The 55,000-nt window shown below is 47.9% G+C and overlaps 1 protein-coding gene across 1 annotated transcript; it reads right to left on the bottom strand.

The window, feature by feature from the left end:
- Nucleotides 1–9,561: 9,561 nt before the first annotated feature.
- On the bottom strand, nucleotides 9,562–40,244 carry LOC121562767 (stimulated by retinoic acid gene 8 protein homolog). The gene is made up of 9 exons (XM_045216294.1): nucleotides 39,956–40,244; nucleotides 39,582–39,748; nucleotides 35,571–35,646; nucleotides 35,400–35,481; nucleotides 34,797–34,961; nucleotides 27,232–27,523; nucleotides 24,256–24,317; nucleotides 11,410–11,521; nucleotides 9,562–10,325 (listed from the first exon to the last, which is right to left on the bottom strand). The coding sequence occupies exons 2-9, from the start codon at nucleotides 39,744–39,746 to the stop codon at nucleotides 10,245–10,247; spliced, it is 1,035 nt and encodes a 344-aa protein (XP_045072229.1). The 5' UTR covers nucleotides 39,747–39,748; nucleotides 39,956–40,244; the 3' UTR covers nucleotides 9,562–10,244.
- Between the last annotated feature and the right edge of the window lie 14,756 nt (nucleotides 40,245–55,000).

Consider the following 55,000-nt stretch of genomic DNA (forward strand, 5'->3'; position numbering starts at 1 on the left):
GACAAACCATTTCTGTATGGACCTTGCTTTGTGCATAGGGGCATTGTCATGCTGAAACAGAAAGGTTTCCCAAACTTTCGCCATCAATGAAAAATCAAAGCTCAACTTTATTTTGTGAAAAATAACTTTTCCCTTTTTCCCCAGGGAGCATCCTGGGTCTCTCCGTGGACAATCTCCTGAAACTTCCTGTTCTCCTTTCCCCAGAGAGAGCATCTACTGGCCTCCCTGGTCTCTCTGAGAATGGTCTTTGAAAGTAGCAGGACAAAATGTAGTGACCTCTAGTAAATTAGACTCTAGCAGCACCCCGTTTATCAGCTCTGCTCCCTCCAGATGTCAAGTCATTCCCTTAACTACTGACCCACACACACACACACACACACACACACATCCTTTATCATACCATCCTACTATGGAAACCATTTATCTTATCTAGGGTTATTAAAACATTTTAAAGGAGCAGCTCATTCATTTAAATCTGTAATGCACTGAGGTGGCCTGGGCGGGCTTCCAGTAATGAATGGAGAGTACATTAGGAAGTGTTACTGGTGGCCCTGGTCACTGGTGCAGGGGGTAAGCTGGTTAGCATTGTGTGGGGTCTCGGTAAACTGTGCAGGCGGAGGGGACAGTGCTCAAAAAGTAATTGTCCAACAACAAACTGAACAAAGACCTTGCAATTTCAATACAATTGTTACATCTAATAAGTTATATGCAATGAAGCAATTGGTAACAACTAAAACATATTTGAAGGCCTCGGAGGCAGCACACTGACTGACTCACAAAACAGCTAAATGGAAGTTGAACTCTGGATGACACTCCGCATGTTTGAGTTTGAGTTTGAGTTTATTTTTACAGGGACAGTGCAAGCATTAATCAACGTTTCAGTAAAAGTGCCGGTTTAGCCAGCCGGCTAATTTTCAACCGCAGTCCTGGGCAGGTTATTAAAAACAATTACAATATAGACAATAAACAACATAGAACAAGACATAGCAACATAGGACAAGCAAGACGTAGCATACAGACCGAGCAACATAGGACCAAAAAGCAGCAAGACAAAATTCATAAAAGCAACAAGTGTTTCCACACCTCACAAGTTACAGACAACAGACATGGAAAGCGGCAACACACAGCTAGGGACCATGTTCACAAATCTGATTGACCTTTAGCCATGTCTTCAAGCATTTTTGTGAAAGTGTGATATGTGGTGCAGTTGTGTGTGTCTGATGGCAGTGTATTCCAGACATGGGAAGCTCTCACAGAAAAAGCGGATTTACTAAAGGTGCTTTTCCTTAGGGGAACTACACAGTCACCTCTTCCCATGGCAGACCTTGTGGATCTGCTGCCATATGTTTGGGTTTTCTGTTTAACAAAAATACTGAGTGGAGGGGGAGCCAAGCCATTTAGGATCTTGAATACAAGACATGCATCGGTGTGTATTGCACAAGATTTTCCCAACTCAGGAGCTCATGCTTTCTGATGTGACAGTGATGATGGCTATTGGGCTTCCTATCAAGCACTTTGAGAGCCTGTTTGTAGACAGACTGAATAGGTCTTACTGTTGTACAGCAAGCTTGGGCCCAACTAGTCAAGCAGTATGTTAAGTGGGGAGTATCATAGATTTGAAGTACAGTTTTGCTACCTCTGTAGTCAAACAAATTTCGTATAAATCGGAAATTAGCTAGGTTGAATTTGGTTATTTGAATTACCTTTTCACATGCTTTTTTTTTAAAAGAGAGGTTGGAATCAAGTATGATGCCAAGGTACTTAAAATCAGATACCCCCTGGAGCTTCTCCCCTGACACATAGACTTCTGGCTCAGTAGCATCTGTTGCCCCCTTTGTGAAGAACATCAACAGTTTTTTTCACATTGAGATGCAAACACGAGTCACTGAGCCACTTTGTAACCTGGACCATTACAGTAGTGAGTTCTTGTGCAGCTTGTTGTTTGCTCTGTTCAGACAACCATGGATACTGTCCTCAGGCACCGTTGGATGACACTGGAGACGTGCTGTCCTCAGGCACCGCTAGGATGACACTGGAGACGATGCTGTCCTCAGGCACCGTTAGGATGACACTGGAGACGTGCTGTCCTCAGGCACGCTTAGGATGACACTGGAGACGTGCTGTCCTCCAGGCACCGCTTAGGATGACGCTGGAGACGTGCTGTCCTCAGGCACCGTTAGGATGACGCTGGGACGTGCTGTCCTCAGGCACCGTTAGGATGACGCTGGAGACGTGATGTCCTCAGGCACCCGGTTAGGATGACGCTGGAGACGTGCTGTCCTCAGGCACGCTTAAGGATGACACTGGAGACGTGCTGTCCTCAGGCACCAAGTTAGATGACGCTGGAGACGCGATGCTGTCCTCAGGCACCCGTTAGGATGACGCTGGGGACGTGCTGTCCTCAGGCACCGTTAGGATGACGCTGGAGACGTGCTGTCCTCAGGCACCGTTAGGATGACGCTGAGACGTGCTGTCCTCAGGCACCGTTAGGGATGACGCTGGAGACGTGCTGTCCTCAGGCACCGTTAGGATGATGCTGGAGACGTGCTGTCCTCAGGCACCGTTAGGATGATGCTGGGAGACGTGCTGTCCTCAGGCACCGTTAGGGATGACGCTGAGACGTGCTGTCCTCAGGCACCGAGGATGAGCTGAGACGTGCTGTCCTCAGGCACTGTTAGGATGACGCTGAGACGTGCTGTTCTCAGGGCACCGTTAGGATGATGCTGGAGACGTGCTGTCCTCAGGCACCGTTTAGGCTGTTGGAAGATTTTTATTTTTTATTATTTATTTTTGGTCATTTAGCAGACGCTCTTATCCAGAGCGACTTACAGGAGCAATTAGGGTTAAAGTGCCTTTCTCAAGGGCACATCGACAGATTTTTCACCTAGTCGGCTCGGGGATTAGAACCAGCGACCTTTCGGTTACTGGCACAACGCTCTTACCCACTAAACTACCTGCCGCCCCGATGATGTGCTGGGACTGTTGCTCACTAAGGCAGAGGGTACTGGGCTGGGGAGAGAGGCAGGCAGGCAGACAGACAGACAGACATGGCCCCTCAGCCTGTGTTAGGATGGGGTTGAAGCTAGGAAGTGATTGCTCACTAGGCAGAGAGGACTGGCCTGGGGCTGTAGGAAGAGACAGACAGACAGCCACGGGCATCCTCAAGCAGTGTGAGGTGGAGGCTGGGGTTTTAGGCACAGCTGGGGACTGGTCTGCTCACTATAAGGCAGAAGGAAAGGGAACTAACCTGGGGGTGGAGGCAGCTGGGGACTGGTCTGCTCACTATAAGGCAGAAGGAAAGGAACTAACCTGGGGGTGGAGGCAGCTGGGGACTGGTCTGCTAACTATAAGGTAGAAGGAAAGGGAACTAACCTGGGGGTGGAGGCAGCTGGGGACTGGTCTGCTCACTATAAGGCAGAAGGAAAGGGAACTAACCTGGGGTGGAGGCAGCTGGGGACTGGTCTGCTCACTATAAGGCAAGAGGAAAGGGAACTAACCTGGGGGTGGAGGCAGCTGGGGACTGGTCTGCTCACTATAAGGCAGAAGGAAAGGGAACTAACCTGGGGGGGTGGAGGCAGCTGAGGACTGGTCTGCTCACTATAAGGAGCAGAAGGAAAGGGAACTAACCTGGGGGGTGGAGGCAGCTGAGGACTGGTCTGCTCACTATAAGGCAGAAGGAAAGGGAACTAACCTGGGGGTGGAGGCAGCTGGGGACTGGTCTGCTCACTATAAGGCAGAAGAAAGGGAACTAACCTGGGGGGTGGAGGCAGCTGGGGACTGGTCTGCTCACTATAAGGCAGAAGGAAAGGGAACTAACCTGGGGGTGGAGGCAGCTGGGGACTGGTCTTGCTCACTATAAGGCAGAAGGAAAGGGAACTAACCTGGGGGTGGAGGCAGCTGGGGGACTGGTCTGCTCACTATAAGGCAGAAGAAAGGAACTAACCTGGGGGTGGAGGCAGCTGGGGACTGGTCTGCTCACTATAAGGCAGAAGAAAGGAACTAACCTGGGGGTGGAGGCAGCTGGGGACTGGTCTGCTCACTATAAGGCAGAAGAAAGGGAACTAACCTGGGGGTGGAGGCAGCTGGGGACTGGTCTGCTCACTATAAGGCAGAAGGAAAGGAACTAACCTGGGGGTGGAGGCAGCTGGGGACTGGTCTGCTCACTATAAGGCAGAAGAAAGGGAACTAGCCTGGGGGTGGAGGCATCTGGGGACTGGTCTGCTCACTATAAGGCAGAAGGAAAGGGAACTAACCTGGGGGGGTGGAGGCAGCTGGGGACTGGTCTGCTCACATAAGGCAGAAGAAAGGGAACTAACCTGGGGGTGGAGGCAGCTGGGGACTGGTCTGCTCACTATAAGGCAGAAGGAAAGGAACTAACCTGGGGGGTGGAGGCAGCTGGGGACTGGTCTGTCTCACTATAAGGCAGAAGGAAAGGAACTAACCTGGGGGGTGGAGGCAGCTGGGGACTGGGTCTGCTCACTATAAGGGCAGAAGGAAAGGGAACTAACCTGGGGGTGGAGGCAGCTGGGGACTGGGTCTGCTCACTATAAGGCAGAAGGAAAGGAACTAACCTGGGGGGGTGGAGGCAGCTGGGGACTGGTCTTGCTCACTATAAGGCAGAAGGAAAGGGAACTAACCTGGGGGGTGGAGGCAGCTGGGGACTGGTCTGCTCACTATAAGGCAGAAGAAAGGGAACTAACCTGGGGGTGGAGGCAGCTGGGGACTGGTCTGCTCACTATAAGGCAGAAGGAAAGGGAACTAACCTGGGGGTGGAGGCAGCTGGGGACTGGTCTGCTCACTATAAGGCAGAAGAAAGGGAACTAACCTGGGGGTGGAGGCAGCTGGGGACTGGTCTGCTCACTATAAGGCAGAAGGAAAGGGAACTAACCTGGGGTGGAGGCAGCTGGGGACTGGTCTGCTCACTATAAGGCAGAAGGAAAGGGAACTAACCTGGGGATGGAGGCAGCTGGGGACTGGTCTGCTCACTATAAGGCAGAAGGAAAGGAACTAACCTGGGGGGTGGAGGCAGCTGGGGACTGGTCTGCTCACTATAAGGCAGAAGGAAAGGAACTAACCTGGGGGGTGGAGGCAGCTGGGGACTGGTCTGCTCACTATAAGGCAGAAGGAAAGGGAACTAACCTGGGGGTGGAGGCAGCTGGGGACTGGTCTGCTCACTATAAGGCAAAAGGAAAGGGAACTAACCTGGGGGGTGGAGGCAGCTGGGGACTGGTCTGCTCACTATAAGGCAGAAGGAAAGGAACTAACCTGGGGGGTGGAGGCAGCTGGGGACTGGTCTGCTCACTATAAGGCAGAAGAAAGGGAACTAACCTGGGGGTGGAGGCAGCTGGGGACTGGTCTGCTCACTATAAGACAGAAGGAAAGGGAACTAACCTGGGGGTGGAGGCAGCTGGGGGACTGGTCTGCTCACTATAAGGCAGAAGAAAGGGAACTAACCTGGGGGTGGAGGCAGCTGGGGACTGGTCTGCTCACTATAAGGCAGAAGGAAAGTGAACTAACCTGGGGGGTGGAGGCAGCTGGGGACTGGTCTGCTCACTATAAGGCAGAAGAAAGGGAACTAACCTGGGGGTGGAGGCAGCTGGGGACTGGTCTGCTCACTATAAGGCAGAAGGAAAGGGAACTAACCTGGGGGGTGGAGGCAGCTGGGGACTGGTCTGCTCACTATAAGGCAGAAGGAAAGGGAACTAACCTGGGGATGGAGGCAGCTGGGGGACTGGTCTGCTCACTATAAGGCAGAAGGAAAGGAACTAACCTGGGGGTGGAGGCAGCTGGGGACTGGTCTGCTCACTATAAGGCAGAAGGAAAGGAACTAACCTGGGGGTGGAGGCAGCTGGGGACTGGTCTGCTCACTATAAGGCAGAAGGAAAGGGAACTAACCTGGGGGTGGAGGCAGCTGGGGACTGGTCTGCTCACTATAAGGCAAAAGGAAAGGGAACTAACCCGGGGGTGGAGGCAGCTGGGGACTGGTCTGCTCACTATAAGGCAGAAGGAAAGGAACTAACCTGGGGGTGGAGGCAGCTGGGGACTGGTCTGCTCACTATAAGGCAGAAGGAAAGGGAACTAACCTGGGGGTGGAGGCAGCTGGGGACTGGTCTGCTCACTATAAGGCAAAAGGAAAGGGAACTAACCTGGGGGTGGAAGCAGCTGGGGACTGGTCTGCTCACTATAAGGCAGAAGGAAAGGGAACTAACCTGGGGGTGGAGGCAGCTGGGGACTGGTCTGCTCACTATAAGGCAGAAGGAAAGGGAACTAACCTGGGGGGTGGAGGCAGCTGGGGACTGGTCTGCTCACTATAAGGCAGAAGGAAAGGGAACTAACCTGGGGGTGGAGGCAGCTGGGGACTGGTCTGCTCACTATAAGGCAGAAGGAAAGGGAACTAACCTGGGGGGTGGAGGCAGCTGGGGACTGGTCTGCTCACTATAAGGCAAAAGGAAAGGGAACTAACCTGGGGGGTGGAGGCAGCTGGGGACTGGTCTGCTCACTATAAGGCAGAAGGAAAGGAACTAACCTGGGGGTGGAGGCAGCTGGGGACTGGTCTGCTCACTATAAGGCAGAAGAAAGGGAACTAACCTGGGGGTGGAGGCAGCTGGGGACTGGTCTGCTCACTATAAGGCAGAAGGAAAGGAACTAACCTGGGGGTGGAGGCAGCTGGGGACTGGTCTGCTCACTATAAGGCAGAAGGAAAGGAACTAACCTGGGGGTGGAGGCAGCTGGGGACTGGTCTGCTCACTATAAGGCAGAAGGAAAGGAACTAACCTGGGGGTGGAGGCAGCTGGGGACTGGTCTGCTCACTATAAGGCAGAAGAAAGGGAACTAACCTGGGGGTGGAGGCAGCTGGGGACTGGTCTGCTCACTATAAGGCAGAAGGAAAGGAACTAACCTGGGGGGGTGGAGGCAGCTGGGGACTGGTCTGCTCACTATAAGGCAGAAGGAAAGGAACTAACCTGGGGGTGGAGGCAGCTGGGGACTGGTCTGCTCACTATAAGGCAGAAGGAAAGGGAACTAACCTGGGGGTGGAGGCAGCTGGGGACTGGTCTGCTCACTATAAGGCAGAAGAAGGGAACTAACCTGGGGGTGGAGGCAGCTGGGGACTGGTCTGCTCACTATAAGGCAGAAGAAAGGGAACTAACCTGGGGGTGGAGGCAGCTGGGGACTGGTCTGCTCACTATAAGGCAGAAGGAAAGGGAACTAACCTGGGGGTGGAGGCAGCTGGGGACTGGTCTGCTCACTATAAGGCAAAAGGAAAGGGAACTAACCTGGGGGTGGAGGCAGCTGGGGACTGGTCTGCTCACTATAAGGCAGAAGGAAAGGAACTAACCTGGGGGTGGAGGCAGCTGGGGACTGGTCTGCTCACTATAAGGCAGAAGAAAGGGAACTAACCTGGGGGTGGAGGCAGCTGGGGACTGGTCTGCTCACTATAAGGCAGAAGGAAAGGAACTAACCTGGGGGTGGAGGCAGCTGGGGACTGGTCTGCTCACTATAAGGCAGAAGGAAAGGAACTAACCTGGGGGTGGAGGCAGCTGGGGACTGGTCTGCTCACTATAAGGCAGAAGGAAAGGAACTAACCTGGGGGGTGGAGGCAGCTGGGGACTGGTCTGCTCACTATAAGGCAGAAGAAAGGGAACTAACCTGGGGGTGGAGGCAGCTGGGGACTGGTCTGCTCACTATAAGGCAGAAGGAAAGGAACTAACCTGGGGGTGGAGGCAGCTGGGGGACTGGTCTGCTCACTATAAGGCAGAAGGAAAGGAACTAACCTGGGGGTGGAGGCAGCTGGGGACTGGTCTGCTCACTATAAGGCAGAAGAAAGGGAACTAACCTGGGGGTGGAGGCAGCTGGGGACTGGTCTGCTCACTATAAGGCAGAAGAAAGGGAACTAACCTGGGGGTGGAGGCAGCTGGGGACTGGTCTGCTCACTATAAGGCAGAAGGAAAGGAACTAACCTGGGGGGTGGAGGCAGCTGGGGACTGGTCTGCTCACTATAAGGCAGAAGGAAAGGGAACTAACCTGGGGGTGGAGGCAGCTGGGGACTGGTCTGCTCACTATAAGGCAGAAGGAAAGGGAACTAACCTGGGGGTGGAGGCAGCTGGGGGACTGGTCTGCTCACTATAAGGCAGAAGGAAAGGGAACTAACCTGGGGGTGGAGGCAGCTGGGGACTGGTCTGCTCACTATAAGGCAGAAGGAAATGGAACTAACCTGGGGGTGGAGGCAGCTGGGGACTGGTCTGCTCACTATAAGGCAGAAGAAAGGAACTAACCTGGGGGTGGAGGCAGCTGGGGACTGGTCTGCTCACTATAAGGCAGAAGGAAAAGGAACTAACCTGGGGGTGGAGGCAGCTGGGGACTGGTCTGCTCACTATAAGGCAGAAGGAAAGGAACTAACCTGGGGGTGGAGGCAGCTGGGGACTGGTCTGCTCACTATAAGGCAGAAGGAAAGGGAACTAACCTGGGGTGGAGGCAGCTGGGGACTGGTCTGCTCACTATAAGGCAGAAGGAAAGGAACTAACCTGGGGGTGGAGGCAGCTGAGGACAGACTTTTACATTTTTAGTCATTTAGCAGACGCTCTTATCCAGAGCGACTTACAGTTAGTGAGTGCATACATCAGATTGATCAGATTTTACTGCTCTGAAGGAGACGGGAGGGTATTTCCCTTTGAGTCGGGAACCAACCAACTCCTCCGTAATAGAGGACCACAGTATGAGTCATAATACCCATAAAACCTAGCGGTCAAACAGGGAAATGGTTCCAATAGTGTTTTTAGGCTTACCCTGGCGTGACATTTTGATAACCTGTAAATCTCTCTAGGACAAGGTGACTTTTATCAATATATTCACCTGTATTTAACCCCCCACACAAAAATGAAACGCTAATTAGCTGCTAATGTGGCTATCGTGAAGAACTACAAATGCCATGATGATCTGGACGAGACTGCCGAATCGAGGCAAAGGTAAGAATCTCTGGATGAACTATCTAATGTTAGCTACATGTAGTAATGAATACATTGGCAACGTTTCTTTAAAAAAATGGACAATTCCGTGAACTGTCTTGTGCAAGTTTTAAATTGACACAATACTTGTTAGCAAAGGTGTCAGCTAGAGAAGATGTGCAGGAGATTGCAGGGATTTGTAGTTTTTGCATGATGTCTACTTTGATGCTAATTAGCATTTTAGAATCTGAGAATAAATGGAGCCGAATATATTGATAAAAGTCACCTTGTCCGAGAGAGATTTACTGGTTATCAAAATGTCACGCCAGGGTGTAAGCTACACGAAACACAGCCCTTATTTTAACTGTTTCTAAAATCCCCTATGGGAAAAATGAATGTTTGAAAAACGACTGGAACCATTTCCCTGTTTGACCGCTTGGTTTTATGAGTATTTCATGGCAGCTCGAAAGGCTGAATCATTCCGATTCAAGCGCAACAGTCAGCCTTTTCCCACGATCTAAGGGCACTCTGGTTGAATTTTATCTTTTAGATTTCAATCATTTTCCATTTAGATTTTTAAGGTTAACCACATTACAATGATTTCGTGATACAATGGCGATTATTTTAAAAAATCTGTTTATTTTTCTTTATTTTTTTCAGGATTTCGGAAATTCTTCCACGACCCCATTTTCATATCAGGCTTCCCCACATGGGGTCGCGACCCCTAGTTTGGGAACCGCTGCTGGAGACTGTGAAACCACCATCCCTCGCTATCAAAACTCTCTCTGGGGCAGGGTTTAATACACATATAGAGACTGGCTGGAGAAATGGTGATTCTTAAAAATGCTTAAAAAGGCTGAACAATGAAAACACATCAAACACAAACTTGTGAATTATTATTTGCCTAACCTGAGTAAAAAACATCATATAAAAAAAACTGAACATGAATGTCAGAGTATAAAAAATGTCTATAATAATTAACAGGTAGAAAGCCTGTAACAATAAAAAAGCTGAACATTTTATAAAAACAATCACAAAAGGTGATCACTTAACAAGTCATAATAAGTAACACAAATTTGTCTTTCATTTCACAACGAACAAACACTTTCGCACATCAAATAGGTGTTCACATCACTGGAGGCTGGTGGCAGCTTAATTGTAGAGAACAGGCTTCCTGGTAATGACTGGAGCGGAATCAGTGGAATGGTATCGAATACGTCACACATGGTTTCCATGGCGATTCCATTCGCTCCGTTCCAGCCATTATAATGAGCCGTCCTCCCCTCAGCAGCCCCCTGTGGTTCACATCTCCTCACTGTCGAAGGACTCTGAGCATTGGAGGAAGATCTCCTCATAGTCCCTCGTAGCAGACAGACACAGGTCCTACACGGAGAGAGAGAGAGAAGAACCTGTCATCTGGTGGACAGACAGACAGGTCCAACACAGGACAGAAGAACCTGTCATCTGGTGGACAGACAGACAGAGACACAGGACAGAAGAACCTGTCATCTGGTGGACTGACAGACAGAGACACAGGACAGAAGAACCTGTCATCTGGTGGACTGACAGACAGAGACACAGGACAGAAGAACCTGTCCTGGTGGACTGACAGACAGAGACACAGGACAGAAGAACCTGTCATTTGGTGGACAGACAGACAGAGACACAGGACAGAAGAACCTGTCATCTGGTGGACAGACAAGACAACATACTGTATATCTCACACCTCTATTTCCAAGACACCATTTATTATGTTCTATCTGAATCTACCGTATCTGGTTTCTATCTGAATCTACCGTATCTGGTTATGTTCTGGTTTCTATCTGAATCTACCGTATCTGGTTATGTTCTGGTTTCTATCTGAGTCTACCGTATCTGGTTATGTTCTGGTTTCTATCTGAATCTACCGTATCTGGTTATGTTCTGGTTTCTATCTGAATCTACCGTATCTGGTTATGTTCTGGTTTCTATCTGAATCTACCGTATCTGGTTATGTTCTGGTTTCTATCTGAATCTACCGTATCTGGTGATGTTCTGGTTTCTATCTGAATCTACCGTATCTGGTGATGTTCTGGTTTCTATCTGAATCTACCGTATCTGGTTATGTTCTGGTTTCTATCTGAATCTACCGTATCTGGTTTTGTTCTGGTTTCTATCTGAATCTACCGTATCTGGTTATGTTCTGGTTTCTATCTGAATCTACCGTATCTGGTTATGTTCTGGTTTCTATCTGAATCTACCGTATCTGGTTATGTTCTGGTTTCTATCTGAATCTACCGTACCTGGTTATGTTCTGGTTTCTATCTGAATCTACCGTATCTGGTTATGTTCTGGTTTCTATCTGAATCTACCGTATCTGGTTATGTTCTGGTTTCTATCTGAATCTACCGTACCTGGTTATGTTCTGGTTTCTATCTGAATCTACCGTATCTGGTTATGTTCTGGTTTCTATCTGAATCTACCGTACCTGGTTTTGTTCTGGTTTCTCCACCATCTGAGTCTTGAGGAAACACATGATGTTCTTATAGACCTCCCGGAGCTTCTCAAAGTCATCACACCGAGGAGGGGCCAGGACAGGACTGGAGACACACAGAGCAGCGGATGGTAATTCATGAACAGGAGGGGCCAGGACAGGACTGGAGACACACAGAGCAGCGGATGGTAATTCATGAACAGGAGGGGCCAGGACAGGACTGGAGACACACAGAGCAGCGGATGGTAATTCATGAACAGGAGGGGCCAGGACAGGACTGGAGACACACAGAGCAGCGGATGGTAATTCATGAACAGGAGGGGCCAGGACAGGACTGGAGACACACAGAGCAGCGGATGGTAATTCATGAACAGGAGGGGCCAGGACAGGACTGGAGACACACAGAGCAGCGGATGGTAATTCATGAACAGGAGGGGCCAGGACAGGACTGGAGACACACAGAGCAGCGGATGGTAATTCATGAACAGGAGGGGCCAGGACAGGACTGGAGACACACAGAGCAGCGGATGGTAATTCATGAACAGGAGGGGCCAGGACAGGACTGGAGACACACAGAGCAGCGGATGGTAATTCATGAACAGGAGGGGCCAGGACAGGACTGGAGACACACACAGCAGCGGATGGTAATTCATGAACAGGAGGGGCCAGGACAGGACTGGAGACACACAGAGCAGCGGATGGTAATTCATGAACAGGAGGGGCCAGGACAGGACTGGAGACACACAGAGCAGCGGATGGTAATTCATGAACAGGAGGGGCCAGGACAGGACTGGAGACACACAGAGCAGCGGATGGTAATTCATGAACAGGAGGGGCCAGGACAGGACTGGAGACACACAGAGCAGCGGATGGTAATTCATGAACAGGAGGGGCCAGGACAGGACTGGAGACACACAGAGCAGCGGATGGTAATTCATGAACAGGAGGGGCCAGGACAGGACTGGAGACACACAGAGCAGCGGATGGTAATTCATGAACAGGAGGGGCCAGGACAGGACTGGAGAGACACAGAGCAGCGGATGGTAATTCATGAACAGGAGGGGCCAGGACAGGACTGGAGACACACAGAGCAGCGGATGGTAATTCATGAACAGCAGGAAGATGCCATTACTATCCTATCACACTACTCCTACAGCACATCACAGGACAGAGGAGTAGGGAAACACACTGAGTAGGGAAACACACTGAGTAGGGAAACGCACTGAGTAGGGAAACACACTGAGTAGGGAAACACACTGAGTAGGGAAACACACTGAGTAGGGAAACACACTGAGTAGGGAAACACACTGAGTAGGGAAACACACTGAGGAGGGAAACGCACTGAGTAGGGAAACACACTGAGTAGGGAAACGCACTGAGTAGGGAAACACACTGAGTAGGGAAACACACTGAGTAGGGAAACACACTGAGGAGGGAAACGCACTGAGTAGGGAAACACACTGAGTAGGGAAACGCACTGAGTAGGGAAACACACTGAGTAGGGAAACACACTGAGTAGGGAAACACACTGAGTAGGGAAACACACTGAGTAGGGAAACGCACTGAGTAGGGAAACACACTGAGTAGGGAAACGCACTGAGTAGGGAAAAGCACTGAGTAGGGAAACGCACTGAGTAGGGAAACGCACTGAGTAGGGAAACGCACTGAGTAGGGAAACGCACTGAGTAGCGAAACGCACTGAGTAGGGAAACGCACTGAGTAGGGAAACACACGAGTAGGGAAACACACGAGTAGGGAAACGCACCGAGTAGGGAAACGCACCGAGTAGGGAAACACACTGAGGAGGGAAACGCACTGAGTAGGGAAACGCACTGAGTAGGGAAACACACTGAGTAGGGAAACACACTGAGTAGGGAAACACACTGAGTAGGGAAACGCACTGAGTAGGGAAACGCACTGAGTAGGGAAACGCACTGAGTAGGGAAACGCACTGAGTAGGGAAACGCACTGAGTAGGGAAACGCACTGAGTAGGGAAACGCACTGAGTAGGGAAAAGCACTGAGTAGGGAAACGCACTGAGTAGGGAAACGCACTGAGTAGGGAAACGCACTGAGTAGGGAAACGCACTGAGTAGGGAAACGCACTGAGTAGGGAAACGCACTGAGTAGGGAAACACACGAGTAGGGAAACACACGAGTAGGGAAACGCACCGAGTAGGGAAACGCACCGAGTAGGGAAACGCACCGAGGAGGGAAACGCACTGAGTAGGGAAACGCACTGAGTAGGGAAACGCACTGAGTAGGGAAACGCACTGAGTAGGGAAACGCACTGAGTAGGGAAACGCACTGAGTAGGGAAACGCACTGAGTAGGGAAACGCACTGAGTAGGGAAACGCACTGAGTAGGGAAACGCACTGAGTAGGGAAACGCACTGAGTAGGGAAACGCACTGAGTAGGGAAACGCACTGAGTAGGGAAACGCACTGAGTAGGGAAACGCACTGAGTAGGGAAACACACTGAGTAGGGAAACGCACTGAGTAGGGAAACACACTGTGTAGGGAAGGTGATTATTGAGAGAGAGAGAGCATTGGGACAATCTCAAGTGCATTCTCCTCGCCTCCTTCTTATATCCCATTGGATGAGAAAGCCAGGAGGTCCCTCCCCTCTGACCTTCTCCTCCAATGGGTTTCGAGGAGGCGGCGAGGAGAGAAGGCGTGAGGAGAGTGCCCATTTGAGATTGTCCCATTGTTATCCTAATAGACTATTCCTACAGTAAGCCATGAGAGAGGTGTAGAGCAGGGGGGGGGGTTATCCTAACACCAACAGGTACTGTACCAGAGGCATAGTAAATGATAGGGGACATCTTGAATCAGGTAGACAGGTATGGTAAATGATAGGGGACATCTTGAATCAGGTAGACAGGTATGGTAAATGATAGGGGACATCTTGAATCAGGTAGACAGGTATGGTAAATGATAGGGGACATCTTGAATCAGGTAGACAGGTATGGTAAATGATAAGGGGACATCTTGAATCAGGTAGACAGGTATGGTAAATGATAGGGGACATCTTGAATCAGGTAGACAGGTATGGTAAATGATAGGGGACATCTTGAATCAGGTAGACAGGTATGGTAAATGATAGGGGACATCTTGAATCAGGTAGACAGGTATGGTAAATGATAGGGGACATCTTGAATCAGGTAGACGGGTATGGTAAATGATAGGGGACATCTTGAATCAGGTAGACAGGTATGGTAAATGATAGACACTGTATGTGAGGCGATTAAGTCATGTGTCCCTCTCCTCTCCTCTCCTCTCCTCTCTGTCTGTTGGTTATCAGAGCTCTGCTCCTCTCCTCTCCTCTCATCTCCTCTCCTCTCTGTTTGTTGGTTATCAGAGCTCCCCTCCTCTCCTCTCTGTCTGTTGGTTATCAGAGCTCTGCTCCCCTCCCCTCCTCTCTGTCTGTTGGTTATCAGATCTCTGCTCCCCTCCTCTCCTCTCTGTCTGTTGGTTATCAGAGCTCTGCTCCCCTCCTCTCCTCTCTGTCTGTTGGTTATCAGAGCTCTGCTCCCCTCCCCTCCTCTCTGTCTGTTGGTTATCAGATCTCTGCTCCCCTCCTCTCCTCTCTGTCTGTTGGTTATCAGAGCTCTGCTCCCCTCCTCTCCTCTCTGTCTGTTGATTATCAGAGCTCCTCTCCTCTCCTCTCCTCTCTGTCTGTTGGTTATCAGAGCTCTGCTCCCCTCCTCTCCTCTCTGTCTGTTGGTTATCAGAGCTCTGCTCCCCTCCTCTCCTCTCTGTCTGTTGGTTATCAGAGCTCTGCTCCCCTCCTCTCCTCTCTGTCTGTTGGTTATCAGAGCTCTGCTCCCCTCCTCTCCTCTCTGTCTGTTGGTTATCAGAGCTCTGCTCCCCTCCTCTCCTCTCTGTCTGTTGGTTATCAGAGCTCCTCTCCTCTCCTCTCCTCTCTGTCTGTTGGTTATCAGAGCTCTGCTCCCCTCCTCTCCTCTCTGTCTGTTGGTTATCAGAGCTCTGCTCCCTCCTCTCTGTCTGTTGGTTATCAGAGCTCTGCTCCCCTCCTCTCCCTCTCCGCTCTGTCTGTTGGTTATCAGAGCTCTGCTCCCCTCCTCTCCTCTCTGTCTGTTGGTTATCAGAGCTCTGCTCCCCTCCTCTCCTCTCTGTCTGTTGGTTATCAGAGCTCTGCTCCCCTCCTCTCCTCTCTGTCTGTTGGTTATCAGAGCTCTGCTCCCCTCCTCTCCTCTCTGTCTGTTGGTTATCAGAGCTCTGCTCCTCTCCTCTCCTCTCCTCTCTGTCTGTTGGTTATCAGAGCTCTGCTCCTCTCCTCTCTGTCTGTTGGTTATCAGAGCTCTGCTCCCCTCCTCTCCTCTCTGTCTGTTGGTTATCAGAGCTCTGCTCCTCTCCTCTCCTCTCTGTCTGTTGGTTATCAGAGCTCCTCTCCTCTCCTCTCCGTCTGTTGGTTATCAGAGCTCTGCTCCTCTCCTCTCCTCTCTGTCTGTTGGTTATCAGAGCTCTGCTCCTCTCCTCTCCTCTCTGTCTGTTGGTTATCAGAGCTCTGCTCCTCTCCTCTCTGTCTGTTGGTTATCAGAGCTCTGCTCCCCTCCTCTCCTCTCTGTCTGTTGGTTATCAGAGCTCTGCTCCCCTCCTCTCCTCTCTGTCTGTTGGTTATCAGAGCTCTGCTCCCCTCCTCTCCTCTCTGTCTGTTGGTTATCAGAGCTCCTCTCCTCTCCTCTCCTCTCTGTCTGTTGGTTATCAGAGCTCTGCTCCTCTCCTCTCCTCTCTGTCTGTTGGTTATCAGAGCTCTGCTCCCCTCCTCTCCTCTCTGTCTGTTGGTTATCAGAGCTCTGCTCCCCTCCTCTCCTCTCTGTCTGTTGGTTATCAGAGCTCCCCTCCTCTCCTCTCTGTCTGTTGGTTATCAGAGCTCTGCTCCTCTCCTCTCCTCTCTGTCTGTTGGTTATCAGAGCTCTGCTCCCCTCCTCTCCTCTCTGTCTGTTGGTTATCAGAGCTCTGCTCCCCTCCTCTCTGTCTGTTGGTTATCAGAGCTCTGCTCCCCTCCTCTCTGTCTGTTGGTTATCAGAGCTCTGCTCCCCTCCTCTCCTCTCCGCTCTGTCTGTTGGTTATCAGAGCTCTGCTCCCCTCCTCTCCTCTCTGTCTGTTGGTTATCAGAGCTCTGCTCCCCTCCTCTCCTCTCTGTCTGTTGGTTATCAGAGCTCTGCTCCCCTCCTCTCCGCTCTGTCTGTTGGTTATCAGAGCTCTGCTCCCCTCCTCTCCTCTCTGTCTGTTGGTTATCAGAGCTCTGCTCCCCCTCCTCTCCTCTCTGTCTGTTGGTTATCAGAGCTCTGCTCCCTCCTCTCTGTCTGTTGGTTATCAGAGCTCTGCTCCCTCCTCTCCTCTCTGTCTGTTGGTTATCAGAGCTCTGCTCCCCTCCTCTCCTCTCTGTCTGTTGGTTATCAGAGCTCTGCTCTCCTCTCCTCTCTGTCTGTTGGTTATCAGAGCTCCTCCTCCTCTCCTCTCTGTCTGTTGGTTATCAGAGCTCCTCTCCTCTCCTCTCTGTCTGTTGGTTATCAGAGCTCCTCTCCTCTCCTCTCTGTCTGTTGGTTATCAGAGCTCTGCTCCCCTCCTCTCCTCTCTGTCTGTTGGTTATCAGAGCTCTGCTCCCCTCCTCTCCTCTCTGTCTGTTGGTTATCAGAGCTCTGCTCCCCTCCTCTCCTCTCTGTCTGTTGGTTATCAGAGCTCCTCTCCTCTCCTCTCTGTCTGTTGGTTATCAGAGCTCCCCTCCTCTCCTCTCCTCTCTGTCTGTTGGTTTCATAATATGCCATAATGCCTTTTGCGACGCTTTATCCAGCGACTCAGTCATGCACATTTTTGTGTTGGGTGGTCCCGGGATCGAACCCACTACCTCAGCGCCGTGCTCTACCAGCTGAGTTACAGAGGCTCATCAGAGCTCCTCTCCTCTCCTCTCTGTCTGTTGGTTATCAGAGCTCCCCTCCTCTCCTCTCCTCTCTGTCTGTTGGTTATCAGAGCTCTGCTCCCCTCCTCTCCTCTCTGTCTGTTGGTTATCAGAGCTCTGCTCCCCTCCTCTCTGTCTGTTGGTTATCAGAGCTCTGCTCCCCTCCTCTCCTCTCTGTCTGTTGGTTATCAGAGCTCTGCTCCCCTCCTCTCCTCTCTGTCTGTTGGTTATCAGAGCTCTGCTCCCCTCCTCTCTGTCTGTTGGTTATCAGAGCTCCTCTCCTCTCCTCTCCTCTCCTCTCTGTCTGTTGGTTATCAGAGCTCCTCTCCTCTCCTCTCCTCTCTGTCTGTTGGTTATCAGAGCTCCTCTCCTCTCCTCTCTGTCTGTTGGTTATCAGAGCTCTGCTCCCCTCCTCTCCTCTCTGTCTGTTGGTTATCAGAGCTCTGCTCCCCTCCTCTCCTCTCTGTCTGTTGGTTATCAGAGCTCTGCTCCCCTCCTCTCCTCTCTGTCTGTTGGTTATCAGAGCTCCTCTCCTCTCCTCTCTGTCTGTTGGTTATCAGAGCTCCCCTCCTCTCCTCTCCTCTCTGTCTGTTGGTTATCAGAGCTCCTCTCCTCTCCTCTCTGTCTGTTGGTTATCAGAGCTCCCCTCCTCTCCTCTCCTCTCTGTCTGTTGGTTATCAGAGCTCTGCTCCCCTCCTCTCCTCTCTGTCTGTTGGTTATCAGAGCTCTGCTCCTCTCCTCTCCTCTCTGTCTGTTGGTTATCAGAGCTCTGCTCCCCTCCTCTCCTCTCTGTCTGTTGGTTATCAGAGCTCTGCTCCTCTCCTCTCTGTCTGTTGGTTATCAGAGCTCTGCTCCCCTCCTCTCTGTCTGTTTGTTGGTTAATATAACATTTGAAACGTCTTTATCCTTTTGAAACCTTTTTGAGTGCAATGTTTACTGTTTTTAATATTGTTTCTTCTCACTTTTGTTTATTGTTTATTTCACTTGCTTTGGCAATGTAAGCATATGCTTCCCATGCCAATAAAGCCATTTGAAATGAGACAGAGAGGAGTGGAGTAGAGAGAGAGAGGGAGTAGAGAGAGAGAGAGAGAGAGAGAGAGAGAGAGAGAGAGAGAGAGTAGAGAAGAGAGAGATGGAGTGTAGAGAGAGAGAGAGAGAGAGAGAGAGAGAGTAGAGAGAGAGAGAGAGAGAGAGAGAGGGAGAGAGAAGCGAGAGAGATGGAGTGTAGAGAGAGAGAGAGAGAGGAGAGAGAGTGTAGAGAGAGAGTAGCGAGAGAGATGGAGTGTAGAGAGAGAAACGAGAGGAGGAGTGTAGAGAGAGAGAGAGAGAGAGAGAGAGAGAGAGAGAGTAGCGAGAGAGATGGAGTGTAGAGAGAGAGAAACGAGAGGAGGAGTGTAGAGAGAGAGAGAGAGTAAAATGTTTTTGTCATGGTTAAACAGACAGTGTACAACCAAACAGACGTGTTTATGTTGCCTTGGCAATAGCAAATATGTAATCATGAAAGAGCAGCGTTGGTCGTCTGAATAAATGCATAATGCATTATAGTGCTGTCTCTCTGCTGGAAAGATCCCAGAAACACACTGAGTGACCGTAGGATGGAATGAAGGCTGTTTCAGTGTAATACATTATTACAGCTACACTGCTCCTCAGCCTGGGGTCCTCGTCCTGCTAATTACACTGACTCATTAGGGTGCTAATATACACCGATGGCAGAATACTCTGTCTGGATGGGGCCTCCTTTATTGGATGTTTAATACTGGCCAAATGTCTAATTTGGTGTTGTTGAATACATGATAAGATTGGTACCACCACCGCCATACTGGGATAGATAGCTGTACAGTGCTAAAGCCTGGTTGGCAGGATTATGGGAATGTGACTTCATCAATTACCATATGAGGTCAACTAATGTATCTATATGTGTTTTCTGGTGTTGTGGAGTCAGAGGTCTGGTGTTGTGGAGTCAGAGGTCTGGTGTTGTGGAGTCAGAGGTCTGGTGTTGTGGAGTCAGAGGTCTGGTGTTGTGGAGTCAGAGGTCTGGTGTTGTGGAGTCGGAGGTCTGGTGTCGTGGAGTCAGAGGTCTGGTGTTGTGGAGTCAGAGGTCTGGTGTTGGGGAGTCAGAGGTGTTGTGGAGTCAGAGGTTGGTGTTGTGGAGTCAGAGGTTGGTGTTGTGGAGTCAGAGGTCTGGTGTCGTGGAGTCAGAGGTCTGGTGTCGTGGAGTCGGAGGTCTGGTGTTGTGGAGTCGGAGGTCTGGGGTGTTGTGGAGTCAGAGGTCTGGTGTTGTGGAGTCAGAGGTGTTGTGGAGTCAGAGGTCTGGTGTTGCGGAGTCAGAGGTCTGGTGTTGTGGAGTCGGAGGTCTGGTGTTGTGGAGTCAGAGGTCTGGTGTTGTGGAGTCAGAGGTCTGGTGTTGTGGAGTCAGAGGTCTGGTGTTGTGGAGTCAGAGGTCTGGTGTTGTGGAGTCGGAGGTGTTGTGGAGTCAGAGGTCTGGTGTTGTGGAGTCGGAGGTCTGGTGTTGTGGAGTCAGAGGTCTGGTGTTGTGGAGTCAGAGGTCTGGTGTTGTGGAGTCAGAGGTCTGGTGTTGTGGAGTCGGAGGTCTGGTGTTGTGGAGTCAGAGGTCTGGTGTTGTGGAGTCAGAGGTCTGGTGTTGTGGAGTCAGAGGTCTGGTGTTGTGGAGTCAGAGGTCTGGTGTTGTGGAGTCAGAGGTCTGGTGTTGTGGAGTCGGAGGTCTGGTGTTGTGGAGTCAGAGGTCTGGTGTTGTGGAGTCAGAGGTCTGGTGTTGTGGAGTCAGAGGTCTGGTGTTGTGGAGTCGGAGGTCTGGTGTTGTGGAGTCAGAGGTGTTGTGGAGTCAGATGGTGTTGCGGAGTCAGAGGTCTGGTGTTGTGGAGTCAGAGGTGTTGTGGAGTCAGAGTTGGTGTTGTGGAGTCAGAGGTCTGGTGTTGTGGAGTCAGAGGTCTGGTGTTGTGGAGTCAGATGGTGTTGTGGAGTCAGAGTCTGGTGTTGTGGAGTCAGAGGTCTGGTGTTGTGGAGTCAGAGGTCTGGTGTTGTGGAGTCAGAGGTCTGGTGTTGTGGAGTCAGAGGTCTGGTGTTGTGGAGTCAGAGGTCTGGTGTTGTGGAGTCAGAGTCTGGTGTTGTGGAGTCAAAGGTCTGGTGTTGTGGAGTCAAAGGTCTGGTGTTGTGGAGTCAGAGGTCTGGTGTTGTGGAGTCAGAGGTCTGGTGTTGTGGAGTCAGAGGTCTGGTGTTGTGGAGTCAAAGGTCTGGTGTTGTGGAGTCAGAGGTCTGGTGTTGTGGAGTCAGAGGTCTGGTGTTGTGGAGTCAGAGGTCTGGTGTTGTGGAGTCGGAGGTCTGGTGTTGTGGAGTCAGAGGTGTTGTGGAGTCAGAGGTGTTGTGGAGTCAGAGGTCTGGTGTTGTGGAGTCAGAGGTCTGGTGTTGTGGAGTCAGAGGTCTGGTGTTGTGGAGTCAGAGGTCTGGTGTTGTGGAGTCAGAGGTCTGGTGTTGTGGAGTCAGAGGTGTGTTGTGGAGTCAGAGGTCTGGTGTTGTGGAGTCAGAGGTCTGGTGTTGTGGAGTCAGAGGTCTGGTGTTGTGGAGTCAGAGGTCTGGTGTTGTGGAGTCAGAGGTCTGTCAGGTGTTGTGGAGTCAGAGGTGTTGTGGAGTCAGAGGTCTGGTGTTGTGGAGTCAGAGGTCTGGTGTTGTGGAGTCAGAGGTCTGGTGTTGTGGAGTCAGAGGTCTGGTGTTGTGGAGTCAGAGGTGTTGCGGAGTCAGAGGTCTGGTGTTGTGGAGTCAGAGGTCTGGTGTTGTGGAGTCAGAGGTCTGGTGTTGTGGAGTCAGAGGTCTGGTGTTGTGGAGTCAGAGGTGTTGTGGGAGTCAGAGGTCTGGTGTTGTGGAGTCAGAGGTCTGGTGTTGTGGAGTCAGAGGTCTGGTGTTGTGGAGTCAGAGGTCTGGTGTTGTGGAGTCAGAGGTCTGGTGTTGTGGAGTCAGAGGTCTGGTGTTGTGGAGTCAGAGGTCTGGTGTTGTGGAGTCAGAGGTCTGGTGTTGTGGAGTCAGAGGTGTTGTGGAGTCAGAGGTGTTGCGGAGTCAGAGGTCTGGTGTTGTGGAGTCAGAGGTGTTGTGGAGTCAGAGGTCTGGTGTTGTGGAGTCAGAGGTCTGGTGTTGTGGAGTCAGAGGTCTGGTGTTGTGGAGTCAGAGGTCTGGTGTTGTGGAGTCAGAGGTCTGGTGTTGTGGAGTCAGAGGTCTGGTGTTGTGGAGTCAGATGGTGTTGTGGAGTCAGAGGTCTGGTGTTGTGGAGTCAGAGGTCTGGTGTTGTGGAGTCAGAGGTCTGGTGTTGTGGAGTCAGAGGTCTGGTGTTGTGGAGTCAGAGGTGTTGTGGAGTCAGAGGTCTGGTGTTGTGGAGTCAGAGGTCTGGTGTTGTGGAGTCAGAGGTCTGGTGTTGTGGAGTCAGAGGTGTTGCGGAGTCAGAGGTCTGGTGTTGTGGAGTCAGAGGTGTTGTGGAGTCAGAGGTGTTGTGGAGTCAGAGGTCTGGTGTTGTGGAGTCAGAGGTGTTGTGGAGTCAGAGGTCTGGTGTTGTGGAGTCAGAGGTGTTGTGGAGTCAGAGGTCTGGTGTTGTGGAGTCAGAGGTCTGGTGTTGTGGAGTCAGAGGTCTGGTGTTGTGGAGTCAGAGGTCTGGTGTTGTGGAGTCAGAGGTCTGGGTGTTGTGGAGTCAGAGGTCTGGTGTTGTGGAGTCAGAGGTGTTGTGGAGTCAGAGGTCTGGTGTTGTGGAGTCAGAGGTCTGGTGTTGTGGAGTCAGAGGTCTGGTGTTGTGGAGTCAGAGGTCTGGTGTTGTGGAGTCAGAGGTGTTGTGGAGTCAGAGGTCTGGTGTTGTGGAGTCAGAGGTCTGGTGTTGTGGAGTCAGAGGTCTGGTGTTGTGGAGTCAGAGGTGTTGTGGAGTCAGAGGTCTGGTGTTGTGGAGTCAGAGGTGTTGTGGAGTCAGAGGTGTTGTGGAGTCAGAGGTCTGGTGTTGTGGAGTCAGAGGTCTGGTGTTGTGGAGTCAGAGGTCTGGTGTTGTGGAGTCGGAGGTCTGGTGTTGCGGAGTCAGAGGTCTGGTGTTGTGGAGTCAGAGGTGTTGTGGAGTCGGAGGTCTGGTGTCGTGGGAGTCAGAGGTCTGGTGTTGTGGAGTCAGAGGTCTGGTGTTGTGGGAGTCAGAGGTCTGGTGTTGTGGAGTCAGAGGTCTGGTGTTGTGGAGTCAGAGGTCTGGTGTTGTGGAGTCAGAGGTCTGGTGTTGGGGGAGTCAGAGGTCTGGTGGAGGGGAGTCAGAGGTCTGGTGGAGGGGAGTCAGAGGTCTGTGTGTGGTGGTGAGGTGCGCAGTGTTTTCCATTAGTGACGGCTGTCGGCTAATCAGTCGGTTACAGACTTCATATTAAACTAGGCTACTTTTCATTTAAAAGTTTCAATTCACTAGTCCGTTGAGCCCTCTCCTGCTAGAATGAACATCTTCTAGTGATCTATTAATAGGATAGGCGCCTGTCAGTATAAAAGGGAGCGATGAAAGGGAAACGCAGTCAAATTTCTTTACACAGAGGGAGAGAGAACATGATGCTAGGAGGGAGAGAGAACATGACGCTAGGAGGGAGAGAGAACATGATGCTAGGAGGGAGAGAGAACATGATGCTAGGAGGGAGAGAGAACATGACGCTAGGAGGGAGAGAGAACATGATGCTAGGAGGGAGAGAGAACATGATGCTAGGAGGGAGAGAGAACATGATGCTAGGAGGTAGAGAGGACATGATGCTAGGAGGGAGAGAGGACATGATGCTAGGAGGGAGAGAGAACATGATGCTAGGAGGGAGAGAGGACATGATGCTAGGAGGGAGAGAGAACATGATGCTAGGAGGGAGAGAGAACATGATGCTAGGAGGGAGAGAGAACATGATGCTAGGAGGGAGAGAGAACATGATGCTAGGAGGGAGAGAGTCTAAATCCACGACTTCCTAATTATTGTTTTCTGGCACATCATTTATTTATTCATTTATGTACTTGAGGAAAACACTGGGTGCATGCTGAAATAGAGGACAGCTGTATCTGCTCTGTGGTCCTGTCCTAGAGGACAGCTTTATCTGCTCTGTGGCCCTGTCCTAGAGGAGAGCTGTATCTGCTCTGTGGCCCTGTCCTAGAGGACAGCTGTATCTGCTCTGTGCCCCTGTCCTAGAGGAGAGCTGTATCTGCTCTGTGCCCCTGTCCTAGAGGAGAGCTGTATCTGCTCTGTGCCCCTGTCCTAGAGGAGAGCTGTATCTGCTCTGTGGCCCTGTCCTAGAGGACAGCTGTATCTGCTCTGTGGCCCTGTCCTAGAGGAGAGCTGTATCTGCTCTGTGCCCCTGTCCTAGAGGAGAGCTGTATCTGCTCTGTGCCCCTGTCCTAGAGGAGAGCTGTATCTGCTCTGTGCCCCTGTCCTAGAGGAGAGCTGTATCTGCTCTGTGCCCCTGTCCTAGAGGAGAGCTGTATCTGCTCTGTGCCCCTGTCCTAGAGGACAGCTGTATCTGCTCTGTGCCCCTGTCCTAGAGGAGAGCTGTGCTGACGGTGATTGATGAGTTCCATCGGGACGCGGCAGACACGGTCTACGTGAGGAGACTGTACCCACCGACCCCGAGGATGGCACACACACAGAGAGAGAGAGAGAGAGATGGGTACAGGAGCAGCCAGACTAGATTAAGGTCCTCATTCCACATCCTGTCATCTTAGAAAGCCTCAGTCATCCCCCCCCCCACTCCCCTTCAATCCCTGCCTACCCCCCCTTCCTCTCTTCCTCACCCCCCTCTTCCTCTCCCCCTATATTTGATGACACTGAAGGACACCGTTATAGGTGATTACAGATGACATCTTACTGTTACGATAGCTTATGACAGACCGCTGTGTAATGAAATCAGTGTCTATGTGTAACACGTGAAAATACCTGTCCTCTGAAGCAGAGTCCATCTCTTTCTTCACCACATCGTAGGCATCCTGAAGCAGGTCCTGGCAACAAAACAACAATCAATCAAACAACAACAACGTGGAACGGTCGTAACAAGATGGCTGAAACAAGTGGAAGCTACAAGCTTTAGCTCAGCCAGCCTTCCATCAGTCACTATGGGGACGATACTGTTCCATTTCTCCAGACTGTGGTGTGACTGTGGGTAGTGTGACAGTCCAGTAGAGATAACGAGGGGTGGACTTCTAGACAGGGAGACAAAACCCACCAAAGCCGTCACAATGCTGGCTCTTAAAACGGCTAACCCTATGGTCTATTGTCTTTCTCCCCTGAAAGCCTAAAGCAGGGTGCCTTCGCCCCCCTTTCAGATGGATTAGCAGTGGCATCTGTCCTGGGAGAAGCCTACTTGGAGATAGGGATGAAAGGAAGGAGAGAGAGAGAGACAGAGGAAGGAAGGAGAGACTGAAACAGAGAGAGATACAGCCTGATAATAGAGAGAGATAAGCTGAAAATATGAGAGAGAGAGAGAGAGAGAGAGAGAGAGAGAGAGAGAGAGAGAGAGAGAGAAGGCATCTGGTGTTGTGAGATAAGGCCCCTTCACTCTGAACACTGTCTGGAGAAAGGGAGCCACAGCTGGGAGAGCAGCTCACTGACTGGAGAAACAGCTGGGAGAGCAGCTCACTGACTGGAGAAACAGAGCAGCTCACTGACTGGAGAAACAGCTGGGAGAGCAGCTCACTGACTGGAGAAACAGCTGGGAGAGCAGCTCACTGACTGGAGAAACAGCTGGGAGAGCAGCTCACTGACTGGAGAAACAGAGCAGCTCACTGACTGGAGAAACAGCTGGGAGAGCAGCTCACTGACTGGAGAAACAGCTGGGAGAGCAGCTCACTGCCTGGAGAAACAGCTGGGAGAGCAGCTCACTGGCTGGAGAAACAGAGCAGCTCACTGACTGGAGAAACAGCTGGGAGAGCAGCTCACTGACTGGAGAAACAGCTGGGAGAGCAGCTCACTGACTGGAGAAACAGAGCAGCTCACTGACTGGAGAAACAGCTGGGAGAGCAGCTCACTGACTGGAGAAACAGCTGGGAGAGCAGCTCACTGACTGGAGAAACAGCTGGGAGAGCAGCTCACTGGCTGGAGAAACGGAGAGCAGCTCACTGACTGGAGAAACAGCTGGGAGAGCAGCTCACTGACTGGAGAAACAGCTGGGAGAGCAGCTCACTGACTGGAGAAACAGAGCAGCTCACTGACTGGAGAAACAGCTGGGAGAGCAGCTCACTGACTGGAGAAACAGCTGGGAGAGCAGCTCACTGACTGGAGAAACAGCTGGGAGAGCAGCTCACTGACTGGAGAAACAGCTGGGAGAGCAGCTCACTGACTGGAGAAACAGCTGGGAGAGCAGCTCACTGACTGGAGAAACAGCTGGGAGAGCAGCTCACTGACTGGAGAAACAGCTGGGAGAGCAGCTCAATGACTGGAGAAACAGAGCAGCTCACTGACTGGAGAAACAGCTGGGAGAGCAGCTCACTGACTGGAGAAACAGCTGGGAGAGCAGCTCACTGACTGGAGAAACAGCTGGGAGAGCAGCTCACTGACTGGAGAAACAGCTGGGAGAGCAGCTCACTGACTGGAGAAACAGCTGGGAGAGCAGCTCACTGACTGGAGAAACAGCTGGGAGAGCAGCTCACTGACTGGAGAAACAGCTGGGAGAGCAGCTCACTGACTGGAGAAACAGAGCAGCTCACTGACTGGAGAAACAGCTGGGAGAGCAGCTCACTGACTGGAGAAACAGCTGGGAGAGCAGCTCACTGCCTGGAGAAACAGCTGGGAGAGCAGCTCACTGCCTGGAGAAACAGCTGGGAGAGCAGCTCACTGGCTGGAGAAACGCGGGAGAGCAGCTCACTGACTGGAGAAACAGCTGGGAGAGCAGCTCACTGACTGGAGAAACAGCTGGGAGAGCAGCTCACTGACTGGAGAAACGAGAGCAGCTCACTGACTGGAGAAACAGCTGGGAGAGCAGCTCACTGACTGGAGAAACAGCTGGGAGAGCAGCTCACTGACTAGAGAAACAGCTGGGAGAGCAGCTCACTGACTGGAGAAACAGCTGGGAGAGCAGCTCACTGACTAGAGAAACAGCTGGAGAGCAGCTCACTGACTGGAGAAACAGCTGGGAGAGCAGCTCACTGACTGGAGAAACAGTGGGAGAGCAGCTCACTGACTGGAGAAACAGCTGGGAGAGCAGCTCACTGACTGGAGAAACAGCTGGGAGAGCAGCTCAATGACTGGAGAAACAGAGCAGCTCACTGACTGGAGAAACAGCTGGGAGAGCAGCTCACTGACTGGAGAAACAGCTGGGAGAGCAGCTCACTGACTGGAGAAACAGCTGGGAGAGCAGCTCACTGACTGGAGAAACAGCTGGGAGAGCAGCTCACTGACTGGAGAAACAGCTGGGAGAGCAGCTCACTGACTGGAGAAACAGCTGGGAGAGCAGCTCACTGACTAGAGAAACGGGAGAGCAGCTCACTGACTGGAGAAACATGGGAGAGCAGCTCACTGACTGGAGAAACAGAGCAGCTCACTGACTGGAGAAACGGAGAGCAGCTCACTGACTGGAGAAACAGCTGGGAAGCAGCTCACTGACTGGAGAAACAGAGCAGCTCACTGACTGGAGAAACTGGGAGAGCAGCTCACTGACTGGAGAAACGAGAGCAGCTCACTGCCTGGAGAAACAGAGCAGCTCACTGACTGGAGAAACAGCTGGGAGAGGTGATTTTAGGGAGAGAAAAGTGCCTTTACTGTAAGACGTTGTGCCCTAACCTCTTCATAGGAAGGAGACCAGGATGTGAGACGTTGTGCCCTAACCTCTTCATAGGAAGGAGACCAGGATGTGAGACGTTGTGCCCTAACCTCTTCATAGGAAGAAGGAGAGGAGGCTGTGAGACGTTGTGCCCTAACCTCTTCATAGGAAGGAGACCAGGCTCCCTGACTGTCTGCCTGAGTGGAGGGGTGGAGCGTGAGGTGAAGGTGGGTGTCAGGACCAGGATCAGGGGGTCTCTCCGCCGGCCCTTCCCAGCCCAGGGTGCTCTGCTGTGGGGGACAGGTCTGGTAGGCTGCCCGGCGCTCTGGAGAGAAGCTATCCCACAGGCCTGAGATAGATTCAGATACTACAGCCAGCCCAGTCTGTCCCGGGCTCAGCACACCACTACAGATCAACTTCTCTAATGTCTGTCTGTAGAACAACAAGTACCTGGAGAGAGAGAGAGATGGGGGAGAGGGAGGGGAAGAGAGAAAGAGAGAGATGGGGGGGGGGGAGAGATGGGGGAGAGGGGAGAGAGAGATGGGGGAGAGGGAGGGGGAGAGAGAGATTGGGGAGAGAGATGGGGGAGATGGAGGGGGAGAGAGATGGGGAGAGGGATGGGGGAGAGAGATGGGGAGAGGGATGGGGGAGAGAGATGGGGAGAGGGATGGGGGAGAGAGAGATATGTATGGGGAAGAGAAATGGGGGAGAGGGAGAGAAATGGGAGAGAGAGAGAGATGGATAGCAACATTACTGTAGTCTACCATGGATAGCAACATTACTGTAGTCTACTATGGATAGCAACATTACTGTAGTCTACTATGGATAGCAACATTACTGTAGTCTACTATGGACAGCAACATTACTGTAGTCTACCATGGATAGCAACATTACTGTAGTCTACTATGGATAGCAACATTACTGTAGTCTACTATGGATAGCAACATTACTGTAGTCTACCATGGATAGCAACATTACTGTAGTCTACCATGGATAGCAACATTACTGTAGTCCACCATGGATAGCAACATTACTGTAGTCTACTATGGATAGCAACATTACTGTAGTCTACTATGGATAGCAACATTACTGTAGTCTACTATGGATAGCAACATTACTGTAGTCTACCATGGATAGCAACATTACTGTAGTCTACTATGGATAGCAACATTACTGTAGTCTACTATGGATAGCAACATTACTGTAGTCTACCATGGATAGCAACATTACTGTAGTCTACTATGGATAGCAACATTACTGTAGTCTACCATGGATAGCAACATTACTGTAGTCTACTATGGATAGCAACATTACTGTAGTCTACCATGGATAGCAACATTACTGTAGTCTACTATGGATAGCAACATTACTGTAGTCTACTATGGATAGCAACATTACTGTAGTCTACTATGGATAGCAACATTACTGTAGTCTACCATGGATAGCAACATTACTGTAGTCTACTATGGATAGCAACATTACTGTAGTCTACTATGGATAGCAACATTACTGTAGTCTACTATGGATAGCAACATTACTGTAGTCTACTATGGATAGCAACATTACTGTAGTCTACCATGGATAGCAACATTACTGTAGTCTACTATGGATAGCAACATTACTGTAGTCTACTATGGATAGCAACATTACTGTAGTCTACTATGGATAGCAACATTACTGTAGTCTACCATGGATAGCAACATTACTGTAGTCTACTATGGATAGCAACATTACTGTAGTCTACTATGGATAGCAACATTACTGTAGTCTACTATGGATAGCAACATTACTGTAGTCTACTATGGATAGCAACATTACTGTAGTCTACTATGGATAGCAACATTACTGTAGTCTACCATGGATAGCAACCTTACTGTAGTCTACTATGGATAGCAACATTACTGTAGTCTACTATAGATAGCAACATTACTGTAGTCTACTATAGATAGCAACATTACTGTAATCTACTATGGATAGCAACATTACTGTAGTCTACTAGAGATAGCAACATTACTGTAGTCTACCATGGATAGCAACATTACTGTAGTCTACTATGGATAGCAACATTACTGTAGTCTACCATGGATAGCAACATTACTGTAGTCTACCATGGATAGCAACATTACTGTAGTCTACCATGGATATCAACATTACTGTAGTCTACTATGGATAGCAACATTACTGTAGTCTACTATGGATAGCAACATTACTGTAGTCTACTATGGATAGCAACATTACTGTAGTCTACCATGGATAGCAACATTACTGTAGTCTACTATGGATAGCAACATTACTGTAGTCTACTATGGATAGCAACATTACTGTAGTCTACTATGGATAGCAACATTACTGTAGTCTACTATGGATAGCAACATTACTGTAGTCTACCATGGATAGCAACATTACTGTAGTCTACTATGGATAGCAACATTACTGTAGTCTACTATGGATAGCAACATTACTGTAGTCTACCATGGATAGCAACATTACTGTAGTCTACCATGGATAGCAACATTACTGTAGTCTACTATGGATAGCAACATTACTGTAGTCTACTATGGATAGCAACATTACTGTAGTCTACTATGGATAGCAACATTACTGTAGTCTACTATGGATAGCAACATTACTGTAGTCTACCATGGATAGCAACATTACTGTAGTCTACTATGGATAGCAACATTACTGTAGTCTACTATGGATAGCAACATTACTGTAGTCTACTATAGATAGCAACATTACTGTAATCTACTATGGATAGCAACATTACTGTAGTCTACTAGAGATAGCAACATTACTGTAGTCTACTATGGATAGCAACATTACTGTAGTCTACCATGGATAGCAACATTACTGTAGTCTACCATGGATAGCAACATTACTGTAGTCTACCATGGATAGCAATATTACTGTAGTCTACCATGGATAGCAACATTACTGTAGTCTACTATGGATAGCAACATTACTGTAGTCTACTATGGATAGCAACATTACTGTAGTCTACTTTGGATAGCAACATTACTGTAGTCTACCATGGATAGCAACATTACTGTAGTCTACTATGGATAGCAACATTACTGTAGTCTACTATGGATAGCAACATTACTGTAGTCTACTATGGATAGCAACATTACTGTAGTCTACTATGGATAGCAACATTACTGTAGTCTACTATGGATAGCAACATTACTGTAGTCTACTATGGATAGCAACATTACTGTAGTCTACTATGGATAGCAACATTACTGTAGTCTACTATGGATAGCAACATTACTGTAGTCTACCATGGATAGCAACATTACTGTAGTCTACCATGGATAGCAACATTACTGTAGTCTACTATGGATAGCAACATTACTGTAGTCTACCATGGATAGCAACATTACTGTAGTCTACTATGGATAGCAACATTACTGTAGTCTACTATGGATAACAACATTACTGTAGTCTACTATGGATAGCAACATTACTGTAGTCTACTATGGATAGCAACATTACTGTAGTCTACCATGGATAGCAACATTACTGTAGTCTACCATGGATAGCAACATTACTGTAGTCTACTATGGATAGCAACATTACTGTAGTCTACTATGGATAACAACATTACTGTAGTCTACTATGGATAGCAACATTACTGTAGTCTACTATGGATAGCAACATTACTGTAGTCTACCATGGATAGCAACATTACTGTAGTCTACTATGGATAGCAACATTACTGTAGTCTACTATGGATAGCAACATTACTGTAGTCTACCATGGATAGCAACATTACTGTAGTCTACTATGGATAGCAACATTACTGTAGTCTACTATAGATAGCAACATTACTGTAGTCTACTATGGATAGCAACATTACTGTAGTCTACTATGGATAGCAACATTACTGTAGTCTACCATGGATAGCAACATTACTGTAGTCTACCATGGATAGCAACATTACTGTAGTCTACTATGGATAGCAACATTACTGTAGTCTACTATGGATAGCAACATTACTGTAGTCTACTATGGATAGCAACATTACTGTAGTCTACTATGGATAGCAACATTACTGTAGTCTACTATGGATAGCAACATTACTGTAGTCTACTATGGATATCAACATTACTGTAGTCTACCATGGATAGCAACATTACTGTAGTCTACAATGGATAACAACATTACTGTAGTCTACTATGGATAGCAACATTACTGTAGTCTACTATGGATAGCAACATTACTGTAGTCTACTATGGATAGCAACATTACTGTAGTCTACCATGGATAGCAACATTACTGTAGTCTACCATGGATAGCAACATTACTGTAGTCTACTATGGATAGCAACATTACTGTAGTCTACTATGGATAGCAACATTACTGTAGTCTACCATGGATAGCAACATTACTGTAGTCTACTATGGATATCAACATTACTGTAGTCTACCATGGATAGCAACATTACTGTAGTCTACCATGGATAGCAACATTACTGTAGTCTACCATGGATAGCAACATTACTGTAGTCTACTATGGATAGCAACATTACTGTAGTCTTCTATGGATAGCAACATTACTGTAGTCTTCTATGGATAGCAACATTACTGTAGTCTTCCATGGATAGCAACATTACTGTAGTCTACCATGGATAGCAACATTACTGTAGTCTACCATGGATAGCAACATTACTGTAGTCTACCATGGATAGCAACATTACTGTAGTCTACCATGGATAGCAACATTACTGTAGTCTACCATGGATAGCAACATTACTGTAGTCTACTATGGATAGCAACATTACTGTAGTCTACTATAGATAGCAACATTACTGCAGTCTACTATGGATAGCAACATTACTGTAGTCTACTATGGATAGCAACATTACTGTAGTCTACTATGGATAGCAACATTACTGTAGTCTACTATGTATAGCAACATTACTGTAGTCTACTATAGATAGCAACATTACTGTAGTCTACCATGGATAGCAACATTACTGTAGTCTACTATGGATAGCAACATTACTGTAGTCTACCATGGATAGCAACATTACTGTAGTCTACTATGGATAGCAACATTACTGTAGTCTACTATGGATAGCAACATCACTGTAGTCTACTATGGATAGCCACATTGTGGAGTTTAAATTCTAATTTCAAGCTCAGGAGGGCAACTATCATAGCTGTTTTATGGAGGTTATAAATCAGTTTGCCATTGGTGAAATGAATGAGCCCTTTTTAAATCACTCTCCATGGTCAGAGGTGCCACCAGCTATAAGTCCCCCTCGTGCCAAGTCCTTGATCCCCAGTCACAGGCCAGGAGAGCACTAACTCACCGCACTACGGACAGTTTAAAACATCTCAACGGAGACAGGACATCCAACAGACGCGAATCAGCCGAGGGGTGAAACTCTGGCTGCGCAGATGGAAAAATGCCTTCAGTTGAATTTGGTCTTCGTGGGGAGTAGCTTCAACAGAGACTAAAGATAAGAGAGAGTTGTACTTCGGGGGAAGTATATTCTGTTGTCACTCATTCTGTCAATAAGTCGGTCTTTCATCAGACCTGCTTTTCACTGAACGTTTAATAAAGTCACCGTGTCCCTTTAAAAGTAACAGAGAAGGCCAGTTTCCCCCAGATACAGATTAAGCCCAGTCCTAGACTACGTGCTTTTTTTAGTGTTAGAAAATGGGTTCATCTGTATCCGGGGAAACCAGCCCAAAGAGTGTGTGAGTGGCCCATTGTCCGGGAGAACAAGTCCCATTGTGAAACAATGCTTCATAGCCTCTCGACTGATGGAATACCAGTCCATGGAGATACGTTTGACTCGTCGTGGGGTAGCAGTCTATAGGTCCATTTGTATAATTTATTGGAATTAAATTGGGGCGTGTGTTCAGCAGTGGTGGTCAGTGCCGTTTCAGATGAGGGAGGACCACATTTTGTTTTCATGAGCAGGGCCTTATTTCTATTACAGCATGTTGGATGACTCTCATTCATATTCCATTCACCCAGTTCAATGTAACATCGATAGGATTAGGCTGCTACATGAAACTCGAATTTTTCCCTATACCCATCATGAGGTTGCTACAACCTAGCCTATGAATGAAAGTTTACAATGTAGGTGGACACATGTCGAGAGACAAATTTGAGGTGCCAGACAGTGAAACATGGACAGACAGTGACATTCAACACCGCCTTGCACACGCTTGCCTGCATCTAGCTGATACAGGGTGTAATCATTAGTCCAACAGTTGCAAACGAGAGTTTCTATTGGACAAATTCAGGTATGTTTATCCCCGTTCTGTTTCGCTCGCTTCCGTTTTAAGAAACGTTTTCCCAAACAGAATCGGCAGGAATGAATACACCCGCCTGATCAGGCGTAAACACAGTTCACTCTCATAGCAGCCACGTTGTATTCCTGCTCTTCCCTTCGCTTGTGGACTTCAACGCACAACACATCAGCTGTACGTGACCAGGCGAAAAAAACACCTTTCCAAGCCAAACCTGTATAAACAGCCTACATCATTTTCACCATATTAGTGCTATATTGGTGCAACCCTACAGAGTGCTGCTGAGGCTACTGCAGACCTTCTTTGAAGCTTTGGAGCTAGTTTGTTTCCCAGTTTCCCCGGTTGTCTTGAACGCACTGAAGTCAAGAGATTTCCCGAGTAGTTTTGAACGCGGCATCAAACTGTTGCAAGCGTTACGACACACCACTTTGCAATGAGCTGGAAGGCAGTAATGCATTTTGTAAACATATACTTAATTGTTTGAAACTTGAAACATTTTAATCCACATTATTTACATTTTAGTCATTTAGCAGACACTCTTATCCAGAGCGACTTACAGTTAGTGAATACATTTTTTATTTTTTTTATACTGGCCCCCCATGGGAATCGAACCCACAACCCTGGCGTTGCAAACACCATGCTCTATCAACTGAGCTACATCCCTGCCGGCCACTCCCTCCCCTACCCTGGACGACGCTGGGCCAATTGTGCGCCGCCCATGAGTCTCCCGGTCGCGGCCGGCTGCGACAGAGCCTGGATTCGAACCAGGATCTCTAGTGGCACAGTTAGCACTGCTATGTAGTGCCTTAGACCACTGCGCCACTCAGGAGTATATGAGGCGTGTCTTAACCTTGCTCCAAAGTAGCCTATTAGATCTCCTCTCTTTTTTCTGCCCAATTGGTAGATACAGTCTTGTCCCATCGCTGCAACTCCCCTATTTCTTTCTCAACAAGCTGACCAATAGAATAGGTGGGCTAATCTTTTCTACTCTACTAGCTTGACATAGGCTGGTGATTTGTCTGTAGTCCTCTGTAGCTCAGCTGGTGAACGGTATGGAGCACCCATACACAAAAAAAAAAATGTATGCACACATGACTGTAAGTCGCTTTGGATAAAAGCGTCTGCTAAATGGCATATTATATTATTATTATTTAGCTGTTCGTTACTCGTCTTGTTGGCTGAGGAAAAGTAAATGTGGACAGTTATTCTAACATGTTCAAAGTGCACATCGGAATTCGCTAAGAAGAAACGCACGTCGTTGCATCCTCGACTTGCGTGTTCTGTTAATGTGAATTACCATCATCTAAATGTGATTTGTGTCATTCTGAGGGCCGTGGGTGGACGCCCTAAATCAGGTTATAAACCCAATGCATATGGGTCTGGTAAATTTCTCAAATGTCCGGTAAATTAAAAATATCCGGCGCCGCGGAAACCCTGGCACGCGCCCCCACCCTTCAAACTCCAGGATGTTGGTTCGAGAGTTGACGGACGTCTGAGAGGGGGCGGAGTCATCCCGAGTCTCCTCCACAGAGTCTTCCTCGCTGGTCTCAATCAGGTCCTCTCCGTCAGCCCCGCCATGACGTCTGTGACCGCCAGGTCTTCTGGAGCGCAGGGAGCTGAATGGGAGGGAGGGAACATGTTTTAATGTAAGACTGGAAAAAGAAGCCAATTGACATCTACAATAAATTGATTTGACATGTGTGTCGTGTGTAAATAACTGTAGTAGTTCAATAACATGGGTAGATGCTTCCTCCCAGTGGTCATCTATACTAACTGCAGGGAAAGGGGATACCTAGTCAGTTGCAACTGATCAACTGAAATGTGTCTTCAGGGGGCTGCCACGTCTTATAACGTCCATGTCATCGGCGCACAGGGAGCAGGTGTTGTTAACTGCCTTGCTCAAGGGCAGAACGGAAGATTTTTTCCCCCCACTTTGCCAGCTCGGGGATACGAACCAGCAACCTTTCAGTTACTGGCACAACGCTCGTAACCACTAGGCTACCTGCCGCCTACGCTTAGTACCAGTATCTAGTGTTTTGTCAATGGTAGTCTACCTGCTGTGTGACTGCAGCCTCCGGTACTCTGCCCTGACTTCATCCAAGCTGCACGGCCCATCTTCATTGCCGAGGAATATCCCTAAACACGTCGGGTGAATAGAAACGGACCACTTTATCACAGAACATGTTGTTGCTGTACACGTCAAAATGGCACATGGCTCCTCTCACCTTTCAGTGACAGCAGTCTGCTCAGGTAGGCTTCCTGCTCTTTGAGAAATCCTTTGGCATGGTCCAAGATCTTCCACTGACCGATGAGACAACATTATAATGACTTTAAAATTCAAAGCATTCAACTGATTTTTTCTGATTTATATTTTAAAAAAATCCTAAATACCAATTTATCCCAGGTAGGTGAAGATCTACCTCCGTCACCAGGTAGGTGAAGATCTACCTCCATCACCAGGTAGGTGAAGGTCTACCTCCAGCACCAGGTAGGTGAAGATCTACCTCCATCACCAGGTAGGTGAAGATCTACCTCCATCACCAGGTAGGTGAAGTTCTACCTCCATCACCAGGTAGGTGAAGATCTACCTCCATCACCAGGTAGGTGAAGATCTACCTCCGTCACCAGGTAGGTGAAGATCTACCTCCATCGCCAGGTAGGTGAAGATCTACCAGCATTATCAAAGATGGCTGTTTTCACACGGCCGGAAATGTAACTTCCCAAATCCAAGGGCGGCGCATTTGCTCGTTCACGAGGTTACGACTTGCTAACGTTACTTCGGCTTTCACAGGTCGACCAAACCAATCTAGCTAATATCAAAGACAGTAGGCAGGTTTCCAACAAAATAGTGTGTAATGGAAAATTGCAGATATAGGAGACATTTTCTAATGATCGACAACATTGTTATCCATTTGACGGGTGGACTTTCTTTTATCGAACCTTCTTTATTTGCGAAAACAAATGATGGAAACGGTGTTCTTCGAATAAACGATGATTGCCGAATCATTTTGAAGGTACAAGGGGAACGTGATGTCACCACGTCGTAGCCTAAGTATGAAGCTCCATTCCCCATTTAGTTCTAAACGCCTACTGCCTGCTAAATCTATTTTTCAACTATAAAAATGATGTTTCTTTGCAGGACCCTTTTCCTGACTTTTAAAGCATGCCTGAATTGCTTCGCCTCGCTTTTCTGGTTGGCTGGATGCAGATTTCACCATCAAATTATTTCAGATCTACAGGAGTGCAAGTTTCACCAGGTCATGGACCATGGCAGTACGTTGGCACATGACAATTATTAGAACATGTCAAATATTAGCAAATTATTACATATTCTATTAATGCTGGCTTTTGCGGGCTACAGACAGGGCTGTTATGGGTTAATGGAAACAGACAGGGCTCTAATGGGTTAATGGAAACAGACAGGGCTCTAATGGGTTAATGGAAACAGACAGGGATCTAATGGGTTAATGGAAACAGACAGGGCTGTTATGGGTTAATGGAAACAGACAGGGCTCTAATGGGTTAATGGAAACAGACAGGGCTGTTATGGGTTAATGGAAACAGACAGGGCTCTAATGGGTTAATGGAAACAGACAGGGCTCTAATGGGTTAATGGAAACAGACAGGGCTGTTATGGGTTAATGGAAACAGACAGGGCTGTTATGGGTTAATGGAAACAGACAGGGCTCTAATGGGTTAATGGAAACAGACAGGGCTGTTATGGGTTAATGGAAACAGACAGGGCTATTATGGGTTAATGGAAACAGACAGGGCTCTAATGGGTTAATGGAAACAGACAGGGCTCTTATGGGTTAATGGAAACAGACAGGGCTCTAATGGGTTAATGGAAACAGACAGGGCTGTTATGGGTTAATGGAAACAGACAGGGCTCTAATGGGTTAATGGAAACAGACAGGGCTGTTATGGGTTAATGGAAACAGACAGGGCTTTTATGGGTTAATGGAAACAGACAGGGCTGTTATGGGTTAATGGAAACAGACAGGGCTCTAATGGGTTAATGGAAACAGACAGGGCTCTTATGGGTTAATGGAAACAGACAGGGATCTAATGGGTTAATGGAAACAGACAGGGCTCTAATGGGTTAATGGAAACACACTGGGCTCTAATGGGTTAATGGAAACAGACAGGGCTCTTATGGGTTAATGGAAACAGACAGGGATCTAATGGGTTAATGGAAACAGACAGGGCTCTAATGGGTTAATGGAAACAGACAGGGCTGTTATGGGTTAATGGAAACAGACAGGGCTGTAATGGGTTAATGGAAACAGACAGGGCTCTAATGGGTTAATGGAAACAGACAGGGCTCTAATGGGTTAATGGTAACAGACAGGGCTGTTATGGGTTAATGGAAACAGACAGGGCTCTAATGGGTTAATGGTAACAGACAGGGCTGTTATGGGTTAATGGAAACAGACAGGGATCTAATGGGTTAATGGAAACACACTGGGCTCTAATGGGTTAATGGAAACAGACAGGGCTCTTATGGGTTAATGGAAACAGACAGGGATCTAATGGGTTAATGGAAACAGACAGGGCTCTAATGGGTTAATGGAAACAGACAGGGCTGTTATGGGTTAATGGAAACAGACAGGGCTGTAATGGGTTAATGGAAACAGACAGGGCTCTAATGGGTTAATGGAAACAGACAGGGCTCTAATGGGTTAATGGTAACAGACAGGGCTGTTATGGGTTAATGGAAACAGACAGGGCTCTAATGGGTTAATGGAAACAGACAGGGCTCTAATGGGTTAATGGAAACAGACAGGGCTCTAATGGGTTAATGGAAACAGACAGGGCTCTAATGGGTTAATGGAAACAGACAGGGCTCTAATGGGTTAATGGAAACAGACAGTGCTCTTATGGGTTAATGGAAACAGAGATAGTGGCCATTGTGTGATATTATTTAAGATTTTCTGATCAACTGATGAAAGTCCGAAATTTCAGATTGAAGCACGCACATATTGCTAGCTTAGAGGGGATCCATATCAGCGTTAGCCACGCTAGCGTCGCCCTCATCTGGGTGCTAGCAAATTAACAAGCATGCTAGGTACTGCTACTAGGTCTCAACGGCCAATCCAGTAGGGGCTGGAACACTCGTCAAGTTTGCCTGGCGACACGAAAGTGTTAGGCCTGATCACTGACGATGAATGAGACAGCCTATAGGGAGGAGGTCAGAGACCTGGCAGTGTGGTGCCAGAACAACAACCTCTCCCTCAACGTCAGCAAGACAAATGAGCTGATGGTGGACTACAGGAAACGGAGGGTCAAGCACACACGGGGCTGTATTGGAGCAGGTTGAGAGCTTCAAGTTCCTCTGTGTCCACATGAATCATCATGGTCCACACACACCAACACAGTCCTGAAGAGGACACGACACCTCAGGAGGCTGACAAGATTTGGCATGGGCCATCACATGGGCTCCCGAGTGGCGCAGCGGTCTAAGGCACTGCATCTCAGTGCTTGAGGCTGTATCACAACTGGCCGTGATTGGGAGTCCCAAAGAGCGGTGCACAATTGGCCCAGAGTCGTCCGGGTTTGGCCGGTGTAGGCCGTCATTGTAAATAATAATTTGTTCTTAACTGACTTGCCTAGTTAAATAAAGGTTAAAAATAAAAAATAAACATCCTCAAAAAGTTATACAGCTGCACCATTGAGAGCATCTTGACTGGCTGCATCACTGCTTGGTATGGCAACTGCTTGGCATCTGACCACAAGGCACTACAGAGGGTAGTGCGTACTGCCCAGTACATCACTGGGGCCAAGCTTCCTGGCTACCAGGCGGTGTCAGAGGAAGGCTCTAAAAATGGTCAAAGACTCCAGCCACCCAAGTCATAGACTGTTCTCTCTACCGCATTGCAAGCAGTACCAATGCACCAAGTCTGGAACCAACAGGACCCTGAACAGCTTCTAAATCTTACTAGCAACTGACCGAAATACAGAAAAATCGACTTTTTGAATTTGATAAAATGCGGGACATAACTGCTTGGTTGTGGGACGCGTGAAAAAGGGCCAAAATGCGGGACTTGTCTCGCAAAAGCAGGGAAATGCGGTCACCCTAAAACCCACTGTGAGTACATTAGCTAGCTAGCCCAAAATCACACCCTCTCTCTCTACCCAGCAACAGTTATCTAGCTAACTAGTTGCTCTATAGTAGCTGACCAAAAATGTTTTCGCAACAGCATCTACACACAAAGGAGAGGCATCCATTTAGATACCTTAGCAGGCATCTTGTAGGATGTGGGACAGACGACGGTTTTGAGTGTCTCGAACAAGGTGGCTAGGTTGGCTCGGTGTCGGGCCTGCAGAGCCCGCCTTCTCTCCTTCTGATGCTCCTCGATGTCCCGCTTCCTCCGGGGACCCGCACAACCTCGACTGGACATCCCTGATTGATGGTAAACGCGACACCACACTGGTTAACCGAGTTGTTCCTCTTCCCATTGTTTGGGTTATTATAACGGGTCTCAAAAAGATGGCTACCTAGCAACCTGATGGCTGACGTTAACGTTAGGCGCTGATGATTAGCTAGCTAATGCCGCTAGCTAGCAAACGTTTTAGCTACTGTTAGCTACTTGTTATGTTGCTTCCTTACCTTTGAAATCCTTTAGAAATGTCTGTTAGCAAACTGGCAAACGTTTTCTGTTCATGTAATGGCAAATAATCTTGTGTAATGATTTTTGATGCAGGATGTAGCCAAAGTGCTTGGCTCCAACCGTCCAATCACCAGGCCGTATTGAGATCCAGCAGGCGGCAGCGGTCGGTCTAGTCGTCGTCTTCAGGTGAAGGTTGGAAACGACTTCATCAGGTGGATAACTTTGCCAGCTAGCGACGTTGTTCGTGATAGCGAAAGTCACACTTTTATTTAAAACGGTACAAAGGCGGGTTTGGTCATATACTTAGCTGATGCAACGTATTTACTTACCGGTATTTTAAAAATAGTGGTTGATATTTCACCTGAAAAGATATCCGGTCAGGAAGGAGAGGAGTAACTTTATTCTGCCCAGCCTGAAGACTGCACAGGTATGTCTTTCACAATTATATCTAAATCAAATGCATTGACTAATTTTCAGAGTTAATATTATAGAGTCAGTCTACACTTTCTTTTACCCTAAATGACCTATTGTTACTGTATTATCACCAAGGCCCTAGACCCTTTACTATAGGGCTTATAATAAAGACTGCTTTACCAAGGCCCTAGACCCTTTACTATAGGGCTTATAATAAAGACTGCTTTATCAAGGCCCTAGACCCTTTACTATAGGGCTTATAATAAATACTGCTTTATCAAGGCCCTAGTCCCTTTACTATAGGGCTTATAATAAAGACTGCTTTATCAAGGCCCTAGACCCTTTACTATAGGGCTTATAATAAAGACTGCTTTACCAAGGCCCTAGACCCTTTACTATAGGGCTTATAATAAATACTGCTTTATCAAGGCCCTAGTCCCTTTACTATAGGGCTTATAATAAAGACTGCTTTATCAAGGCCCTAGACCCTTTACTATAGGGCTTATAATAAATACTGCTTTATCAAGGCCCTAGTCCCTTTACTATAGGGCTTATAATATAGACTGCTTTACCAAGGCCCTAGACCCTTTACTATAGGGCTTATAATATAGACTGCTTTACCAAGGCCCTAGTCCCTTTACTATAGGGCTTATAATAAAGACTGCTTTACCAAGGCCCTAGACCCTTTACTATAGGGCTTATAATAAAGACTGCTTTACCAAGGCCCTAGACCCTTTACTATAGGGCTTATAATAAAGACTGCTTTACCAAGGCCCTAGACCCTTTACTATAGGGCTTATAATAAAGACTGCTTTACCAAGGCCCTAGACCCTTTACTATAGGGCTTATAATAAATACTGCTTTATCAAGGCCCTAGACCCTTTACTATAGGGCTTATAATAAAGACTGCTTTACCAAGGCCCTAGACCCTTTACTATAGGGCTTATAATAAAGACTGCTTTACCAAGGCCCTAGTCCCTTTACTATAGGGCTTATAATAAAGACTGCTTTACCAAGGCCCTAGACCCTTTACTATAGGGCTTATAATAAATACTGCTTTATCAAGGCCCTAGACCCTTTACTATAGGGCTTATAATAAAGACTGCTTTACCAAGGCCCTAGACCCTTTACTATAGGGCTTATAATAAAGACTGCTTTATCAAGGCCCTAGACCCTTTACTATAGGGCTTATAATAAAGACTGCTTTACCAAGGCCCTAGACCCTTTACTATAGGGCTTATAATAAATACTGCTTTACCAAGGCCCTAGACCCTTTACTATAGGGCTTATAATAAAGACTGCTTTATCAAGGCCCTAGTCCCTTTACTATAGGGCTTATAATAAAGACTGCTTTACCAAGGCCCTAGACCCTTTACTATAGGGCTTATAATAAATACTGCTTTACCAAGGCCCTAGACCCTTTACTATAGGGCTTATAATATAGACTGCTTTACCAAGGCCCTAGACCCTTTACTATAGGGCTTATAATAAAGACTGCTTTACCAAGGCCCTAGACCCTTTACTTTAGGGCTTATAATAAAGACTGCTTTACCAAGGCCCTAGACCCTTTACTTTAGGGCTTATAATAAAGACTGCTTTACCAAGGCCCTAGACCCTTTACTATAGGGCTTTAATAAAGACTGCTTTATCAAGGCCCTAGACCCTTTACTATAGGGCTTTAATAAAGACTGCTTTATCAAGGCCCTAGACCCTTTACTATAGGGCTTATAATAAAGACTGCTTTATCAAGGCCCTAGACCCTTTACTATAGGGCTTATAATAAAGACTGCTTTATCAAGGCCCTAGACCCTTTACTTTAGGGCTTATAATAAATACTGCTTTACCAAGGCCCTAGACCCTTTACTATAGGGCTTATAATATAGACTGCTTTGAATGAGAAAAGCAGACAGTTTTGAATTCTCCATTGAGATTCCAATGATTTAGTATGACGGCTTATGCTTCAGAAACAAATATCCAAACATGATAGTGTTTGGTTGGTAGTGCCACAAAATCTCTAGTAGTCCTTCCTCTTTCCATGCCATTCATATGGAACGGTGGTAAATGTCGCCACCCAGAGGCAGCTGAGACACATGTATTTATAACGTCAATGGTCTTTTCTCAAATAGATTTTGCTCAACTCCTGCGTCCTCTCTCGACCTCCCTTTTGAAAAAAAGGTCAAAGGTAATCAAGGAGAGGCGGCGAGGAGAGTGGACGTGGATGAAAATGTGCTTGTATGAAATGAGAAGCTCCTTCTTCACTCGCACGTCATCAGGCAAATTACGTTTACAGGGCTGGATCCCAAAATAAATGCATAAAGTGATCAAAACAAATGAAGTTAGTTGTGCAAGAAATGTTCTATGTTAAAGGATAAGTAGCATATGGTTTTTAAATGTGAGCACGCTTTTCTCCTCTGACAACAGCTGATTGAAAAAGGGGGTGTGGCAGATATCAAAACTCTTCCTGGTAGGATACACTTGTGCTTCCTTTGCCAAAAGGAGGCTATGGAGGAGGGGAGGGCCGTCTTCTGTTTACCTACTAATGAATGGACACACTGCTCGACCACTCCACCACTTATCGGTTTCCGGGTCACGGAGGAGAGAGAGGACGGAGGAGAGAGGGGACGGAGGAGAGAGGGGAAGGAGGAGAGACGGGACGGAGGAGAGACGGGACGGAGGAGAGAGGGGACGGGGGAGAGAGGGGACGGAGGAGAGAGGGGACGGAGGAGAGAGGGGACGGAGGAGAGAGGGGACGGAGGAGAGAGAGGACGGAGGAGAGAGAGGACGGAGGAGAGAGGGGACGGAGGAGAGAGGGGACGGAGGAGAGAGGGGACGGAGGAGAGAGGGACGGAGGAGAGAGGACGGAGGAGAGAGGGGACGGAGGAGAGAGGGGACGGAGGAGAGAGGGGACGGAGGAGAAAGGGGACGGAGGAGAGAGAGGACGGAGGAGAGAGGGGACGGAGGAGAGAGGGGACGGAGGAGAGAGAGGACGGAGGAGAGAGGGGACGGAGGAGAGAGGGGACGGAGGAGAGAGAGGACGGAGGAGAGAGGACGGAGGAGAGAGGGGACGGGGGAGAGAGGGGACGGAGGAGAGAGAGGACAGAGGAGAGAGGGGACGGAGGAGAGAGGGGACGGAGGAGAGAGGGGACGGAGGAGAGAGAGGACGGAGGAGAGAGGGGACGGAGGAGAGACGGGACGGAGGAGAGGGGACGGAGGAGAGAGAGGACAGAGGAGAGAGGACGGGGGACTGACTTTTCCCAAATGAGAAATGTCCATGTAGCAGCATTCAATCAACAACAAAACAACCACATCTTGATTTATTTCAGTTTATTCCACAACTCTTATGATCTTCTGAAGATATCAACAATTTAACAAATAGGATTTTCGAATAAAAACACAATGTAACATTTAAAGGGACGAGGTTTAAACTGAAACACTTAAACCAGTTAAACATACAGAGAAACATGACTGTTGGCTTCAAACCAATTTGGCAGCTTTGTTTTAGGAGGAACATCTCAACAAAGGTACTGGATGGATGGAGATCAGGCTGTGTCCCAAATGGCACCCTATTCCCTATATAGTGCACTACTTTAGACCAGAGAATGGCACCCTATTCCCTATATAGTGCACTACTTTAGACCAGAGAATGCCACCCTATTCCCTATATAATGCACTACTTTAGACCAGAGAATGGCACCCTATTCCCTATATAGTGCACTACTTTAGACCAGAGAATGGCACCCTATTCCCTATATAGTGCACTACTTTAGACCAGAGAATGCCACCCTATTCCCTATATAATGCACTACTTTAGACCAGAGAATGGAACCCTATTCCCTATATAGTGCACTACTTTTGACCAGAGCCCTACTGGTCAAAGTAAATCCCAGTGTACACTACTTTTGGCACTATGGGCCCTGGTCAAAAGTAGTGCACTACATAGGACATAGGGTGCCATTAGAGACGCATGGAGATGGAGGTCGCTCCACACACAGACATAACGTTAATCCACTCTCACAGACAGACAGAGAGATAGAGACAGCGTTCTCTACTAGCGGATTGGGACAGGACGGCTGGCTGGCTCACAGGGAGAACACTACCCTACTAGCGGATTGGGACAGGACGGCTGGCTGGCTCACAGGGAGAACACTACCCTACTAGCGGATTGGGACAGGACGGCTGGCTGGCTGGCTCACAGGGAGAACACTACCCTACTAGCGGATTGGGACAGGACAGCTGGCTGGCTCACAGGGAGAACACTACCCTACTAGCGGATTGGGACAGGACGGCTGGCTGGCTCACAGGGAGAACACTACCCTACTAGCGGATTGGGACAGGACGGCTGGCTGGCTCACAGGGAGAACACTACCCTACTAGCGGATTGGGACAGGACGGCTGGCTGGCTCTCAGGGAGAACACTACCTCAGTGACAGTTGGTGTTCCACTTGTGGAATTCAATTTGAGAAGAGACGAGCAAATGTTAAGTCCGATACTACGAAGCAACCTTAAATACAATGTGTACCTTCATTTGGAGGTGCTCAGCATCTCTTTTCACCCTACCCCACGAGTGTAACAATGGCATTATGGCTTACGGGATCATAGACGCTTAACACCTCTGGCCTGGGTGGAGATGGGGAAGGAAGGTTGTAGAGACAATGGCATTATGGCTTACGGGATCATAGACGCTTAACACCTCTGGCCTGGGTGGAGATGGGGAAGGAAGGTTGTAGAGACAATGGCATTATGGCTTACGGGATCATAGACGCTTAACACCTCTGGCCTGGGTGGAGATGGGGAAGGAAGGTTGTAGAGACAATGGCACTATGGCTTACGGGATCATAGACGCTTAACACCTCTGGCCTGGGTGGAGATGGGGAAGGAAGGTTGTAGAGCCATATTCAATCAACCCTTCCGCACAGGAATATTTACTCAGTTGCAATTCACTGTGTATTAGTACTTTGTTTGTACTATGTTATTACTATATGCTAGTACCAAGTACTGGACCGCAGAGAAGCCTGTTCCTCTGAAGATATGGTACTGAGTAAATACTGCAATGCGGGTTGATTTGAATTCAGCCAAAGTGTGCTTCTGAGACTCATTAATTGGACGATTGATGGATTTATCAATTGATTGATTTGAGTGTTGTGGTTTTTGAACGATCAAATGGACGGTGTCTGGCGAATGTATGAAAATGTATGCACTCACTTAACTGTAAGTCGCTCTGGATAAGAGCGTCTGCTAAATGACTAAAATGCAAAGGTTCCTGTGGTGATTTATAGGATAGAATGATCTGACTGAGGTGCAGTATGGAGCGGTATGGACTATGGATATCTATGGGTATGGACTATGGATATCTATGGGTATGGACTATGGATATCTATGGGTATGGACTATGGATATCTATGGGTATGGACTATGGATATCTATGGGTATGGACTATGGATATCTATGGGTATGGACTATGGATATCTATGGGTATGGACTATGGATATCTATGGGTATGGACTATGGATATCTATGGGTATGGACTATGGATATCTATGGATATGGACTATGGATATCTATGGATATGGACTATGGATATCTATGGGTATGGACTATGGATATCTATGGGTATGGACTATGGATATCTATGGATATGGACTATGGATATCTATGGATATGGACTATGGATATCTATGGGTATGGACTATGGATATCTATGGGTATGGACTATGGATATCTATGGGTATGGACTATGGATATCTATGGGTATGGACTATGGATATCTATGGATATGGACTATGGATATCTATGGGTATGGACTATGGATATCTATGGATATGGACTATGGATATCTATGGGTATGGACTATGGATATCTATGGGTATGGACTATGGATATCTATGGGTATGGACTATGGATATCTATGGGTATGGACTATGGATATCTATGGATATGGACTATGGATATCTATGGGTATGGACTATGGATATCTATGGGTATGGACTATGGATATCTATGGATATGGACTATGGATATCTATGGGTATGGACTATGGATATCTATGGGTATGGACTATGGATATCTATGGATATGGACTATGGATATCTATGGGTATGGACTATGGATATCTATGGGTATGGACTATGGATATCTATGGATATGGACTATGGATATCTATGGATATGGACTATGGATATCTATGGGTATGGACTATGGATATCTATGGGTATGGACTATGGATATCTATGGATATGGACTATGGATATCTATGGGTATGGACTATGGATATCTATGGGTATGGACTATGGATATCTATGGGTATGGACTATGGATATCTATGGGTATGGACTATGGATATCTATGGATATGGACTATGGATATCTATGGGTATGGACTATGGATATCTATGGTATGGACTATGGATATCTATGGATATGGACTATGGATATCTATGGATATGGACTATGGATATCTATGGGTATGGACTATGGATATCTATGGGTATGGACTATGGATATCTATGGGTATGGACTATGGATATCTATGGGTATGGACTATGGATATCTATGGGTATGGACTATGGATATCTATGGGTATGGACTATGGATATCTATGGGTATGGACTATGGATATCTATGGGTATGGACTATGGATATCTATGGGTATGGACTATGGATATCTATGGATATGGACTATGGATATCTATGGGTATGGACTATGGATATCTATGGGTATGGACTATGGATATCTATGGGTATGGACTATGGATATCTATGGGTATGGACTATGGATATCTATGGGGATGGACTATGGATATCTATGGATATGGACTATGGATATCTATGGATATGGACTATGGATATCTATGGGTATGGACTATGGATATCTATGGATATGGACTATGGATATCTATGGGTATGGACTATGGATATCTATGGGGATGGACTATGGATATCTATGGGTATGGACTATGGATATCTATGGGTATGGACTATGGATATCTATGGGTATGGACTATGGATACTTTTTACTTTTAAACTCGGACAAAACAGAGATGCTTGTACTAGGTCCCAAGAAACAAAGAGATCTTCTGTTAAATCTGACAATTCATCTTGATGGTTGTAAAGTCGTCTCAAATAAAACTGTGAAGGACCTAGGCGTTACTCTTGACCCTGATCTCTCTTTTGACGAACATATCAAGACTGTTTCAAGGACAGCTTTTTTCCATCTACGTAACATTGCAAAAATCAGAAATTTTCTGTCCAAAAATGATGCAGAAAAATTAATCCATGCATTTGTTACTTCTAGATTAGACTACTGCAATGCTCTATTTTCCGGCTACCCGGATAAAGCACTAAATAAACTTCAGTTAGTGCTAAATACGGCTGCTAGAATCCTGACTAGAACCAAGAAATTTGATCATATTACTCCAGTGCTAGCTTCCCTACACTGGCTTCCTGTTAAGGCAAGGGCTGATTTCAAGGTTTTACTGTTAACCTATAAAGCGTTACATGGGCTTGCTCCTACCTATCTTTCCGAGTTGGTCCTGCCGTACATACCAATACGTGCACGCTACGGTCACAAGACGCAGGCCTCCTAATTGTCCCTAGAATTTCTAAGCAAACAGCGGGAGGCAGGGCTTTCTCCTATAGATCTCCATTTTTATGGAACAGTCTGCCTACCCATGTGAGAGACGCAGACTCGGTCTCAACCTTTAAGTCTTTACTGAAGACTTATCTCTTCAGTAGGTCATATGATTGAGTGTAGTCTGGCCCAGGAGTGTGAAGGTGAACGGAAAGGCTGGAGCAACGAACAGCCCTTGCTGTCTCTGCCGGGCCGGTTCCCCTCTCCACTGGGGTTCTCTGCCTCTAACCCTGTTGCAGGGGCTGAGTCACTGGCTTGCTGGTGCTCTTTCATGCCGTCCCTGGGAGGGGTGCGTCACTTGAGTGGGTTGAGTTACTGACGTGATCTTCCTGTCTGGGTTGGCGCCCCCCCCTTGGTTTGTGCTGTGGTGGAGACCTCTGTGGGCTATACTCGGCCTTGTCTCAGGATTGTAAGTTGGTGGTTGGGGATATCCCTCTAGTGGTGCGGGGGCTGTGCTTTGGCGGAGTGGGTGGGGTTATATCCTTCCTGTTTGGCCCTGTCCGGGGTTTCTTCGGATGGGGCCACAGTGTCTCCGGACCGCTCCTGTCTCAGCCTCCAGTATTTATGCTGCAGTAGTTTATGTGTCGGGGGGCTGGGGTTAGTTGGTTATACCTGGAGTACTTCTCCTGTCTTATCCAGTGTCCTGTGTGAATTTAAGTATGCTCTCTCTAATTCTCTCGTTCTCTCTTTCTCTCTGAGAACCTGAGCCCTAGGACCATACGTCAGGACTACCGGGCATGATGACACCTTGCTGTCCCCAGTCCGCCTGGCCTTGCTGCTATTCCAGTTTCAACTGTTCTGCCTGCGGCTACGAAACCCCTACCTGTCCCAGACCTGCTGTTTTCAACTCTAAATGATCGGCTATGAAAAGCCAACTGAGAGACCTGAGCCCTAGGACCATACGTCGGGACTACCGGCCGTGGTGACTCCTTGCTGTCCCCAGTCCGCCTGGCCTTGCTGCTATTCCAGTTTAAACTGTTCTGCCTGCGGTTATGGAACCCCTACCTGTCCCAGACCTGCTGTTTTAAACTCTAATGATCGGCTATGAAAAGCCAACTGAGATTTATTCCTGATTATTATTTGACCATGCTTGTCACTTATGAACATTTTTGAACATCTTGGCATGGTTCTGTTATAACCTCCACCCGGCACAGCCAGAAGAGGACTGGCCACCCCTCATAGCCTGGTTCCTCTCTAGGTTTCTTCCTAGGTTTTGCCTTTCTAGGGAGTTTTTCCTAGCCACCGTGCTTCTACACCTGCATTACTAGCTGTTTGGGGTTTTAGGCTGGGTTTCTGTACAGCACTTCGAGATATTAGCTGATGTAAGAAGGGCTATATAAAATAAAATTGATTGATTGATTGGATATCTATGGGGATGGACTATGGATATCTATGGATATGGACTATGGATATCTATGGATATGGACTATGGATATCTATGGGTATGGACTATGGATATCTATGGATATGGACTATGGATATCTATGGGTATGGACTATGGATATCTATGGGGATGGACTATGGATATCTATGGGTATGGACTATGGATATCTATGGGTATGGACTATGGATATCTATGGGGATGGACTATGGATATCTATGGATATGGACTATGGATATCTATGGATATGGACTATGGATATCTATGGGTATGGACTATGGATATCTATGGGTATGGACTATGGATATCTATGGATATGGACTATGGATATCTATGGGTATGGACTATGGATATCTATGGATATGGACTATGGATATCTATGGGTATGGACTATGGATATCTATGGGTATGGACTATGGATATCTATGGGTATGGACTATGGATATCTATGGGTATGGACTATGGATATCTATGGGTATGGACTATGGATATCTATGGATATGGACTATGGATATCTATGGGTATGGACTATGGATATCTATGGATATGGACTATGGATATCTATGGGTATGGACTATGGATATCTATGGGTATGGACTATGGATATCTATGGGTATGGACTATGGATATCTATGGGTATGGACTATGGATATCTATGGGTATGGACTATGGATATCTATGGGTATGGACTATGGATATCTATGGGTATGGACTATGGATATCTATGGGTATGGACTATGGATATCTATGGGTATGGACTATGGATATCTATGGGTATGGACTATGGATATCTATGGGATATGGACTATGGATATCTATGGGTATGGACTATGGATATCTATGGATATGGACTATGGATATCTATGGGTATGGACTATGGATATCTATGGGTATGGACTATGGATATCTATGGGTATGGACTATGGATATCTATGGGTATGGACTATGGATATCTATGGGTATGGACTATGGATATGGACTATGGATATCTATGGGTATGGACTATGGATATCTATGGATATGGACTATGGATATCTATGGGTATGGACTATGGATATCTATGGGTATGGACTATGGATATCTATGGGTATGGACTATGGATATCTATGGATATGGACTATGGATATCTATGGGTATGGACTATGGATATCTATGGGTATGGACTATGGATATCTATGGGTATGGACTATGGATATCTATGGGGATGGACTATGGATATCTATGGGTATGGACTATGGATATCTATGGGTATGGACTATGGATATCTATGGGGATGGACTATGGATATCTATGGGGATGGACTATGGATTGCTAATTTGATGGGCATCAGTGGGATTAAATCGCTAAGGAATAAGGCTGGTTAACATCAGGCCCCCAGTCTGCACTGTACAAGGATAGCAGCTTAAAGGGTATTACAGGTGTCACAACTCAACACTGCAGAAACAGTCTATCTGTAAACCTTCATTCAGATCAAACACGCACTACACACACACACCTCATAATGCCTTGATATGCAGGAATAAGTACAACATTACTTGATGCTCTGCAAGAAGAACAGGCCACAGGAAGGTAGAGAATGGCTAAGTTACTACTTCAGATTTAAATCCCCTGACGTAGAGAATGGCTAAGTTACTACTTCAGATTTAAATCCCCTGACGTAGAGAATGGCTAAGTTACTACTTCAGATTTAAATCCCCTGACGTAGAAACCAACGGATCGTCCATCGCCCTTTTTTTAGGGAAATTACCAGAGGTGGTCAGACATCACAAAACAGTATTTTCTGTTGGGGACATCGGTGTGTTCCTGACCAGACGGTATGGCCTAACTCCCCTTGACTTGCACTATATCTGAGATAGACTATAGCTTTGGCCCTGATTTACACTAGTCATATTTTGTCTTTTGTAGTGCAGTTACATTTTCTTTTGATATAAATGATATGTCCAGTGGAGCACATGATCATTTAAGAAAAATAGAAATCAGGAGAGAGAAAAAAAAAAAAAAACAGCATTACAAAAATAAACAAAATTAATCAAGTTCTACTTCAACGTGACAATTTCACACCAAATATATTCGTATGGATGGACTGACTGGTATTGAACATATAGGGATTCCTCCTTCCAATATGAAGCAAACCACTAACACAAGTTTTTTTTTTGTTGTTGAAATGTTTCAAAACACACGTTTAGGACTTCAGAATGATGATTAAAGGGTGGCATGCCCTGTTAAGAGTTTAGTTGAGTTGAGTGTTTCTCCCGAGACGGAACGGTCCGATCCCAAGCCACCATCAACAGCAGACGTCAGTACTGTAGAGTAGTAGGGTAGTAGGGTAGTAGGGTAGTAGTTAGTAGTCAGTTGTCTTTATCCTACATTTGGGACGCATCCAGTTGTCCACGGGGGCAGGACAGCACTGTAGATGGACACGGGGCTTTGAGCTGCATCTTGTAGCAGAGTTCCACAAAATAAACAATCAGAAAACAATATGTATGTGATGGAGTTGGTTGAAGGCACAGGTTTCCAGAAGGGCGGTGGTTGGGTCAGATGCTTGGTCGTCTGTCTGTCTGTCCTGATCAGAAGGGCGGTGGTTGGGTCAGATGCTTGGGCGTCTGTCTGTCTGTCCTGATCAGAAGGGCGGTGGTTGGGTCAGATGCTTGGGCGTCTGTCTGTCTGTCCTGATCAGAAGGGCGGTGGTTGGGTCAGATGCTTGGGCGTCTGTCTGTCTGTCCTGATCAGAAGGGCGGTGGTTGGGTCAGATGCTTGGGCGTCTGTCTGTCTGTCCTGATCAGAAGGGCGGTGGTTGGGTCAGATGCTTGGGCGTCTGTCTGTCTGTCCTGATCCCATACTGCTGTAGCAGAATAAATGGTTGTCTGTCTGTCTGTCTGTCCAGGTCGAGAGGAGCCTTCTTGGCTGTCCTGATGTGGGGATCCTGGACTGCCTCTGTTAGGACGAGAGAGAGAGAGAGAGAGAGAGAGAGAGAGAGAGAGAGAGAGAGAGAGAGAGAGAGAGAGAGAGAGAGAGAGAGAGAGAGAGAGAGAGAGAGAGAGAGAGAGAGAGAGAGCAGAGAGAGAGAGAGACAGAGAGAGAGAGAGAGAGAGAGAGAGAGAGAGAGAGAGAGAGAGACAGAGAGAGAGAGAGAGAGAGAGAGAGAGAGAGAGAGAGAGAGAGAGAGAGAGAGAGAGAGAGAGACAGAGAGAGAGAGAGAGAGACAGAGAGAGAGAGAGAGAGCGAGAGAGAGAGAGAGAGAGAGAGAGAGAGAGAGACAGAGAGAGACAGAGAGAGAGAGAGAGAGAGAGAGAGAGAGAGAGAGAGAGAGAGAGAGAGAGAGAGAGAGAGAGAGAGAGAGAGAGAGAGAGAGAGAGAGAGAGAGAGACAGAGAGAGAGAGAGAGAGAGAGAGAGAGAGAGAGAGAGAGAGAGAGAGAGAGAGAGAGAGAGAGAGAGAGAGAGAGAGAGAGAGAGAGACAGAGAGAGAGAGAGAGAGAGAGAGAGAGAGAGAGACAGAGAGAGAGAGAGAGAGAGAGAGATTACTGATAGTTATCAGATAGATGGTCAGACACAGTATATTCCACATAGATATTGTTTGTGGTTGTCTGCTGCAATAGCCCATCCATGACAAGGACCGACGAGTTGTGTGTTCCGAGATTGTACTGTTGTACTGTGCCGTTATTTTCCTGTTTGTGGCCCGCCTGTTAGCTTGCACCATTCTTGCCATTTTCCTTGGACATCTCATCCCAGTCCTATATCATCCCCAGCCCTATATCATCCCCAGCCCTATATCATCCCAGTCCTATATCATCCCAGCCCTATATCATCCCCAGCCCTATATCATCCCAGCCCTATATCATCCCAGTCCTATATCATCCCAGCCCTATATCATCCCCAGCCCTATATCATTCCAGCCCTATATCATCCCCAGCCCTATATCATCCCCAGCCCTATATCATCCCCAGCCCTATATCATCCCCAGCCCTATATCATCCCCAGCCCTATATCATCCCAGCCCTATATCATCCCCAGCCCTATATCATCCCAGCCCCACTAGCCCCAGCCCCACACAACCCTAGGCTAGCCCCAGCCCTATACTCCAGCCCCACACAGCCCCCTCAGCCTAGCTCCCAGCCCCACTAGCCCCCAGCCCCACACAGCCCTAGGCTAGCCCCAGCCCTATACCCCAGCCCCACACAGCCCTAGGCTAGCCCCAGTCCTATACCCCAGCCCCACACAGCCCCAGGCTAGTCCCCAGTCCTATACCCCAGCCCCACACAGCCCCAGGCTAGCCCCAGTCTTATACCCCAGCCCCACACAGCCCCAGGCTAGCCCCAGCCCTATACCCCAGCCCCACACAGCCCTAGACTAGCCCCAGTCTTATACCCCAGCCCCAGCTCCTGTAGTTATTAATCATTTCATGGTCTTAGGCATTAAGTTGGATCAGTGTAATCCACTCCAGAGCAGCATATGCAGCGGAGCCCGGATCAAATCCCTCCACCATGCAGGACACCGTTCTACTGCCCATAAATCCCCTCCTCACACAGCAGAACAAAGCTACCACTCTCTACATGTCATCTCCTTTATGTCCTGTATATATGTGCTGCTACACTCCTCCCTCCTTTTACAGCTACAAGTCCCAGGAGCACAACACCAGAGTGTCTGTGTCCCAAATGGTACCCTATAGGCCCTGGTCTAAAGTAGTGCACTACATAGGGAATAGGGTGCCATTTGGGAGTCAACAAAGGGCCTTTAGAGCCCCATCTGGTCTGGGATGATCAGAATGGCTACCCCTTGGAGCAGAGAGAGAGAGAGAGAGAGAGAGAGAGAGAGAGAGAGAGAGAGAGAGAGAGAGAGAGAGAGAGAGAGAGAGAGAGAGAGAGAGAGAGAGAGAGAGAGAGAGGGGGAGGAAGAGAGAGAGAGAGAGGGGGAGGGAGAGGGAGAGAGAGAGAGAGAGAGAGGGGGGAGGGGGAGAGAGAGAGAGAGAGAGGGGGAGGGAGAGAGAGAGAGAGAGAGGGGAGGGAGAGAGAGAGAGAGAGAGGGAGGGGGAGAGGGGGAGAGAGGGAGGGAGGGAGAGGGAGACAGAGAGGAGCTGTGTGATGCTTCTCATCTCTATCTTTTTTTCCTTCTGTTCTCTCTCTCCTCTTCTCCTCTCTTCTCTCAGGTCAGTGAGCCAGGAGAAAGCAGGCCTCACTCTGTCACATCTCTTTAGAATGATGAATGATGCCCTTAGCCTGCCATTAGCTTTATTATTATCTCCTGTATTTAGCCTGCCATTAGCTTTATTATTATCTCCTGTATTTAGCCTGCCGTTAGCTTTATTATTAGTTCCTGTATTTAGCCTGCCATTAGCTTTATTATTATCTCCTGTATTTAGCCTGCCATTAGCTTTATTATTAGTTCCTGTATTTAGCCTGCCATTAGCTTTATTATTATCTCCTGTAGTTAGCCTGCCGTTAGCTTTATTATTAGTTCCTGTATTTAGCCTGCCCTTAGCTTTATTATTATCTCCTGTATTTAGCCTGCCATTAGCTTTATTATTAGTTCCTGTATTTAGCCTGCCATTAGCTTTATTATTATCTCCTGTATTTAGCCTGCCATTAGCTTTATTATTATCTCCTTTATTTAGCCTGCCATTAGCTT

The sequence above is a fragment of the Coregonus clupeaformis genome, unplaced genomic scaffold (assembly GCF_020615455.1).
Source record: "Coregonus clupeaformis isolate EN_2021a unplaced genomic scaffold, ASM2061545v1 scaf0668, whole genome shotgun sequence".
Classification (NCBI taxonomy): Eukaryota; Metazoa; Chordata; class Actinopteri; order Salmoniformes; family Salmonidae; genus Coregonus; species Coregonus clupeaformis.

Excerpts from the sequence above, each read along its gene's own strand:
- LOC121562767 (XM_045216294.1), bottom strand. The coding sequence starts at position 39,746 with ATGTCCAGTCGAGGTTGTGCGGGTCCCCGGAGGAAGCGGGACATCGAG. Across the intron at positions 35,647-39,581 it reads CCTACAAGATGCCTGCTAAG|TGGAAGATCTTGGACCATGC; the intron begins GTATCTAAATGG and ends CTCATCGGTCAG. Across the intron at positions 11,522-24,255 it reads GACTCTGCTTCAGAGGACAG|TCCTGTCCTGGCCCCTCCTC; the intron begins GTATTTTCACGT and ends GTGTGTCTCCAG.